The 60,948-nt window shown below is 33.5% G+C and overlaps 1 protein-coding gene across 1 annotated transcript; it reads left to right on the top strand.

The window, feature by feature from the left end:
* The first annotated feature begins 1,065 nt into the window (after positions 1-1,065).
* Positions 1,066-37,217, top strand: LOC136029204 (homeobox protein prospero-like). The gene is made up of 5 exons (XM_065707354.1): positions 1,066-1,767; positions 22,970-24,947; positions 26,371-26,531; positions 33,741-33,885; positions 36,368-37,217. The coding sequence occupies exons 2-5, from the start codon at positions 23,412-23,414 to the stop codon at positions 36,545-36,547; spliced, it is 2,022 nt and encodes a 673-aa protein (XP_065563426.1). The 5' UTR covers positions 1,066-1,767; positions 22,970-23,411; the 3' UTR covers positions 36,548-37,217.
* The last annotated feature ends 23,731 nt before the right edge of the window (positions 37,218-60,948 follow it).

Below are 60,948 nucleotides of genomic sequence, written 5' to 3'. Positions count from 1 at the left end.
AAAAAATATCTTATTTTTGACCCTACTTAAACTTAACTCCCTTTGCCAATAACTTTAACGAATAAATTAATTTCCAAGATCTAGAAGAAACATGCGATATAAGAAAAACGAAGGTGCGTAATTTACCGACAAATAATTTTGGTTTGGATATTCTACATAAGTTATCAATCTTTTTTGCTAGCGGGCTGATTCCTTGGGAAGAAACAGAGAATTTAAGAATATATAAATCTCTATAAGAACTTACATCTCTTTATCCCCAATTTCAAATCACACTCAAATTTTCCAAAAACATTCCAAGTCTCCAAGATACTCAAACTGAATTTTCATTACCTGATTACAAAATACGCAACATTTTATTTTTTACACTCTCTGGAAGCGTAAATACTTTTACCACTTCCCCCAACTCTTAAGTAATTCTATACTTTCACTCTCTACTCTCTAAGTCTAAACCTATTACTCTATCTTCATATCCCTTACCAATTTCGTAAATCTAATACTTTGATATTATTTACGTCATGCCAATTATGACTGAATTCCTCATAGCTTGCAACAATCCCTACAATTCTAATTTCTCTTCTATACCATATTTTCTATGGACTTAAAGGTTTTGTAACCTTATATATTTTTTTTCAGTTTATTATGCTCATTTTTTAATAGAGATCATTTTTATATTAGTTCTTGAGCCTTCAAACAATTTGACTTTATCCCTTTCAGAAAAACAGCTGGGGTACCAAATTCAAACTTAACTCATTCTTTAAAAAAAATCTTATAATTTTTCCCATTAAGTATGCCTCCGTCAACACTTTTTCTAATTCGTCTAAACTTATAATATTTAAAAAAAATCTCAGTCCTCAAAAATTTAATACTGATGTTTTCACTCTCAAATAAAATAAACCACAACCTTTGTTTACACGAACTTTGTTTACATTTTCAATGCCATCAATAAACTTTAGCTTATCTAAAAGGTTTTATAGCTTTCATTAGAAATTTTACAATTATACGAGGATCCTATTTTATACAATTGAAGTTTAGTGGGACGCAATAACAAGGTGAAAAGTTTACAATAAATTTAAATTTTAAAGTAAAAATAACGCTCTTCAGTAGTATCTTATATCACAGTGCAAAAAAGCATGACTTATTTAATCACTTTTCTTGGGATGACTGCATGCAGCAATATAACGAACAGCAACAGAAACGAGCAGAAATTGTGGCAAGTGACAAAAGCCTTGGTGAAGAATTGAAAATAAACTTTTTATCTTCAGTAAAAAAGTTACCTAAGCCTAAATGGCTTTTGGTGGAAATTGGCTTCGCCGATAGTGGATATGTCTCTTCGCCATAAGTAAGCAGGCTAACTTTCATGCACTGAAGACAAAAAATAAGTGAGCATTTGCAGATCTAGAATCTTCAGAGACGATGCGGTGTAATCGGTGCAGGGGCAAATGTAGGGTGCAAAATTAACCATATTTCAAGTTCAACTAAAGCTGCTAAAGATAAAGCTCAGGTAGAATCGAAGTTCAAGTGCTGTAAGCAAATCAAAATGTAGACGCATTCTCCCCCAAGAAAGCCGCTGGCACCATTTTGTAAACCTTTTACCACTCATTTTGGTGATGTCTGGGCTTACATTGATGTTTACAAACATCTAATGTTTGTATGCGTGTTCTGGCAAGCGTGTAGCCAAATCTTCTAGAGCTAAGAAATTTACAGAAATATGTACGAGAGGATCTACTTTAAACACTTCGAAAATATGTATGTAAAAGGATTTCCAAGGTTCGTAGAAATACGTTCTACTATATTACAATTGTCCGAGTTCTATTTTCTGGTATTGCAAACTTAGTTTTTCTGATTCCCATTCCCAAGGGACAAAGCATCATAAATTCTATAATCCCGTGTCCTACTTAGGGTTCGAGAATCCAATATACATTGCAAGGTAAAATTGACTCACACTGCGTCAAAATTAGTGTTTACCGTTGCAATACTTATATTCAAAAGTTTACAACCCTTTCTATATAAACCCTATATGCCCCAAGAGCATAATTTACAACCCTTGCCCTGAAGGTTGTGGGGGGGGATGCCATGCTCAAATACATAATTTCCGGACCTCTCAACTACAGTGAACAAAATCGTTATCTCAAAAATTTTGATTGGTTGTGTTTGGGGAAATGGTGGGCGTGGGAGGGGGATTTGTTTCCCTCCAATCACTTTTGACTATTAAAAAGGGACCTAGCCTTTTCAATTTCAAATCGAATGAGCCCTTTTTGAAGCTTCTGCGACAACTCATTCGATATAATGTGCCCTGGTAAAAAAAAGAATAAATATATAAAATAAAATAAATAACACATTGTGCCCTTGTCACTCTTTACTTAGGTAGCACTATTGCCTTGCCCATGAAAACAAATTTTTATACATTTAAAATTTGCATTATTTACTGGCTCTTTCTCTAGGGCCTATTGGGGCCCTGCCCTTTCCCAAGTCATATTTAAGGGATCTTTTGACTATTTTGAATCAAATGACTGTGTCAAATGTTTGATTGGATGTTATAGGTTCTCCAGGTAGCAAATTTGGACAAGGAGGGGGGCTGGTTGCCCTTCAATCACTGTTGATTCTTAAAAACGAATGTCAAACACCCTATTTCCGAACGAAAGAGCTCTCTAAGAAATTTTCTATGGCCGCCCCTTCCATATCAAGTGGTCCTGTGAAAAAAACGTGACAGAAACAATATCTTGAAGGGTTATGACTCTTTTATTGCAGGTATCGCTAGAGTGGTGTCTCTGATTACTAATCCAGGTGTATGAACTAACAGGAGACTCTGATAGGTTTATTTGAGTACCAAAACGGAACGTGGTCATTGAAACGGGCAGATGGTCAGTACAATTAACAGACCCTCTTATTTGAAATGATTAATTTGACCTCTTTTAACCTGTACTATCTGTAAAAGGGAAATACAAAGACAGATAACATCGAGTTCAAACACATTCCGACAGGAAACCTGTAAATTTTCCCGGTTTTACTAAGAAATTTCCTTATGTTCCTACCAGTGTGCTTAATCAAACACAGTTCGTTGTAACGAACTGCAAGTAAGGAGCAATATGCCTCAATAGTAATCGAAACTCTATGGAAAAGAGTCTTAACAACAATGGATACATAAAAAAATCTTATTTAGCTTATTCAGAGTATATTCAGAGTATAATCTTATTCAAATGCTTATTCAGAGTATATAAAATTCACCAAGTTTAATGTTAACCATCAAAAGTTATGAGCCTGAGGAAATTTGCCCAATTTTCAAAAAAGGGGAAAACAACCCCAAAGCACTAAGTGACCTTAATAAAAACCACATCATCAGGTTCAGTTATCAGATAATCCTACTGTAGAGCTTTCAAGCTCCTAAATACAAAAATGAGAAATTTTGTATTTTTTGCCAGAAGCAAGATCACGGATGCGTGTTTATTTTTTTTTCCAGGGGTAATTGTATTGAACCAGTGATTTTAGAACATTGGGAAAGGGCTCATTCTATCGGAAATTGTAAGTTCTAGTGGTCTTTTTAAGTGACAGAATACATTGAAGGGTAGCTAGTCCCCTCCTACACCCCTTTTCTCTCAAAGTCTTTCGATCAAAATTTTGAGATAGCCATTTTTCAGCATAGTTGGAAGATCTGATAACTTTCTCTTGGAGGATAACTTGACCCCCCAAAGTCTCCGAAGGAGGTGCAGAAAGCTATAATCTGTGCCTATTGTATACATATAGTATTGGCTATTGGGATGTATAGAGATACTAGCTGTTGGGGTGGCGCTTCGCGCCGCCCCAAGCCCCCCCCCCGCGCGTAAGTCGTTACGCGCCATATTAGTTACGCGCCATTGTAGTTGTGTCCCTGTATCCCACCTGTGATCCCATATATATATATATATATATATATATATATATATATATATATATATATATGTATATATATACAAAGCCCTTGAGCTTTGTTGATGGTGTTTAGTTTTTTACCTTTTTTTTAGTTTTTTTTTAGTTTTTAGCTTTTTTAGTTTTTTGGTATTTTCTTTTTTATTTTTTTTGTAGTTTTTACCTTTTTTAGTTTTTCTTCTTCTTTTGTATTAATGCTAAAGCCAAGGTTCGAACCTGGAACCTCTCGGACCTAGAACCTGGAACATAACGCATTACCAACTCAGCTACTTCGACTTGAATACATTTACCTTTTTTATTTTTTTTTTTTATTTTTTATTTTTTTTTTAGTTTTCTTTTTCTCCTTTATTTTTCGGTTTTTTTCCTTTTTTCAGTTTTTTTATTTTTTTTTATTTTTTTTATTAGTTTTTAGTTTCTTTTTCTTTTTAGTTTTTTTTGTAGTTTTTGCCTTTTTTAGTTTTTTTCTTTTTTAGTTTTTTACCTTTTTTTAGTTTTTTTTTAGTTTTTAGCTTTTTTAGTTTTTTAGTATTTTCAAGGTTCGAACCTGGAACCTCTCGGACCTAGAACCTGGAATATAACGCTTTACCAACTCAGCTACTTCGGCTTGAATACATTTACCTTTTTTAGTTTTTTTTTTATTTTTTTATTTTTTTTTAGTTTTCTTTTTCTCCTTTATTTTTCAGTTTTTTTCATTTTTTCAGTTTTTTTTATTAGTTTTTAGTTTTTTTTTCATTTTGGTTTTTTTTGTAGTTTTTACCTTTTTTTAGTTTTTTTCTTTTTTAGTTTTTAGTTTTTTACCTTTTTTTTAGTTTTTTTTTTGTTTTTAGCTTTTTTAGTTTTTTCTAGTATTTTCAAGGTTCGAACCTGGAACCTCTCGGACCTAGAACATGGAACATAACGCTTTACCAACTCAGCTACTTCGGCTTGAATACATTTACTTTTTTTAGTTTTTTTATTTTTATTTTTTTTAGTTTTATTTTTCTCCTTTATTTTTCAGTTTTTCCTTTTTTTTAGTTTTTTTTTTCTTTTTCAGTTTGGGGGGGGGGTAAGTGGGAGGAACTTTCCATTGAAAAATTTTTGTAGGAGAAAGGAGCTTACCATGGAGGGGGAGTTGGATTCTCGGCATTATTTAAAAAAGATCAAGTATTAAATTTAAAAACAATATTTTACAACTGAAAGTAAGAGACAACATTAAAACTTAAACGATCAGAAATGTTTACGTATATGAGGGGGTTGCCCCCTTCTCAATACCTCGCTCTTTATGCTTTTTTATAGAACTTTTTTTAAAGAAATTTTTTTATAGAACTTTAAAAAAGAAGCTTATTATTCCAATTAAACAGCCCTTGTGTTTCAGGAGTCATTCTTAAATACTTAAAAAAAAGTCGTAAAGTAGTGTAAAGTCGTAAAGTAGTGTAAAGTGCGAGGTATTGAGAAGGGGGCAACCCTCTCATATACTTCATAATTTCTGATCGTTTTAACTTGTAATGTTGCTCCTTACTTTTAGTTGAAAAAACCTTATTTTTCTTTTTAATTTAATTTACACCAAAAAGATCAAGAATCAACTAATCTAAGTCGTTTTTCTTGAGTATGCTTTTCTCTTTCTTTTGCATTTTAAGGATTGAAAAGTAACCATGTAAACCAATATCTCTGTTCTGATACTACCTTCTGAGTCAGTTTTTCCAACTACTAGGAATTGGCTTAACATTTTAGAGTGAATTTTCTAGTTTGGTGCATGGTGATAGAAAGAAATAAATTATACTGCTGAAAAAAAAGAAAAATAAAACAGATGACAGGATTATAAATAAATAAAAAATTATAACTTGAACCATTTTTCATAATTTAATATTTGCACTTGTTTAACGGATTCAACATGTTGTTGACACTGAAGAAAGTTCTTTATTTTTATATCTAGCTTTATTTAAGCGTAATAATAAAATAATCAGGTTTTTCCAACTTCTCTTCTTTTCAAACCTTTTAGTACTTATGGGCTTCTTCAAGGATTTTTTTTTATAAATAAACCTCTTTACAAAGAGTAAAAAAAATAAAGAAAAAAAAAGAAAATGTAGTTTTTATACCCGCAATTCAAAAGTAAAAATAAAAAACGCTGGATAAAAATAGCCTGTGTCAAAACTCTCCATAATTTTTAAAATCACCACATAAAAGAAGAAGTATTCAAAATAACTACTGCATAGCGTGGGTACAAAAATAAACGTTATGTTTGTGGAGGTATAAACATCAAGAGTCAATCCTAGCTTTAAAATTAGTTTCAGCAGAACATTGTATTTAATAGTTCAGGGACATGGTAACAACTGAGCCCATTCTGAGTACCCACAATCGACAATCTGTCAAGCAAAAACAAAACAAAAAAACGTAAAAAAGAAATTCAAAATTCAATCCTAGGAATCCGCTGAGCAAACATAAAAACGGAAAAGAAAAAAGAGACATCGAACGTTTCCGGGCTCCACCCTCTTAAAAAAAAAATCCAGATCTGGGACAAATATGTTTTAGCTATATGTATCTATATATATATATATATATATATATATATATATATATATATATATATATATATATATATATATATATATATATATATATATACTAGCTGTTGGGGTGGCGCGAAGCCCCCCCAAGCCCCCCCGCGCGCGTAAGTCGTTACGCGCCATAATAGTTACGCGCCATTGTAGTTGTGTCCCTATGTCCCACCTGTGAATATAGATAGATATATATATATATATATATATATATATATATATATATATATATATATATATATATATATATATATATATATATATATATATATATATATATATATATATATATATATATATATATATATATGGTTTTAACTACGTAAAACTTGCGAATATACAACATTCTTTGCTGTCCCATTGTCTTTGCATATAAATAGATTGTCAGGTTTACCGACTCTTGAACATGCAACATATAATGGTCCATGGGAAAACAATCCGTATTCAGATCTATACCTCATGATTCTAATGATTGCCCTTGAGCTTTGTTGATGGTGATTGCTAATCGACCATTCCCTGAGTCGCCATCGTCATTTATATATCCCCCTGTGCACCCCGGCGTCCCCTTTGTAGTTATGTCCCTGTGTCCCGGTCGTCATTTATATTCCCTGTGTCCCGGTCGTCATTTGTGTCCCGGTGTTCCAGTCTGTGATTTCTCTTTGAGTGTCCCGGGCGTCATTTATATTCCTTGTGTCCCGGTGTCTCGGTCGTCATTTATATCCCCCTGTGCCCCCCAGCGTCCCCATTGTAGTTGTGTCCCTGTGTCCCGGTCGTCATTTGTATCCCGGTGTCCCGGTCTGTATATACATTCGTTTTTTAGTTTTGTTTTTCTCCTTTATTTTTTTCCTTTTTTCTTTTTTTCTTTTTTAGTTTATTTAGATTTTTAGATTTTTTAGTTTTTTTTATTAGTTTTTTAGTTTTTTTTGTAGTTTTTACCATTTTTTTAGTTTTTTTAGTTTTTTTTTTTACTTATGTCCTGGTCGTCATTTATACTCCCTGTGTCCCGGTCGTCATTTGTGTCTCGGTGCTTTGTTGATTGCTAATTTATATTATATTTATATTTATATTTTTTATATTTATTAATATTTTTTTAGTTTTCTTTTTCTCTTATTTTTCAGTTTTTTCCTTTTTTTTAGTTTTTTCTTTTTTAGTTTTTAGTTTTTTTTTTGTTTTTTACCTTTTTTTAGTTTTTTTTTTTTAGTTTTTTAGCTTTTTTAGTTTTTTTATTAGTTTTTAGTTTTTTTTTTAGTTTTTGCCTTTTTTTAGTTTTTTCAGTTTTTTTTAGTTTTTAGTTTTTTACCTTTTTTTATTTTTTTTTAGTTTTTTAGCTTTTTTAGTTTTTTTTCTTTTTAGTTTTTTTTTGTAGTTTTTACCTTTTTTAGTTTTTTTTTCTTCTTTTGTATTAGTGTGAAATAATTCAGAATTATTTCTGAATTATTGAAATAATTCAGTGTGAATATATATATTGTGTATATATATATATATATATATATATATATATATATATATATATATATATATATATATATATATATATATATATATATCTATATATATATATTTAACTACGTAAAACTTGCGAATATACAACATTCTTTGCTGTCCTATTGTCTGTCCATATAAATAGATTGTCAGGTTTACCAACTCTTGAACATTTTTAGTTTACCTTTTTTAGTTTTTTTCTTCTTTTGTATTAGTGTGAAATAATTCAGACGTCATATGCGGACAAACATGACGTCACCTGATTCACAGATCCACAGATCCACACACAGACAACTTATTTTTATATATATAGATATATATATATATATATATACTAGCTGTTGGGGTGGCGCTTCGCGCCACCCCAACACCTAGTTGGTGGGGGCGCTTCGCGCCCCCCCCCCCAAGCCCCCCCGCGCGCGTAAGTCGTTACGCGCCATATTAGTTACGCGCCATTGTAGTTGTGTCCCTATGTCCCACCTGTGAATATAGATATATATATATATATATATATATATATATATATATATATATATATATATATATATATATATATATATATATATATATATATATATATATATATATATGTTTTAATCACGTAAAACTTGCGAATATACAACATTCTTTGCTGTCCCGTTGTCTGTGCATATAAATAGATTGTCAGGTTTACCGACTCTTGAACATGCAACATATAATGGTCCATGGGAAAACAATCCGTATTCAGATCTATACCTCATGATTCTAATGATTGCCCTTGAGCTTTGTTGATGGTGATTGCTAATCGACCACTCCGAGTCGCCATCGTCATTTATATATCCCCCTGTGCACCCCGGCGTCCCCTTTGTAGTTATGTCCCTGTGTCCCGGTCGTCATTTATATTCCCTGTGTCCCGGTCGTCATTTGTGTCCCGGTGTTCCAGTCTGTGATTTCTCTTTGAGTGTCCCGGGCGTCATTTATATTCCTTGTGTCCCGGTGTCCCGGTCGTCATTTATATCCCCCTGTGCCCCCCGGCGTCCCCATTGTAGTTGTGTCCCTGTGTCCCGGTCGTCATTTATATTCCCTGTGTCCCGGTCGTCATTTGTATCCCGGTGTCCCGGTCTGTATATACATTCGTTTTTTAGTTTTGTTTTTCTCCTTTATTTTTTTCCTTTTTTCTTTTTTTTCTTTTTTAGTTTATTTAGATTTTTAGATTTTTTAGTTTTTTTATTAGTTTTTAGTTTTTTTGTAGTTTTTACCATTTTTTTAGTTTTTTTAGTTTTTTTTTTTTACTTATGTCCTGGTCTTCATTTATACTCCCTGTGTCCCAGTCGTCATTTGTGTCTCGGTGCTTTGTTGATTGCTAATTTATATTATATTTATATTTATATTTTTTATATTTATTAATATTTTTTTAGTTTTCTTTTTCTCTTATTTTTCAGTTTTTTCCTTTTTTTTAGTTTTTTCTTTTTTAGTTTTTAGTTTTTTTTGTTTTTTACCTTTTTTAGTTTTTTTAGTTTTTTTAGTTTTTTAGCTTTTTTAGTTTTTTATTAGTTTTAGTTTTTTTTTAGTTTTTGCCTTTTTTTAGTTTTTTCAGTTTTTTTTAGTTTTTAGTTTTTTACCTTTTTTTAGTTTTTTTTAGTTTTTTAGCTTTTTTAGTTTTTTTCTTTTTAGTTTTTTTTGTAGTTTTTACCTTTTTTAGTTTTTTTTCTTCTTTTGTATTAGTGTGAAATAATTCAGACGTCATATGCGGACAAACACGACGTCACTCGACAGACAGACAGACAGACATAACCCACAAACAACTTATTTTTATATATATTTATTCATATTTTTTTAGTTTCTTTTTCTCTTTTATTTTTCAGTTTTTTCCTTTTTTTTTTAGTTTTTTTCTTTTTTAGTTTTTAGTTTTTTTTAGTTTTTTACCTTTTTTTAGTTTTTTTTAGTTTTTTTAGTTTTTTAGCTTTTTTAGTTTTTTTTATTAGTTTTTATTTTTTTGTAGTTTTTGCCTTTTTTTATTTTTTTCAGTTTTTTTTTAGTTATTAGATTTTTACCTTTTTTTAGTTTTTTTTAGTTTTTTAGCTTTTTTAGTTTTTTTTTCTTTTTAGTTTTTTTTGTAGTTTTTACCTTTTTTAGTTTTTTTTCTTCTTTTGTATTAGTGTGAAATAATTCAGACGTCATATGCGGACAAACATGACGTCACCTGATCCACACACAGATCCACACACAGACAACTTATTTTTATATATATAGATAGATTATTCATATTTTTTTAGTTTTCTTTTTCTCTTTTATTTTTCAGTTTTTTCCTTTTTTTGGTTTTTTTCTTTTTTAGCTTTTAGTTTTTTTTAGTTTTTTACCTTTTTTTAGTTTTTTTTAGTTTTTTTAGTTTTTTAGCTTTTTTAGTTTTTTTATTAGTTTTTATTTTTTTTTGTAGTTTTTGCCTTTTTTTATTTTTTTCAGTTTTTTTTTAGTTATTAGATTTTTACCTTTTTTTAGTTTTTTTTAGTTTTTTAGCTTTTTTAGTTTTTTTTTCTTTTTAGTTTTTTTTGTAGTTTTTACCTTTTTTAGTTTTTTTCTTCTTTTGTATTAGTGTGAAATAATTCAGACGTCATATGCGAACAAACATGACGTCACCTGATCCATCCACAGATCCACACACAGACAACTTATTTTTATATATATAGATATATATATATATATATATATATTATATATATATATATATATATATATATATATATATATATATATATATATATATATATATATATATATATATATATATATATATATATATTTAACTACGTAAAACTTGCGAATATACAACATTCTTTGCTGTCCTATTGTCTGTCCATATAAATAGATTGTCAGGTTTACCAACTCTTGAACATGCAACATAATAATTGTCCATTTGAAAACAATCCGTATTCATATCTATACCGCATTTTTCTAACGATTGCCCTTGAGCTTTGTTGATGGTGATTGCTCATCGAATATTCCCTGTGTCCCCGTCGTCATTTATATATCCCCCTGTGCCCCCGGCGTCCCCGTTGTAGTTGTATCCCTGTTTCCAGGTCGTCATTTATATTCCCTGTGTCCCGGTCGTCATTTGTGTCCCGGTATCCCAGTCTGTAATTTCTCTTTGAGTGTCCCGTTCGTCATTTATATAGATATGCAAGCTGTTAGGGTGGCGCTTCGCGCCACCCCAACAGCTAGTTGGTGGGGGCACCTTGCGCCCCCCCCAAGCCCCCCCCGCGCGCGTAAGTCGTTACGCGCCATAGTAGTTACGCGCCATTGTAATTGTGTCCCTATGTCCCACCTGTGAATATAGATATATATATATATATATATATATATATATATATATATATATATATATATATATATATATTGTGTCGCTGTCGTCATTTATATATCCCCCTGTGCCCCCGGCGTCCCCTTTGTAGTTGTGTCCCTGTGTCCCGGTCGTCATTTATATTCCCTGTGTCCCGGTCGTCATTTGTGTCCCAGTGTCCCAGTCTGTGATTTCTCTTTGAGTGTCCCGGGCGTCATTTATATTCCTTGTGTCCCGGTGTCCCGGTCGTCATTTATATCCCCCTGTGCCCCCCGGCGTCCCCGTTGTAGTTGTGTCCCAGTGTCCCGGTCGTCATTTATATTCCCTGTGTCTCGGTCGTCATTTGTATCCCGGTGTTCCGGTCTGTATATACATTCGTTTTTTTAGTTTTTCTCCTTTATTTTTTCATTTTTTTCCTTTTTTATTTTTTTTCTTTTTTAGTTTTTTTTATTTTTTAGCTTTTTTAGTTTTTTTATTAGTTTTTACCCTTATTTTAGTTTTTTTAGTTTTTTTTACTTATGTCCTGGTCGTCATTTATACTCCCTGTGTCCCGGTCGTCATTTGTGTCCCGGTGCTTTGTTGATGGTGATTGCTAATCGAACATTCCTTTTGTCCCGGTCGCTTTCTCTTTGAGTGTCGTCATTTATATTCCCTATGTGCCGGTGTCCCGGTCGTCATTTGTGTCCCGATGTCCCAGTCTGTAATTTCGTCAGTTGAAAACATGACGTCAGTCGACACAGAAACATGACGTCACCTGACAGACAGACACACAGACAGACAACTTATTTATATATATATATAGATAGATACAGTTTCATTTCAGTTTTTTTTCTTTTTTAGTTTTTTCTTTTCTTAGTTTTTTCTTTTTTAGTTTTTCTTTTTTAAATTTCTTCTAATTTTTTACCTTTTTATTTTTTTATTTTTTTTTTACATTTTTCTTTTTAAGTTTTTTCTTTTTTTAATTTTTTATTTTTTTTTATTTTTAGTTTTTTTTAGTTTTTTACCATTTTTCTTTTTTCAGTTTTCTTTTTCTTCTCTGTTTTTCAGACGTCATATGCAAACCCTCAATAAAAAAATACATACAACTTATTTTTATATATAGATAAGATATAATCAGGCGTAACAGACATAGTGTAACAGACATAAAAGACAGACAACTTATTTTTATGTATATAAATTTTTATATATAGATACAGTTTCTTCTTTAGTTTTGTTTCTTTTTTAGTTTTTTCTTTTTTTTAGTTTCTTCTTTTTATTGATTTGTTTTCTTCAATTTGTCAATGTTCATTCTAACATTGACGCTTGGAAAAATCTTTACGTGCCAAGCATGCTAAAGCTCCCACAATTTATATTAAACCTCAAAATTTGGGGTATCTGTTTTAAGGTTTTCGGATTACTTTAATCTATTGTCAAAATATATTGAAATATTTGTGCAATTCCCAGTTTTTTTTTTTTGTTTTTTGTTTTTTTTTAGTTTTTTAGCTTTTTTTAGTTTTTTTTTAGTTTTTTATCTTTTTTATTTTTGTACGTTTTTTCTTTTTAGGTTTTTTCTTTTTTTAATCTTTTTAATTTTTATTTTTTTTTAGTTTTTTCTTTTTAGTTTTTTTTTTTTTAGTTTTTTACCATTTTTCTTTTTCCGAATTACTTTAATCAATTGTCAAAATATTTTGAAATATTTATGCAATTTCCAGTTTTTACATTCTAGTTTGTTTTCTTTTATATATGTAGAAGATATAATCTGGCGTAACGGACAGACAACTTATTTTTATATATATAGATATATATATATATAGAAACGAAAATGACTCAAATATAACTCCTTAATCACTGCTTCAGTTACACAATTCTTTATACATGAAATATGAATTAAAAAACAAGTATTTTCACCTGAAAGAAAGGAGCCGCATTGAAACTTAAAGCAAACAGAAATTATTGCGTATATGAAGGGGTTACCCCTCCTCAATGTCTCGCTCTTTACGCTGAGGTTTTTTAGTAGTTTTAAAAAAGCTTCTTATTGTTCTAATTAAACGACCTTTGTGTTTCAGGAGTCGTTCTTAAAGAATTGGGACAAACATCAAACATTGGCGTAAAGAGCAAGGTATTCTGGAGGAGGCAACCCCCCTAATTTATGCAATAATTTCTGTTCGTTTTAAATTTTAATGTTGCTCCTTACTTTCAGCTGAAAAAACTTGTTTTTGTTAATTCAATTTCTCACCGTTTTTTAAATGATGCTAGGAAACCTGGCTCCACCTCCACGGGAAAATCTCCCTCCCCCAGAAAGATCCTTAGATATATTGATTCCGGCGAAAATTTACCCATACAATTACTCTTAATGTCTCCACGCGTAAAATTGAGTCGGCAAAGAGAAAGTAAGACAAATGAAAAGAATTTCATATAAGAATTCGAGCAAATTCCTCCAGTGTGTGATTTTTCCTGAAAAGTTTACCCAAAAAAAACTTACCCCGTGGAAAATTCTTCTCGTAGAACATTTGCTTCAGAAAATTTACCCTCCCCCCCAAAAAAAATGTACGTATACTTCCCAATAATTGATACAATACGTAAACAATGGGCAAACTTTTCAACTTAAAGACCTTTTCCCAGGGGCTGTGGGGGACATAATATCTCCAATGCATAGCTGTTAGCTCTTTCAATTATGGCGAACAAAAGGGTTATCTCAAAATTTCGATCAGACGATTCTGGGGGACAAAGGGAGTAGGAGGGGGCCTAGTTTCTCTACAATCTTTTTGGTCACTTAAAAAGAGCACTGGAACTTTTAATTTCAGTTCGAAAGAGCTCTTTCCCAATATTCTGGGACTATTGGGTCGATTGGATCACCCTTGGAGAAAAAAAAACAAATAAACACGGCGTCATCTTACTTCTGGCAAAAAATACAAAAATCCGTATTTTTGTAGATAGGAACTTGATGCCTCTACAGTAGGGTTTTTTGCTACACTGAATCTGACGGTGTGATTTTCCTTAAGATTCCTTTACTTCTAAGGGCTGTTCCTCTCCCCCTTTTTCAAAAATCAGGCAATTTTTTGCGAAGCTCGTAGCCTTTGAAGGGTAGCACTAGACTGAACCGATTTGATATATGTGGAATCACCACAATAAGCCGATTGTCACTCCTTATTTACAGTTCGTTACCACAAACTGTTTGATAAATGAAGCTAAACTATTTGCCCAGACTATGTATCGTTTCTTGAGTATTTAAAGTAGCCAAGAGTAAGTCGATCCAACCGCAAATTTGAGTATTTGTTCTTAACATGTTCAAAATACCGATTTTCCTAGAACAATAAATTCAATCATTCTTCTACCAAACAATTCGTCTGACCATAGATGTCACTAGGGAATGATTTCCGATGTCACCTTCTTTGAACTTGATTCAATACAGACGCGTGGCTTTGAAACTAAAAATAGCCGCCTGATTTACTATCTTTGCCAGCTGCTAAGTTGGCTATTCATCTTGGATTACAATGTTGAACCTATTTAAACTGACGGTAGAGAGCCCTGAATAACACTTCAGATGTTTGTAAATGACTTGGGTAGGGGTAATCGAGGACAATTGAGACATGTGAGAATAACAGGAAGTAAAATCTAAGGACAATTCGTATAAGTTTTGGACTCTTTCTAGATTTTTTTTTCTTTTCCACTTCTCCTTTCTAAAGCTACCGGGAAGCAGCCGTTAGGAAACTGAGCAATGAGAGGGAGGAGCACAATTGGTATAGAAAGGTGGAAATCAAAGAAACAAAGGAATCAATTCTGAAAGTTTAAGCCTACGCCGACTAAATATCTTTATGACTTAACAGAAATAGTTGATTTAGAAAAGGCCTCTAATACGAACGGTTAGCTGATTCCCCACTTTATCAAAAATGTGAGGCCTTGGGAAAAAAACAAACAAACAAAAAACACATCTGATAGTAAAATGTCTTGCTGGGACTACATATCGGCTGGACATTTTCCATAAACTGGATGTTATACTGGAGGAAATAGTTAGAATAACAATACTTGACAGACCGAAAGATGTGATAGAGAAGGGGAATTTCTTAAGTCCAATCATTTCTTTCTAGATTTCTTTGGGAGGGGAGAAGATGGACTTTTGCGGTTTTAGCCTGAGATCACTTTAGTGAGCCCACCCGCAATTTTATCAACATAATCCTTTTCAATTCCAGACATTTTATGAGATAGATCTTTTTTGTTTCTAAAAAAAAAAAAAAAAAAAAAAAAAAAAAAAAAAAAAAAAAAAAAAAAAAAAAAAAAAACCTTGACTAATATTAAGGCGCAGTTTTCTACATGAGTTTTAGAGTGAGTTTTCTACATATTTGCTCAGGCAGGTTGTTGCTTGATTGGTTGCTGTGACAAAAGAAAAAAGAACTAAAAGATATTAAAATAGTTACTTGAAGGACAAATAGCCTTCGCTAATTTCTCCATAGTGGGTTTTTAATTATGACACTCTAAATGGCATACTTTGATATTCATCTTGCAGCATTTAATGGAATATCCCCCTTTTGCTTTTGCTTAAGTTGAATTTTTCCACATAAATAAATTGTGGAAATAGTAGCAATAGAAAGTTGTCGGCTCTTTTCAGCTACTACTTACTGAAGACTGCATCTCTAGCTTTTGATGTTACAGTCTTGGGGAACACCCCACAATACCTACCGATTTACTACTATCCATAATTTCATGTCATTTTCATATAGCTTGCCATTTTGCAGTTTGATGAGTTTTACCACCCTCCCTCACCAAAATCGGTTATTATTCCTGCCAATTTATACGACACATTTTTAAAGGAAAGTATAAACCTTTAAAAAAAAAGAAGAGAAAAACAACTCAAATAGCGAATTTATGCACGGTCATAGAGTAGTGCCCAACTTTTGCTTTGCTCTGATATCTTGGAAACATACATTCGGCCCTCGTCTTACCATGACTTGTTCTTCCTTTTTTCTCTTTTTATTATATATGTATATATATCTATACTTTTTTTTTACAAGAAATTGATCCTTCATTTTTTGCTTTTTCATCAGACAAGACATGCAATGGAAACCTGTTTTTAATTTTTTTTTTTTGCAAATAAAATATTTAACAAACAGATAAATACTTAATGATCCAAGGAACTCTAATTTACTATCCATAATAAACCCATATGGGTATCATAAGCCCCATCAAGCTTCTGGGATAACGTTACTTGTTTATTTTACATCACATTAAATCTTGACTTCCCTAAGAGGATGTAGTAAAAACTTCAAGAAAGAAACTACCTAGTTGATTAGGTTGTAACCTATTAACCAGATGTCATTCCCACTACAGGCAGCCTACCCTGGTCCCTCCGTATACAGGTGAATTATGGGCCCTGGATTACAGCTGGTCATTAAAAGGAAATGCATATCACACTGTCGCGTGCGGGTTCTCTGATGAGGGTTCATTATTTGAAGACTAAGTGCTTTTTAAATTTGCATCTGACAGTGATGTCTTTCATATGCCTTTTAATACTTAAATGAATATGCCGTTATTTTATTTAAGCAATAACTATAAAAATATAAAATTTACATTTCATTTACAGAGGAAAAATTTTGGCATTTGTTAATTAAACGGAACACACCCAAGGAGTAAAGCTAGGTTAATCCTAATAAAATGTACCCAACATGATGATAATACAATACTCCAGAAACTAAATTATGGAAGCTGCGAAACATAGTTATTGAAAGCAGGCCGCGCAGAACGCATTATGGTGTTTGTATGAAATAGACCCTACCCAATATTCTTCTAATATGTTCCTTTGACGCTCGATCCTAATGAAATATACATATGATAAAATATAATACTTGAGAAACAAATTTGAGCTATATATTTGCATATTAGGCGGGGGGGAGTAAAATATACTGGTTCTGTATGCCTAATGTGTTAGGTGCAATTATTTTGCATATTATGAAATAAGAATTGTCTTCTAACTTCAAACTGTCCAAATACTTTGCCCTATCCCTAATGTGCAAAAATATATAGCCCAAATTATGTATATTTCATCAATTTTTTCACTTCTCCTTGTCTTGTCTCATGCTAGGCTTAAAGAAACTAACGAAAAAAACTGGTTCTATAATGCATCAATGAATGAACAACTTGAGCGGTAAGGGGCTACAAGTATCCACATTATATTCAATACCTAACCTAACCCAACCTAACACAACCTCCTAACCAACTCTATGCATTAAATATTTAATTAAAATAAAGCTACATCGTAGTTTTTCTCACTCAAAATAAGCAAATCATAATCGATTCCAAGGGGGCAAACTGATTATTGCCACATCTTATACAGTGTAACTCTTGACTGTGTTCCATTTAATTAACAAGTACTGAATTTTTTTCTACATCGAGTAGTGGCATAAGTGCTACCCAAAAATTTACCGAGAGGGGCGGGGGTAGGAAAAGTATAATCGGGAGTGTTGTATTTACCAAGATTCAAATATAAATGCATTTGGATGCAGTTTTCAATGTGTCCAACTGCCCTCCATATATTTTGAAATGTTGCCTTGTATATGAAGGAGGTCATCATTCCATTCGCCCCTCCCTCGCATCATCCTTGTCTAGAAAAGATAAGTTATAAAATTACAATAAACGCAGAGATTGCGGTAACAAATTCACTGGATGTTATCTACCTGTATTTCGTATCTTAGCTTACATCATTTTCCATTTTTGGCTCACTCTTGACCTTCGAACTAAGAAAAACTCACATTTTTGTGTGCTGTTTCTGTAATTTTGAGAACTTGTCATTCAATTCTTTCAGAGAAACCAATCTATTACAAATGCGGGTTTATTTAGTTTTCATAACCCGTCATTTGGATAGCTTTGTAAATACCAGAATATTCTTTGAAGCACGTGGCATATTTTCTAGTTGTAAGACCCATCGGAAGGATGACAAAAAGGGACATAATGCCACGATAGAAATATCTTTGATAAGAGACTAAGGGACGAACCCCGACACGCGTCTATTCTAATGAATTTTCCGCAGTCATGGGAACACTAGTCTCGCTGGACCCCTTCGCTGTTCAGTAAAACCGGAATCACTCTGGGAAAAATGAGAAAAATAAATTATCCTCGTGGATATGTTTCTTGTAAGTTTTTCTTATAATTAATCCTTTTATCTTAGTAAAATACTAAATTAAAGTGAAATGCGCTTACACTTAGAGAAAGAGGGCTTGTATTCTGGGGACAGGGCAAATTTGCAAAAACAGCTCAAAAGAAAGTTCATAAACTATTGTTGAAATTATTGACTTTCAGAGGGATGGTTTTTGACTATGGTCCCTCTAAGTATGTAGCAGTAAATAAGACAGCAAGAAGCCAGTAAACCTTTATAGCCTCCAACAAAACGGCTAAATATGCTTCTAGATAAAATAGGTGCCTGCCTATAGGTGTCTCTTTGAATGGAGTCCGAGAAACAAGTCGTAAAACTAATCACTTTCTCTAGCAGAAATACCAATGAGAGAAACAGGAGTATCGTTTGGGGGAGGGGGCGAATGGGGGTGGGCAGTTGCTCTCCCACAATAATGCGGAGAAAAAAATTATATATCCCATGCCCATTGACTATTCGGATATGGACCCCTCTACCCCCCTCCCAATAAAACGCTGAATATTTGCTCCTGGAGATAAAGCAACAGTAAATACTTAGGTCTCATACTGTACACTGGTGAATTCAGGGGGGCGAAAGGACCCCCTCACCAAGATTTTTTCCAGTGCCTTCATTTCTTTTTTTCTCTTTTTCACTTAAAAAAAAAATACAATTTTCAATTTAGTCAATTACTGGCACTCTTGTCACATTGCCCCCCCTAGATGTTGCTCTAGATCCATCCCTGATGCTATAAGACACTTTGTTTTACAATGTATCATAAATATGTCGGTGATGCTATGATCTTTACGTTTATGGTTTTCTTACCTTTGAAGTACAGTATGCGTATTCACAGGGGGAGTTGACACCCTAATGAAGCCCCGACGTTCGTGTTAATCGCTTTCTTCCATAGTTTCATAGTTGCGAATAAGTTTCCAATCCCGAAATGAAAACCAGTAAATATGCCTGACGACTTCATTTGGTTCAAAATGCAGTCTTAAGGACTAATTAGAATACATCGTTAGGTAAACACTTAACCCTTTGAGAAAGCTAAAGCCAAAATATTTTTGTAGGAAACTTAAAAGTAAAAAAAATCGAAACATGTTAAAAAAAAATTAAGTTTCTTGCAATTACAGAGATGAGGGGGGGGGGATAAGATTTGCGAGACACTCAATTAAATTGAACTACTCAGGATTTCGGTAACTATAAATAAAACAGTGATATTCTTCAAAAATGAATGGAACATTCACCGATTTGTTTCTATAAGATCTTACGGTCACAATTCTGTAGTAAAAATAAAATGATGCGTTAATATGGACATACTATGGTTATATGTTTAGTAACGTATTATGGACTAATGTTACGTAAATGCTTAATTTTTTCTCTGAAAGAAGAAATACTAGGCTTAAATACAGCTATATCATTCAATTATGTCAGTGGGTCCCGGGCCTGGATTTAGGCTTGAAAATATATGAGTTCTGTGTCAAAGCAGATTCGCGTACTTGCCGGTTATTCGAAATATATTCAAGAATTACGTAGTGTAATATCCGACAATAACTGATATGCCTGTCTGGGATCGGTTAGATATTACTAAATGCTAAATATTTCATATATAGAGGTGGCTAGGGCTTAGGTTAGGTTGCGTTAGATTTCCATAATTTTTTTTCTAAAGTTATTATTTTATCATCAAGTTTTGTTAAATTTCATTAGGATTAACCTAACTTCACTTCTTGGATGTGTTTTGAATAATCGACAAGTACCCAGGTTTATATACAGTTTTAACCCACCCCCTTTATCCAGTGGATATTTCTTAGTCCTCCCCCCCCCAAAAAAAAAGGCAGAATTGTCCAAGAATGGCAATGGTCATCTATATACACAAAATCAAGCGTTTGTCTGTCTGTGTGTCCTGTATGTATTACTTCAGTGTTCATCCGATCGCCAAGCAGCTTTAAGAGGTAGTTGAGTACCCCCCAAGGCTCAATATCAGTCGCTTTGATAATTCCTACTCAAAAGAATAACACCGATGGAAAGAATTCGGATCTCCCCATATAACCCCTCAACATTTTGTAAGGTTAGAGCAGAATCTTTCTTAAAAACTAAAAGTACGATGAGATAAGCTTGGAATCTGCCTGATAATGATTATTTTGCTTGTAATCTTTGACACAAAACAAATTAGGATAAAAATTGTCGATTTTACCATAGTTTTTCGAGTTAAGATACTCAGATCTACAGTATATCGTTTTAACTTGATATTAGAATAATCAGCTATACATAAAGGCAGTTTATAAGCATTGGTACTCATTAATCAAACAAAACACACTCAACAATTACGCTCAGGGTAGGTGTCAGAACATTGGTTTCACTGCCATAAAGACAAACGACGGATGATAGAATGCAATGGATCTGTATAATTTGGGCTATAAATTTGTACATTAGGGGTGGGGGGGTGAGGGTTAGGTTATATTTTGTTATGTTAGAGGGGCACTGTCAAAATACTTTACCCCTGTCTCCTAATGCGCAAATATATTGCCCCGAATTATATTATTATATACACTAAAAGTTATCTGAAAGTTATATTTCATTAGAATTAATATAAATTCACTTCTTTGGTGTGTTTCTTTTAATTAACAGGTACCAAAGATTTTTATAAATCAGGAACACTATTTGGAAGAAAGGTATAGAAGGCTACGTCAAATAGCATAGCCCGTACTTACTCTTTGGAAAATAGAAAGCCTTTGGAACATATTCCTTCTTCTAACAGAAGAAGAAAAATCAGAGTCCTTGGATAGGTCTTAGCCAACCAACAATGAAAAATGTTATATATATATATATATATATATATATATATATATATATATATATATATATATATATATATATATATATATATATATATATATATATATATATATATATATATATATATATATATATATATATATATATATATATATATATATATATATATATATATATATATATATATATATACATATATATATATGTACATATATATATATATATATATATATATATATATATATATATATATATATATATATATATATATATATATATATATATATATATACATATATATATATATATATATATATATATATATATATATATATATATATATATATATATATATATATATATATATATATATATATATATATATATATATATATATATATATATATATATATATATATATATATATATATATATATATATATATACATAAACATATAAAGGTATACTGAAAATTCTAGAAAACACTTTGTATTTATCATATTTTTCTTACTATTTACTATCGTTATCTTATTCATTTTGTTTTATTCATTCCATTTTATTTATTCACTTTATATTTTATTTATTCTTACTATTTACTGTAACATATCTTACTGAGTTGTCACTATTATAATCAAGCTATCATAATCTCATAACGATGGATATTCCCTGTAACAGAAAAAAAGAAGAAAAAAATCTTGTCAGATAAAGAAAAGTACACAACAAGAAAATGATATAAAAAAACGCTTTCTATTTATCATATTTTTCTTGCTATTTACTATAACCATTTTATTAATTCATGTATTCATTCCATTTTATTTATTCATTTTATATTTTATATATTCTTGCTATTTACTGTAACATATCTTACTGAGTTATCACTATTAAAATCAAGCTATCATAATCTCATAAAGATGGATATATATATATATATATATATATATATATATATATATATATATATACATATATATATATATATATATATATATATATATATATATATTATACATCCAGAACCGGAATTTATCAAACAAAGTTTTTAGAAAAATACTTTTAGAAGACAAAAATAGCCCAGATTTATTCATAGTTAAGAATTCCATGAAACTGAATGGTTGCTATTAAGCAACTGATTGTAAATTTACGAGAATTGTCTAGGATGCTAAATGCAAAGACAAAGTGAGGAGATCTTTTAAGAAAGTCGGAAAAAAAAGAATATTTCTGTAAAGACCTTCACTCTGCTGTTTTTGGCATAAGAAAAATCCTAAATAACCAAAAACAATCGAAAGAGTAACTCTGAATAAAGCCAAATCTGACAGATCTGGACTAGAAAACTAGCCCAATATACATTAACTAGACTGGAAAAAACATTTTTTTTTGGTTTTCATAATTACAGTTTGTACGCCTATTTGTTTACTCAGTAATTCTTCTTCTTTTGATATTTGGTTCAAATAACAGCTTTATTTTCCTTTTTCATTCCTTCAAGATCTTTTCCGTCTACTGAAGACAACTGCGTGGAGAGTCTCTACGAAATAATCACTTTTTACTGAAAAATTTTATTTTTAAGGCCAAAAATATTTTTTTTTTATTTTCACTTTATTGTGGTTTTTCAGAATATAATATAGCTAATGTAGTCACAGTGTATATCTACACCTATGTGTAATCGTATAATATAAACCATTTCAAACATTTTTCACTGTTACATTTTCTTATATTTTATTTGTTTTTTTGTCCTCACATTAGTTTGAATGTTAGAATTAAGTTTCGACACTGTTTAACGGCTTATTGTATCGCTAACAAATAACAGGTAATGAAGAATAATTCCAATTTTTGGTTCTCTTTAAGGCCTAAGATGAGTCGAGACATCTTCCTAGAACTTCTTCCCCAGTGTATACAATATTCTTAAAGAGTTGCTATTTCTAGTTCCCATATCTTGTTTACTGCCTAGCTGTTGCTAACATCTGCCTTAACACCGTTATTTCTATAACTCCTTTCTATGATTCTTGTCTCCGGCTTAATCATTTAAGCCAACAACAACTCCCTTTACCTCCCTGAAGCGGTCTCAAGGTACGCCCGCCTCTTAGATCTCTGGACCAACGGAGAATGTGTTTCTCCAGTCGACTTAGCACCAATCCGGTAGCAGCTTTTCGGGCACCTCGAGATTATACTGAAGGTATTCACCTTCATAGCATCATATTGTCGTAAGACTTTGCCTTAGAAGGAACACTTAGTGTATTTGTGATTCAAACTGGCCCTTCTCGAGCATCCGTCTCAGGCTGGGTATCCTATGGGATACCTTGCTCAGCAGAGAAGAATGGTAACCGAAATGTATTTACATAGAGAACAAAGTGAAGTGGGACAAAGTGTTATAAGACGAAGTGCAGATTCTCCTAACGAAAGTGGACACTATTTAAGAGACATACTGTCGACAAAAAAAGAAAGTGAGGATTCAGCCTCCAGTAGTGACGAAGAACAGCAACAACTTGTCGGGCTAGAGCTAACTATGAGGCCTGCCGAAACTACGGAAGAAGCGTCAAGTCTAGTAAAAAGCGAAAGTGCAGAAGATTCAGCCATCGAGCCTGAAAATCTCGAAATAAAGCGTCCGACTTCAAATACTTTGCACTCCTTACTAGGTTGTAAAAAAAGAAAACTTTACCAGCCTCAGCAGCACGAGAGCTCACGCATAAGAGAGGAAGAAGAACCAGAAGCAAAATACCAAAGACAAGAGACCATTGAGGCTTTACAACAAGAGTATGCTCGGATTTATAGTCAAGCTCTTGTTGGGGCTTCAGAAAAAGAGGGTGAGTCTCAATTAGATCTTTCACTAAAAGATAAACTTGAAAAACGTCCTGAAAAAGATCGTAATACCCCAAATATTCCCTTTAGCTCAGGCATACCCCAGTTCAGCAATACGATAAGTTTTGACGCTACAAGGCGACTCTTGCTTGAAAATGACTCAAATAAGAAGGAGTCAAGAGAGTTACTTTCAGATTTTGAAAGTTTTGCTGATTTACTGAAAAATGAACTTCAAACTTCACTTACCACTGTTATTGATCAATTTGTTCAAAGGTATGTCCAACAAAAAAAAATGGCACAACAAAAGCTAAGGGAAGAAATAGAGGCGAAATCTCGAGGAAGAGTTGTTGATAGAGGAGCTCGACAAGATGGAAATATTAGTTATCTGAGAGCTCCGTTAAATTTGCCATTCTTTCCTCAGCATAAATTGCCATTATATCCAAGTTTAAATCCTCTCAGCTCTTTATCATCTTTGAGCGCAATGAGCACTTTAGCTGGGCTTTCAACACAGCACGAGCAAAGAGAACAGGAACAGAATGAGGCTTTAAGCCTCGTCGTAAACTCCAAAAAACGCCGAAACAAAGTTACAGATGCTCGCATACTAAATGGTCGAGGTTGCGAAACTCCCAATTTGCTACAGAACCAAAATCCAAGCCCTTACCCACAAAGTTTACCAACATCCCGGTTTTCTCCAACAAACTCACCCAAGTCAGACAGTCCACTTTCCCCTCCACGATATAACAGCAATCATATTTCTTCAAGTATGGCTGGAGTAAATGGCATTCCCCAGCCCAACTCTGCCCTAGATAGTTTTTCTCCCTATGTTGCTTACTATCGAAGAGGTTTTTCACCAGAAAGAAACGATGTTCGCACTCCACCAACGTCAATGATGCATCCAGCCTTTTTTGCGGGACATCATGGCATTCCCGACATTGCAGCTCTTCGTCACGGGGATATGGACCGGAATTCGGAGTCATCCGGCGAGACTTATGACAGTCTACACCCGTCGCTGTCTTTACTAGCCAATGTAAGTAGCTGATTATTTACTTTATGCTTCACTTTTTTTTCGCTTGTAAACCAGCAAAACCATTAGTTTGTGTCTTTTTTCACAATTTATTATATTTTAATCTTTGTTTATAGACTGTACAAAATGTGTTTTAATACGGTCTTGAACTTTTCAGTTTTTAAGCACTATTTGGGACAAAATTCAAATTATAATTTAGACAAGATCATTTTGCTTTTCTTTTTTTAATTAAAAACGTAAAATGAATTCTTAAATGTATGTATATGAATTAAAGGATCCATAAACGCGATCCGTAACACTGCAGATGAGTTAAAATTTTGTTAGTAGTCGAAAGATCTTTTTTAAACCTCCATATCTTATTTTTTTTTATCTATTTTGCCGATTGTCTTCTTAAAGAGGGATTCAATGAGCGTGTAATTTCTGATATATAGTAAACTCTTCAATTATATAAGTGGCATCATTTGTTTAGATTGCTTTTTCAATTCCAGCCAACATTTGTAACGTTTTTAATATCGTAACATAATCTTCCAACATCATTTCCTTGAACCTTAGTATAATTGAAATTAATTTTACTTTGTTCGACTATGCTGAAGAGGGATCCGAAGTCTATTATCGATTAGTCCTGTTATCTGCACCAACATTTGACGGTTTGTATGTAACTCAGGGCTCTTTTTGTATGCGCCCCACCCAAGATATGCAAAACGTCCTCTGATGTTGACAGTTCAGAACTACCCGTAGTGGCGTCGTGAACATAAGTTGTACTTAGAATATACTACTTGATTTGCGTCCATTCTCTCTCTCTCTCACTGAAACCCGTTTAGTGATATAATTTATAAGACTTACTCTATAGAAAATGGTCTTTCTTAGAAAGCATTTGCTGTTCTGTATGAGTTTCACCATTGCCCTAATGAATCCCCTTTACCTCTCCCTCTAGTGCTTTACTAAGTTCCCACAACCGTAAATGGCCTCTATTTACTTACATTAAGCATTAAACTAAAATATACCGAAAAATATTTTGTTGCAACAAAAAAATTTTCACTAAGGAGACGTGAACTTTGGTGGTTTTATATTTTATTTGTGGTGCACGCACCACCTTTGTCCCTGGTTGACGTGAACGCAAATTCAAAAATTGCTTTAACTCGTTTTCAAAGAATTCGTTTTTGAACGTTTTCTCTTTCTGCCCTGATAAATCGAAAAGGTTATTGTGAATCTGGTTATTTGCTTTTTAAGGAGTCAAATTTTATATTTGCGCACATAAAAGTTTAAAAATGTGCAAAATTGTTAATACACATGGTAACAAGAATTAAAATAAGATTTTCGGACAAAGGCAACGGCTTTTACCCATTTTACTGCTTTTTGCTTCCCTAAAATTGTGAGTAAGCAAAATATTCACAAATTCTATCTTAACTTCCTTTTTTTGACTCAGACCCATGCTGCAACCCTCACGCCGATGCACCTGCGTAAAGCAAAATTAATGTTCTTCTGGGTACGCTACCCAAGCTCTTCCGTTTTGAAGATGTACTTCCCTGACATTCGATTCAACAAGAATAACACAGCTCAGCTCGTCAAGTGGTTTTCAAATTTCCGGTAAGACATTCTTTACTTTGGTCACAAGTCTTTGTTTCCTTTGACTTTGTAACTGATATCTGTGTGGAAAGATTTACACTTTAGCTTCGATTTAATTTTTCTGCTCATATTGATTAATTAGTTAGTAAAATATTGAATTTTCTTCCGAAACCAAGCTAATGGCCAACTCAATATTGTTCCATTTTAGTTTTCAGGGAGTCGAAAAACAGGAGGCTAGAACTACCATACAAAATCGAAATAATATACTTAGATACGGACATTTAAAATTTCAACTTTGCTCACAACCAACGCCGTACCCCAGCAGGGAAGGGGAGGGGTACAGGCTTGAGCCACACCCTGAAATTTCTTCCAACTAGTAAAAAAGTAAAAAAATACGTATAATTTTTTTTTATGTATTTTGTATAGTTTTTTGTAGAACACCCATGTCAAAAAAACACCCTCCCTGAACAAACATCCTGGATATAACCTTGTTCGTAACTGCCGAAATCCTCATGGGCACAACACAACTGTATTCCCTTCACCTCCATCCTACTTATTCATTTCTTTCTTCCCTTATCCGGTCAAATTCTCACTACCCTCAGATATTTTTTATGCATCCTCCCATTCCGTTCGAGGGTTTACTGCTTTTACTGCAACCCCAGCTGAACTAAAAAAAACTATTTCTGGTAGCCTATAATCGTTCATCCTTTAAATGTGAATTAGCCGTTTTAGCCTTTATTTAATCATAGACCATAACAGCGATGTCACCCCAAATTTTTCGTTCTTTTTCTTTGTTTGGTATTATATAAGAATACAGTTTTCACAATAAGAAGAAATATTAAAATTTAAAACAGAAATTATTACGTATATGAGGGAGGCTTCCCTTTCCTCAACACCTCGCTCTTCCGCTAAAGTTCTTCAATTCTTTTAAAAAAGTTACTTATGGTTCTAATTAAACGACCCTTGTCTTTCAGGAGTTGTTTTTAAAGGATTGGGACACAATTCAAACTTTAGCGTAAAGAGCAAGGCTTTGAGGAGGGGACACCCCCTCATATACACAATAATCGTTTTAAGCTTTAATGTTGCTGCTTGCATTGAGCTGAAAAAACTTGTTTTTTATTTAATTTCTGATCTTTTTCAAATAACGCCATGAAATGTGGCGGGAAAGTCCCCCTCCCCATGGAAATATCCTCTGGACAATTCAATCCTTGTGAAAATTTACCCCGGACAATTACCCTTGAGATATCCACATGTAAAAAATAGAGTCTGTAAAGAGAAAGCTAGACATAAAAAGAAATTCCGTAAAATTACGTAAATTTTTTATTACGTATATGAGGGGGTTTCCCCTTCTCGACACCTTGCTCTTCGCGCTAAAGTTTTTCGGTACTTTTAAAAAATTTGCTTTTTAATCTAATTAAACGACCCTCCTCTTTCAGGAGTTGATTTTAAAGAAATGGAGCAACATTTAAACTTTGTTTTAATAATTTTTGTTTGTTTTTAATAATTTCTCTTTGTTTTAAGTTTAACGTTGCTCCCTTATTTTTTTATTTAATTTCTGATTGTTTTTTAAGTCACGCCAGGAAATCTGGCGGAGAAATCCCACATAAAAAGGAATTTCGTAAAAATGAATTCTAGTTAATTCCCCCAGTATAAAATTTCACCTGAAAAGTTTACCCCCAGGAAACTTCCATCTCTTTGGTATATTCACCCTGCGCAAAATCCCCCCAGCAGAAAACTCGTCCTCTCCTTTCCACCTGAAAAATGAATGCATACTTCCCAATACTATACGTAAACAATAGGCAAATTTTATAGCTTAAAAACATTTCCCCGGGAGCTGTGGAGATCATGTTGTTTCCAAAGACATAGTTACTGGGCCTTTCACCTATGCTGGACACAATAGCTATTTTAAAATTTTGATCAGATGATTTTGGAAAAAATGGCGTGGGAGGGGGCCTAGTTGCCTTCAAATTTTTCGGTCACTTAAAAAGGGCACTCAAACTTTTAATTTCCGTTAGAAAGGGCCCTTTTTCGATGTTCTTGGCCCACTGGGTCGATATCATCACGCCTGGGGAAAACGAACAAACATACAAACAAACAAACAAAACAGCGAATAAACACGCATCCGGAATCTTTCTTCTGGCAAAAAAAAAATGCAAATTCTACATTTTTGCAGATAGGAGCTTGAAACGTATATTAGGTTCTATAGTAGGGTTTTCACTAAATACACTGAATCTGATGGTGTGATTTTTATTCAGATTACGTGATTTTTAGGGGGGTATTCATTCCTTTTTCAAAAACCAGGCAAATTTTCTCAGGCTCATAATCTTTGATGGATAAGACAAAACTTAATGAAAATTACATATTTGAAATCAGCGTAAGAATCCTATTCTTTTGATAATTTTATTGGTATAAAATTCTGTTTTTCTATAGTTTCGGCTACTATTGAGCCGGGTTGCTCCTTACTTACAGTTCGTTACCACGAGCTGTTTAATATAGTCGCTCTCACGTACAACCCAACAATTTGTTAGATTCACTACCTTTTCTATTCATAAAACTTTCGACGAGTGTCAATTATTTGTGGGTATACTCCTCCGCAAACGCTTCGCAAGTTAGATATGAATGTGGTGAAGCCAAAGAAAAGAACCGTTTCTTTTTACTCAGCAGAATATTTACAAGAAAATCGGTTTTATTTGCAGCAGAAAAATGCACGCAAGCCTTAGCAATGATTAAATAACATCAAGTTTGTGAAGAATCCGATACCAATTAGTTCTAGAAACCAAGTATAGATTTCTAAACAAAATCTCGCTACAACTATAAGTTTGCTATGCTCAAACGAGCATTTAAAACTATCCAAAAACAACTATTTCCCTGGGAAATGCTCTATAAAAATAGTAAAAGAAACAAAGCGACAATTCAGTATATTGAAAGTGAAACATGATAAGGGAAGAAAAAAACACTTTTTATTACCATAAAGTAAGGCAAATAAAATCAAGATAGCAATTAAATTAAGAAATTTTAAATCTAAACGAATCTCACATAATGTGAATTTTACCACAGTTTTATTTATTTTTTTATTTTAGAGGTCACGAGCTACCCATAGGTTGTAGCAATGAATAGTAATGTTTATTTTACTAAATATACATATCTAAGTTTTACTTAAGAACTGGAAATATAATAAAATTTGATTTAAACCCCCTCCCCCAATGTGTGGTTTTCTTGGAACCCAAAGACGGTATTAATTAACCTGCTCAATCTTGTTGTCTCATGCCAATACTGTCCCAAAGTCACATGTACATGTTTATCTTTAAAGGAAATATTCTTTTCGTACCCGTGTTGCTTTTTTGGGTCTATTTTTCTTTTTTTTATTGTTTTTTTCTTGGTTTTATGTATGTTGTTACTTGCTACGAAATGAAACATCTGAGCTTAATTTGTTATAAATATATTTTCTATCTGTGCCATAAGGTTTATTTCGCCATAGCTAAAGACTTTTGAAAATAGCCGGCTATGAGCAAAATTAAATAAAAAAGCAATTTTTTCAACTGAAAGTAAGGAGCAAAATTAAAACTTAAAATGAATAGAAATTGTATCGTATATGAGGGGTTCGCCCCACGTCAATGCCTCGCTCTTTGCGCTAAAGTTCAAACTTTGTTTAAATTCTTTAACAATGACCACTGAATCATAAAGGCCGTTTGATTAGAATAAACAGTTCTTTGGAAAGTACTAAAAAAAAACTTCAGCGTAAAGAGCAAGGTATTGACAAGGGGAAAGATCCCCTCATTTATGTAATAATTTATGTTCGTCTTAAGTTTTAATGCTTCTCCTTACTTTCAGTTGAAAAAACTTCTTTTATTTATTTAATTTCTTATGATTTTTAAATAATGCTGGGAAATCCGGCACCCCATTCATGAAAACATCTTATCCCCCATTAAAGATTCCTCCATAGAAAGATAGTCCCACGTAACCCTCTCGCTTGACCCTCCCCCCCAAAAAAAATCCTCCTGAAAACGTCTGTATACTTCCCAACATCCAATACTATATGTAAACAATGGGCAAAGTTCATAACTTGCAGTCCTTCCCCCGTGGATTTTGGGGGATTAAGTCGTCGTCAAAGATATAGCTATTAGATTTTTCGACTATGCTGAACAAAACAGCTTTCTCAAAATTTTGATCAGGCGACTTTGGAAAAAATGAGTGTTGGAGGGGACATAGTTGTCCTCCAATTTTTCGGTCACTTAAAAAGGGCACTAGAATTTTTAGTTTTAGTTCGAATGAGCCTTCTCGCAATATTCTAGGACCACTGGGTTGATACACCCCTGGGAAAGCCAATAAATAATAATAAACACATATCCGTGATCTTTTTTCTGGCAAAAAATACATAATTCCCAATTTTTGCAGATAGAAGCGTATCAGGATTTTCTGATACGCTAAATGTGATGGTGTGATTTTCATTAAGAATTTTCTATGAATTTTAGAGGGTGCTTCCCCCTTTTTTCGAAAGGAAGGCAAATTTTCACAGGCTCTTAACTCTTGATGGGTAAATCTGAACTTGATGAAACTTATATATTTAAAATCATGATAAAAATCCAGTTCTATTGATGTATCTATTGGTATCAAAATTTCGTTTTTTAAGAGTTTTGGTTGCTATTGAGCCGGGACGTCCTTACTTTCAGTTCGTTACCACGAACTGTTTGATTGACTGCAAATAGGGTTCCAGAGGAATTTTCTTTGTCACTAGCTTATAAGCAAATTCTAAAACAAAAAAACAAAAATGGTTATTGAACAACGTCTTATGGCATAAAATGGTTGTTTTAAACTCTAAGAAGTTGCCTTCATTTACACCTTAATAATATGGTGTTTTGCTTGATAATAATTTGATACATTCAAAATATTTGTCAGTTTTTCTTAGTTAGGAAAGACAACTTAAATATCTTGCACATTCCCCCCTCCCTCTTGTTTTTCTTCCAACGCTAGCATTTTAGTTTTCTTGGTTTAAATCATCAACATTGTCCTTATCAATAATTCTCAGGATCTGTTGTTTAACCTTTGATTTTAGTATTTTTTGCGGTTCCATTTGAATTTTACTACATATTTTTGTTTGACACTAAAAACATTAGATCGGATTAAAGTAAAAATATCCATATTTGTTCGCTTTGGGAAACATTAACCCATTTTTAAGTCACCGAACGCAAAATGCTCATCTACAATAAATAATCTAGATGCTTGTTTTTCATTTTAATAAGGAAATTGGTTGAATTCACAAATCGTTTGATGGTGAGGTTGTAAATACCTCATTTTCCCGCCCACTTCCCACAAAAAGAAGGAATTACAAAAGAACTATAACTTATTTCTTTTTTTTCTTTTAGTACGGGTCCATTTTCGTGTTCAGCTGAAAAAAAAAGTTTTTCCTTTTAAATTAATTATATCAGACGGCAAGGTGCTGTAAATCTAGAAAAAGACAGATGTTTCTAAAGCCAATTGATAAATTAGATAACGCATGTTGAAGAAAATTGGAACGTAAAGCCATATGCTAATAAATTGTTTTTCTAACAATGATAATTAAAACACGACCGTTTTCTGTTTTTTTGGAGCATTGCTGTAATACAGGTTGGTCTTAAAACAAGACTGTTTTCTGGTTTTTTTCCTGAGTATTGCTGTTAATACAGCTTGTATTACAGCAATATGTATATGTATATATATATATCTAAAAAAATCCATAATGTGAGAATAAATACTCATTCTACTCAAAATGCCCAGTGAAACTTTATTCACACGCCAGAAAACAGGATAGACATAGTTTTAGCAAACGCAGCCATCATTTAAGAGATTGCAAATGGACGGTTTTTGCTATTGAATTATTAAGTAGACTCCAAACACTTTTCCATAGCTCCAACTCAATGGCTTACCATCTTAACATTCAGATCAAAGTCTTAATATACAATCTCTCCCTCTATATCAAAGTCTTAGGTACGACTCCCCTAGAGTACCCTCTCAGCCTTCCTGTCGAAAAGAGGCACCGTATTTTGGAAATAAATTCCAATAAAAGATTAGGCCAGTAAAAAATAAGATAATTATGTCCAGTAATTCCAGGCACATACGCAGAAAGGTTAGGGTTTTGCATCCCCGAATTCATATATCTTTCCAAATTTCAGGGCACTTCTTATTCAAATTAGCAAATAATTTTGTTTATTACTTGCTTCTCCTCCAAAAAAATTCTAGTGAACTTGCCTGACTACTTAGCCTGCTTGAGCTACCAAATTAATTTAGTTACCTTGCAAATTTATAAAAGATTCTACCAGTAACCACAGAATCACACTGGAATCTAAACCAGTCGAGTTGAAAATGAAATACATTTTTAAGAGCTGAAGTTAAGAAAATACTTAATAAGAATCTCTTTAGTTCATGGTGACATCTCCAAACTTGCAGTAATGACAAAATAATTCTAGAAGTCAATTGCGATAATCGTGGAACTTGGAAAGAATCTTCGTGACACCCTTCTATTACCAAGTCGATCTCAAGGTTTTAAAGTGTCGACTTTTTCTAGAGCAACTTTGCAAAAAAGGAAACTTTTACCCTCCCTAGAGATATCGCTTCACTGCCTTAAGAGATAATTATCACCCCCTTTCTTCCTAATTAGACTTAAGACTAATGAGGTAAATGCAAAATGCTGACGAAGCTGTTCTAAGCAAGTCCCAAGATATAGCTATTATCAAATTAAAACAAGAAGTTGCTTTAATCAAATATTTCTCTCCGAACGGTTCTTGAACTTTCTACCCGTATTTTCTAATAGTATTCCCGTTTCTAACGGAGTTGTGTCTTTGACCTCCAGAGACTAGTTTCATAATTTACGGTACATAAGAAAAGAATATATCATTTGATGAGTTCCTTCTCCCAACTTCAGAATAAAATTAATTTATTGGCTGCAGAAGCTTGAAGCTGACGCAGTCATTTCAACAGAAAAATAAAAATGGTAAGTTAGTATATCTTCATGGTTTACAGTACTTAGTAAAAGGACTGGTCCCAATGCTTGGTAGGTGATTTGCATGTCCTCTATTTTTCATGGCAGTGGAAGATCGTTTCTCATATAACTCAGTCATTTGAACTCTTTTGCAAGTTCTATTCCATCTCTCTCTTTCTTTTCCCTTTCCCTCTATTATCCTTTTACATTTCGCTTTTCAACCTATAACTGGATTGCTTTAATAGTGCGGTATTTTCCATTCCTTTTTTTTCTAGAGAGTTTTATTACATTCAAATGGAGAAGTTTGCACGTCAATTACTTAGTGACGGTGTTCAATCAGTTGATGACGTGCGAATCACTATCGATTCTGAACTATTCCGTATTCTGAACTTGCATTACAACAGGAATAACCATATCGAGGTGAGTTATCTACTTGTTAGCACTCTCTGTTCTCATTTTAAGAATTCTGTCGAGGAGTGGCACTTTTGGCTTTATGTTGTTGTTTTTTTTTTTTTTGCACTTTTACTACACAATTGAGCTGCAGTAAGAGATCAACATTCAAACTCTTTTCCAGTATGGGAATTTTCCCGGGGCTGATTCAAATTCTCGGGGGAAGGAGGAAAGGAAACCCCAATTTCTTTCTTTCAAACATATTTCGAGGTTGTAGAATTTCAACCAAACTTAATTTTGAGTAAGAGCTAATTTTCAAAAAGTATCTTCTGTAAGTGTAAGATAATTGTGATTAATTTTTTGGGGGGAGGGGCCCTAAATTTTTACTGTCAGCACACTCACCAATAAGGGACAACAATCTCAGTAAATCTCCGGGAAGTAAGAGTTTGTACTCTAGTTGTGTTTTTTATGTAGGGACACAATCCAAACTCTGCCGAGGGGAGGGTATCACTAAATCCTTGTTCCCAGTGTATCTAGCCGAAGAGATAACTGCATCTCAACCGAACTTGGTGCAAAACAGGGGTGTTCTAATTATTATAGTTTTTCCTCTCGGTGTCCGTACCTAGTCTTAGCTTTACAAAGGAGATGGGCCCTATCCCTATCATTCTAACCTCTACCAGTATAGAATCTTAGATATAATTCAAACTGAGCGGGAAGCTAGAGCTTGTCTTACCTGTGCCTTTTCCAGGATTGAAAGCCAATATTAGCTCTGTGAATAATGGGGGAAAGGAGGCAAGAGTCCTGCAATAAGAACATCTGCTGGAAAATCAATCTGATTTTTACAAGATTTACTGGAGAGTTACACCTGATAAGCCTTTTCAGGGTTCAAATACAACCCTATCTCTATAGGGGGTCTCTAAAATTCTTGTCAACAGAAGATTCACCTGAAGACGGTGTTCAATATCGACCAAACTTGACGGGGGGTAACAGCTAGTGTCCTAGTTTTCTTTTAAAGGCCCATGACTAATAAAGACTCTCTGAGGTATGGGGAGGAGGCCTAAGCGTAATTCTATTCTTGTCATAAGGACATGTACCTAAATAATCAGTCAGGTTTCATTTAAACTTAGCTAAGATTTACTAGTACTATTCTCAGTTGTCTTTTTACAGTCTAGGGTTGATCTGATCTATCTGTTCGGTCTATCAGTATAGTAAAAGGGATTGAATACTTATTATGAACTTATGTCAGTTACTAGAATTCACAACACGTCAAAAATCAATAAAATTGGTTCAAGATCCAAATACATTGAAGCGGTGAAAATGTCTTTTTGTATTTAAATCACAGCGAAGAGGAAAGCTTTCTTGAAAATGAATAAAAACTTCTTACAAATATATATATATATATATATATATATATATATATATATATATATATATATATATATATATATATATATATTTTTTGTTTTTACTGACTTAATATTTCTCGCAAATGAACGAATCAGGTTTGAAACGAATTATTTATTTGTCTCTTCAGAAACCAGAAATAAAGAATAACCGTACTGGCTAATGAAAACACGTCACAAAATAAACCAATCTAAATAAAGTACACTTTTTAAAATGTAACATATAAAAGTAATATCTTTCTTTTCTTTGTTTAAAATAATTCAGCCTATGAAATTACATAATTTAATACTGAAAGACCCCAGTAAACCATCAAAAATGAAAACAAAAACTGCTTGAAGGAGAAGGCTCCTGAGCTCTTATCCAAATCTCTCTTTCTCTGTGGACCCCCCTTTTCTCCCTCCCTCAATTTCCCATCTTACTACTCCCTGCTTTTTTTCTTTATCTTTAACTCAATAGCAATCAAACAGTTCGTGGTAACGAACTGTAAATAAGGAACGACCCGGCTCAATAGTAACCGAAACTTTAAAAAGTGGAATTTCGACACCATTAAAGGAGTAACATTAAAACTTGAAGTGAACAGAAATTATTACATATATGAGGGGCTCACCCCCTCTTCATTTTTCACCCTTTGCGCTAAAGTTTTTTTAAAGATCTATAGTACTTTCATAAGAGCTATTTATTCCAATTAAACCCTCTGTGATTCAGGGATCATTCTTAAAGAATTGGAAAAAAAAAATTGAACTTTGGCTTAAACAGCGAGGTATTGAAGATGGGGCGAACCCCCTCATTTACGCAATAAAAATATTCGAATATGGAAGTTCGTTATGTAAGTTAATTCGTAAGTTATGTATATTTATTACTAATAAAAACGTTCATAAATAGAATTAAAGTTCTAGTTCCCTTTTTAAGTGACCGAAAACTCTACTTTTTAAAACAATAAAAAACTTTAGCGTAAAGAGCAAGGTGCTGTGGCGGGGACAGCCCCTTTCTTATACGGAATAATTTCTGTTCTTTTTAAGTTTTAATGTCGCTCCTTACTTTCAGTTAAAAAAAACTATTCTTTTATTTAATAAACTTCTAATTTTGATGATGATCCTTTATATTTCAGGTGCCTCCGCATTTTCTTTATGTAGTGGAGCAGACTTTAAAAGAATTTTTCCGGGCAATTCAAGCTTCTAAGGACCTCGAGCCTTCTTGGAAGAAAACGATCTATAAGATAATAGCTCGCTTAGATGACAATGTTCCTGAGTATTTTAAATCACCAAACTTCTTGGAACATCTTGAATAATTTAGAAAATTATTAGCCAAACTGTTGAAACTCAAAAATGGTCTAACAGAGCACTGAAGAAATATAATAAGTTTTAGCTAATAATTCATCTCCATGACAAACTAGAAACGCAAGAGATGTTGTTTCTTAGAATACTTGTAGATCCTTTCGTGCCTTTATTCTGTAGATATCACTTTCTTTTGTGCGTCAAATGACACACCGAGTCGGCTAGTCACCAAAGCACTTTGCGACATATCCAGAAGTTACTGTTCTTTGTGTTTAAAATTCTAACTTCAAGTTAGAATTTTGATCTTTAAACAAATTAGTGGATAGTTGTAGTTTGTAGTTGAACACATAATTGTAGACTTTCTCGTATGATCTCACAGATCTTATAATGAGTCATTAAGTCCATTTTGATGACCTAATTACATGTGAACCATCTCTCTATGTGGACATCTAGTCTATTCGGAGTAATTTTGCTTTTTTTTACTTATTTGTTTCACTTTATAATCCAGAATTGTGCCTTGTTCAAACCTTGTTATATTGTTTTGTATATATCTAATTTGCTTTTAGCCTAGTTACCTTCAAATTTTCCAGTGCACGCTATTAAGCTTTATATGAAACGATACATTCCCTATTATGTAATTGTAGAAAAGAAGCACGCGAGTGAATAATAAAATATATTGCTAAATGTTTGTTTGATTTATATTTAACCTAAATAGAAAAAGAAGCTATAGGAAGAAAATCAGCTCTAGCTCCAATGATTGATATATCTCCAAGCAGAAAATGGAAATGAGCTATATATAATTAATGATATAATTAATATATCAATTATCTAGTTATAAACTATAAAATAAGATCCTTCTATATATATCAAGTTTCATTAAGATCCGATCACCTATTCGTAAGATAAAAATACCCCAATTTTCACGCTTTCCAAGAACTCCGGTTTCCCCCTCCAACTCTCCCCAATGTCACAGGATCTGGTCGGAATTTAAAATAAGAGCTTTAAAGCACAAGATCCTTCTAAATATCAAATTTCATTAAGATGAAATTTTGTTCATCCAGTTTCATTCTGATCTCTCCGCTTTAAGTATTTTCTAATATTTCTGCCCCCCCCCCCCCAAACTGCCCCCCCCCCAATGACGCTGGATCCGGCTGATATTTAAAATAAGAGATCTGAGTTACGAGGTCGTTCTAAATATGAAGTTTCATAAAGATCCGATCACTCCTTCGTAAGTTAAAAATACGTCATTTTTCTAATTTTTCAGAATTAAACCCCCCTCCCCCAATAGAGCAGATCCGTTACAATTATTTCAAGTACGTATCTAAGACTTCTGCTTATTTTCCCTACCAAGTTTCATCCCGATCCCTCCAATCTAAATGTTTTCCATGATTTTAGGCTCCCCCCAAAACTCCCCCCAGTGTCACCAGATCCGGTCAGGATTTAAAATAAGAGCTTTGAGACACGATATCCTTCTAAATATCAAATTTCATTGAGATCCGACCACCCGTTCGTAAGTTAAAAATACTTCATTTTTCTAATTTTTCAGAATTACCCCCCCCCCCCAACTATCCCAAAGAGATTGAGTCCGTTCCAGTTATGTCAATCATGTATCTAGGACTAGTGCTTATTTTTCCACCAAGTTTCATCCCGATCCCTCCACTCTAAGTGTTTTCCAAGATTCTAGGTTTCCCCCTCCCAACGCCCCCCCCCCCAATGTCACCAGATCTGGTCGGGATTTAGAATAACAGCTCTGAGACACGATATCCTTCCAAATATCAAATTTAATTAAGATCTGATCAACTGTTCGTAAGTTAAAAATACTTCATTTTTTGTATTTTTCCGAATTAACCGGCTCCCCACTGTCCCCAAGATAGTCAAATCGGGAAAATGACTATTTCTAATTTAATCCGGTCCGTTCCCTTTACGCCTGCCGTCCTAATTTCATCGTCCTAGCTTACCTGGAAGTGCCTAAAGTAGCAAAACCGGGACCAACAGACAGACAGACCGACAGAATTTGCGATTGCTATATGTCACTTGGTTAATACCAAGTGCCATACAAATATGACCATTTTGAAATTTACCACTTTTCCCACGAAGCATGGTCGCAGATATGTTTTTTTTCCAGAGGCGGTCATACCGAACAAGTGTCCCTTTAGTATGGACAGAGTCAAACAAAATGAAATCGAAAGCTCTAGGCTCCTTTTTCAGCGATAAAAAGACGATGTCACAGCAAAGTGTCAATTTCTGCCGTTCTATGCCACGGAACAACAATTTTGGCCCGAATAGAACAAATGTTGTCAAAAAAAAATCAAAAAGTGGCAATTCAGCTTCAAAATATCGAAAAAGGCTATTGCAATTACAGCTTCCAAAAACGTACCGGTGGTGTACTTGTCGCCAACAACGGTCCAAAAACGGTGCGCGGTGGTGAACTTGTCTCTAAACTTACAAACAAAACTAGTCGTCATGATAGACTGGTTATTCAGTAAACTAAGAGTTGTACACTTTTGTATAGTTACAAATCATGAGCTACCCAGGCTACCCAGTTCCAATCACCTGGGCTACCCAGAGACAGGGTGAATCTTGGGCGGGTAATGTGACAGGGGTGCCGATGAGCAAAATCTTAGAAGGGGGACTAATGTAACAAAGGTGCCAATAATTGACCAAATTGACAAATTCATTCTAAAAAAGAGTTAAAAAAGCAAAAAAAAAACAGGGAAATAGGGTGCCAGAATTTTTTTGTGTAGGGTGGCCTCCCACTCGGCCCCTCTAGATTTAACCAGTGCCAAGAGCTTCAAAAAGTGTATTTTATACCCACATTTCAACTTTTGATGAGAGCTGCTTCTGGAAAATACGTTAGAAATTACCCTAGTCTACCCTTATTTACCCTTATTTGGTGGGCTAAATTTAGACTAAACGAACCTTAAGAGTGGTAACAGGGCTATGTTTTTTTGTGATTGCTGGAACGATTCTTTTTAACTACGTCTGTTTTAAGTATTGAAGTAATGTACTAAAAGAATTAACTAAAATACAAATAGGGGTAACGATCTCCCTCATTTTTATGGCAACTGTATTTGATTTTGAAAAACGAATGCACCAAAATGGGGCCCTTTTCTTGAAAATTTTTATACAAAATTTAGGAGGGGTTGAGGATTCAAGAGCCCATACCATGTTCAGGATCTCTTTGAATATTCTATGAAAACTAATAAACTGTCACCACCTCAACTCTTCGATCTCAACATTAAAATTTGTTTTGTTTTTTCCTTGATGATTTAAACGCACTGAAACAAAAAGTTAAATTTTATTATAGGTCCAGAGGAATTATCCGTTTGCGTTTGATTTAAATAATAAAGTTTAAACTCTTTGAAAGCAATCAGTTTATTTCTGACTTGCATTTATTAAGTGGCCCTAGGCTATTTGTTACATTCTGCGATGATTTATAGTAATACTGTAGACTTTTCTTAAAGGAAAAGGGGTTGCCCCTGTTACTGGGGGGGGGGGGTCAAGATTGGGTAGGCGGTAGGCCATTTCATTTACAGCATAATTTTGATTCGTTTCAACATTTAATTTCACTCGCTACTGTATTTGAAAAAAAAGGTTTTCTTATTAAGAGGAATTAGGTTTTCTGTTAGTGGCAGACTTTTATCCTCTTCTCCCTACTCCGAATATGTAAAAAAAAATCTGTTTGGGCTTTGACAAAGAGCCCAAGACCTGTACAGATCATTTGATCCTGACAAGCAGAAGCGTCAAGAGCCAAAATATTTAAAGGGGTGGGAGAAACATATTCATATGATAGCTAGTTTTGTTCTGTTATGATGTTTAGCGACCATTATAGAAATTCGATGAAGTTGCGGAAAACCTTATAAGATTGCTGCAGAATCATTGAATTTAGGGCACCTCACGCAGTAAATCTTTGGATTAACTTAATTTACAAGCCTGTTTGAAAGTATGGACAGATTGCCTCTCTTCCCCCGCCCTCTCACGCGTGAGACTTCTGCCAAAATGATCCTGATTAATAAGTGTGTAATATGTGTCCAACCGTATACTCAATGTATGTTTAAAATGTTACTTTACAAGCGTGACGTTGGAAATTTTTTTTCAAAAAGACACCAACAATGTAGAACATCTCATGTCGTCGCCAGCGGTATGTATCTAAGAAACTTTGATCATTTTAATTGCTGTATTTTTTTAAAATCTTGTTCTGGTGTCATATTTAGCTTCTATGCCACCGTAAATATGAAGTGGGGTCCAAAATGCTGCCAGCAAAGTATCATCCGTACTATGACTTACAATGTAATATATCTTATTATTATGATTTTTTTTTTTTATGACTCGTCAGGTAAATCGTTATGCTTCGGCATTTCAAACAGGATTAGTCTGTTACAATTTTTTTCATAATGTGTTCTTTTTTTTCTGCTATTTTTTTCTAGTTATGTGTTTTCAAAAAAATATTTCGTGACTATATTTTAAAACATTAGATATGACGAATACAAAGAAACTTTTGTTAAATCAGTTTTAGCTCCAATCTCCATGAGGAAACCAATTTTCTAATTTCCTTATTGCTCATTTTCTCATCTTAGACAAGAAACCCCTAGAGTTGTTGGGAAACTAAAAATATTTCTTGAAAAGATCTTTGTTGTTCCTTCTTCACTTACTTTACTAATTATGATTATATCAGATGACAGTCAAATGGAACTAATTTGCTTTCAAGAGTTAAAACCTTTTGAGGAGAACTCTGAACTCAGAACAGGTTATTAACTACGACGAACTAATGTAATGGTTACCCGACGATGAATGGAATCTATATTTAGTAAATTTAAATACATTTTGATCAAGAAACAAGAACATTTATCAAAAATAAAACAAAATTAGTTTAAGAGGCTGGATTTTCTTTCACTAGGTGTTTTATAATTAGCAATCAAACAGGTCGTTGGTAAGGAACTCTAAGAAAGGAGCGACCCGGCTAAATAGTAACCGAAACTCTAGAAAAAGGAATTTTGATACTAATAGATGTATCAAGAGAAATTGGATTTTATACTGATTTCAAAACAATAAGCTTCATTAAGTTTAGCCTTACCCATCAAATGTTACGAGCCTTGGAAAAATTTTCTGATTTTCGAAAAAAGAGAAAAACATCCCCTAAAGGTCAAGTGATCTCTGTGAAAATCACGCCATCAGATTCATAGAACCCTACTGTATAGGTTTCAAGCTCCTATCATCAAAAATGTGGAATTTTGTTGTTTTTTTTGCCGGAAGAAAGATCACGGATGGCAAAAAAAGTGTTATTTGTTTTTGTTTTTTCCCCAGGGGTAATCGTACCGAAACAAAGGTCCTAGAATATCGGGATAGGGCTCATTTGAACGGGAAATAAAATTTCTAGTTCATTTTAAGAGATCAAAAAAATCGAAGGACAACTAGGCCCCCTCCCCCGCCTCTTTTTCCAAAAATTGTCCGATCAAAGTTTTGAAATAAACATTTTGTTCATTATAGCTGAAAGGCCCAATAGCTATGCTTTGGGTATGACATGAACCCCCCTCCCCACGGCACCAAGGGAAAGGTCTTTAAGTTATAAAATTTGTCCATTGTTTACGCATAGTATTTATTATTGGGATGCATGTATACATTCTTGGGTGGGGTGGGGACATATTTTCTGCTGGGGGGTTTTCCATGGGGAGGGAAGTTTCCAGGGAGTGAACTTGTCAGGAAGAATTAGACACTGCGGGAATTTGCCAGAATTCTTATACAAAATTCTTTTTATATGTTTTGCTTTTTATAAGTTTTTTCAACCGAAAGTAAGGAGCAACATTAAAACTTAAGACAAACAGAAATTATTACGCATATGAAGGGGGCTACCCCCTCCTCAAAACCTCCCTATTTACGCTAAAATTTGAATTTTGTCCAAATTGTTTAAGAATGACTTCTGAAACAAAAGGACCGTTTAATTAGAACAAAAAGACACTATTTTAGAAATATCAAAAAACTTTAGCGTAAAGAATGAGGTGCTGAGGATAGGGCGACCCCCTTCAAATGCGTAATAATTTCTATTCGTTTTGTTTTAATGTTTCTCCTTACTTTCAGTTGAAATAGTTTGTTTGTTTTTTTAATTGAATTCTAGATAAAGCCTTACATATTCTCTTTTGGCAGATGATTGTATAAGAAATAAAAAAAAATAATATAAAAGCCTACCCTAAAGCGTGGCATGAGGAGCCGTCAGTATCAAAGTGAAAAGGCATTTGCTATAAAATGTAGCTCATTAAAAGAAGTATTATGCTCTTTAATTATGAATTTACATCATCGTTGATGACACCAAAATCATCAATTCTAAATGAGACTTTGGGTAATTTAAGCTTTTGTCTTAAGTAAAGAAACTAAAGCATAAAATTATAACAATAAAGTTGTTATAATTGAGACGTTTAATACAATTTTTCAATCCAAGTTCCGTTCAGAGCAGCACCTTTGAACATAAAGCATCAATCTTTATTTAAACACTAATTCTTAAGTTTTGCTTACCTTCCCCTGTCTCTCTCCTTTTCCATCTTAAAGTTCTCTCTCCCTCCTTTGCTCCCTCTCAGAATTTCAATAAACCACCGTGAAGTATACTTTAAAATGACTTTATTCTGATGCTACAAAAGACGGTAAGCAACACATTGGTACTGCTACTTATATACCAAAAATCTGAACCTAACACGCTCAAGTTCAAAATGTTCATTATTATTCCTTTAGATTCAAAATTATTTACAGCTTTTTACTATTTTTAAAAATTTTCTTTTTCTTTTCATTTTTGCAAAAATTGTTGAATAAATATTGAAGCTTTACATGTCAAAGGCATCGTTATTGTATCAAAAAGACAAAAATAAAACCTTCGTTGTGTAAATGAAGGGTTACTAATAACAGCAGAATTAATCAACTGTTAATAGTTCATATTCAACTCTTTTTTAGTCCATATTCTTATAAAATTTACCTGGTGTAATATAACGCCTTTAGAATTGCTGCAGCTTAAATTGAGCCCAAAATTTAATAAGCTTCTAGTATGTTACTGTAAAGCAGCATGGGTGTCAACCAAAACACCGAAACAACTAACCAGTTTTGCTTAGTCTCGTCCACTATTAGCAGCAATAAAGAAAAGTGAAGGCAAAGTAACGGTAGATTGAGTATGAATATGTAAAATCGCTTTTTCCATTATGAAAATTACTGTTAAATTGAATTTGGATAAAAATTACCGTCCTCAGAAGCAACTTCAGCATTTCTGACCGTTTCTGAATGGCCAACCGCTAGAAAACCGTTTCTGAATCGGATTCTGTTTCCATATCTAAATCATACTTGTTTTATTATTTAGTACTAAACGTTTTAAAATTTAGTTTACTATCGACTAAAGTTACTTTTTAGTATCACAGCAGTAAGAGCTGAAAGCTAAAAAATGTTGCTCCTGCAACATTTATATCGGGAAAGCCGACGAACGGCTGTTGCACTACTTCACTTTGCCCAGAAAACATAAATTCTACTTACATTCGTTTTAAGTTTTAACATTGCTCTTTGTATTCTCCATATGACTTCAGGTAAAATCATTAAAAGGTATCAGGTACCCTTCAAACTTTCTTTTAAACATCGAAAATAAAAAGGAACTACGAATCATTAAAGGAATTAAAAAGTAATATTATCCTTATCAATTCTAGTTGCATTTCTCTTGTGTTCGGTTGCCCTGGACACTTTCAATTGCAACCGTGATGAAGCGACATTAAGATACTTTGTGGACGTAATGAGAGGCTTTACTAGCTTCAAAGGTCTTCTAAGCCAAAAAGCCTGTCACCTAGTGAACCTTTCAAAACAAAAGTCTGTTCTTATCCGAAAATTAAAACATATTATTGTCCACGCTTTTCTTGAAATCCTTTTTTATTATGCTTTTAGTTTGGGAAATCACATTCTAGAATATCTTCATTCCAAACTTTGCCTTCGTATTGCAGAGACCAGCAGAGACTTTGACATGTTCAATTTTTCTTTCTAGTCTTTTTGAAATCAGATAAGTGACTCACTCAAGTAGGAGAAAAATATTTTTTTATTTTTATTTTTGTTTAAAATAAATTTATAATTTTTGTTAATAAGAAAACAACACAGCGTTAGTTAATTAGACTACTTTTATGATTCCTCAAAGGACAGGATCCTTTGGGCTAATTCCCCTAAATCTTATGAGAGTTACAACAATTATGAAATTTCTTCTGTTCTTTCACGCAGTTTATTCATTCAAGTTTGTGTTTTTTAACACCTCCCATCCTCCAGAAAACATTCCTGAATATTTGGCATCCAACTCTGCGGTTAAATAAGAAAGTGGAAACGTTACCATTTATGTAACCCATGCAAATATTAAAACAGTACCTAGGAAACAATTTTGACTACTGAACGTTAAAAACGTTGGTGTTAAGTTACGAAACTTAAAAATATTAGGCTAAAACATACGCTAAAATCGGTTTGACAACAATTAGAAATACTGAAAATTTCATAGATTCAAAGGGTATTATTTGTGCGCTCAGAAAGTTGTTCTTGCGTTCCTTTTCTTTGAAACTACCCCTCCTCCCTTCTTAAAAGATTAATTTGAAAAATCGACAAAGATTGTTAGCAAAAATATCTTTATCTAGGTAGAAGAAAGAGGGGTTTTGTAACAAGGAGTTCCTTTGTGATGTATCCTTAGGGAATAAGGGTTAACTCTTTAATATGCTGAAGGCTGCAAACCTAGGCTGCGAAACTTGCAGGTATCACTACAATCATGGTTGCTGAGAATTTGAAAGATTTAGTCAGACAGCGTAGTAAGAAATAGTAAAATGCAAGGCATGCTAGGAAATTGAGGGAAAGTAGTAAGTTTGGATTGAAAAACTTCAAACAAAACATTTATGATAAAGGTGAAAAAACAGGAAAATAGTAGCTATGACGTAGTTTGTAGTAAGTAAAAAGCGACCTCGGCTATTATCAGTCAAAACTAAAGAATCAGATTCTCAAGAGAATCAGAGAATCAGATATAAAGCTTCAAAAATCCAACTTAAGCGTAAAGAGCGAGGCAATGAGGAGAGGGCGATCCCCCTTGTATACGTAGTAATTTCTGTCCGATTTAAGTTTTCATGTTGCTCCTTACTTTCAGTTGAAAAATCTTTTTTTTATTTGATTTCTCGTCGTTTTTTAAATAATGCTGGGAAATCCGACTTCCCCTCCATGGAAAACTCCCTTCCCCCATGAAAAGTACCTCCATGGAAAATTCTACCATGTAGCCCCCCCTCCGCCAGAGAAATCTCCCCAGAAAAACATCTGTATATTTGTCAATCAATGCTACATGCAAACAATAGGCAAAGTTCATAGTTTGCAGCCCTTCCTCTGAGGACTTTGGGGGGTTGAAGTCATCCTCAAAGACATAATTATTAGGTTTTTCGAATATGCTGAAACAAATGGCTATCTAAAAATTTGGATCGGGTGACTTTGGGGGAAGCAATGAGTGTGCGAGGGGGCTAGTTGCCCTCCAATATTTTTGGTCTCTCAAAAAGGACATTTGAACTTTTGATTCCCAATCAAATTAGACCTATCCCGATTCTTTACGATAACTTGTTCGATACGATCCCCCCCGTGTTAAGCAAAAAAAAAAGAACACTAATAAACACGCAACAGTGATCTTTCTTTCGGCAAAACAAATGCAAAATTCCGCATTTTTGTACATACAAGCTGCTACGATCAGCTGTCTGGAAAGATAGCTGATCGTTGGCAGGTTAGTATCTAGGATTTCTTTTTTGGAGGGGGAGGGGAGGGGGATTATAACAGGATTTTTTCGTGGGGGGGGGGGGTTGCAAAAAACTTAAAATACATAAAATAAATTTTCATGTTTATTTGGTACGTTCTTACGATTCGGAAAAAAATTTCAGCGGGGAAGGGGGGGGGGGGAGCAAACCCTCTAGTCCTCCCCTGTATACAGCCTTAATCGTTGGTAATGCTGATGGGGCCGAACAAAAAGCAGAAGTTCTCTAATGAACCAAGGTCAAAAGAAAATATGCAAAGCGAGCGCAAACCCATGGGATAGAATAAAAATAAAGCTCAGGCCAGGTCGGGTGGGAAAACGAGAAAGCACAAATCTAAGGCCTTGGGTGACATGGAGATACGATGAACGGTTCTTAGCAGTAGCAGTAAGGCGGTACTTAAACTGAGGTAACCAGTATATCTAGTATATATTTTCTGTAAGGAATGTTTATTTAGCGAGGTCCTAATTTTTCAGGTCTTGATGTCCTAAACATTAGATAATCTCTTGCTTTGGTTGAAAAAAGAAGGAAAAAAAAAAACAAACAAAAACAAAAACTAGTAAAACCAAATAGGTAAGAACTCCCAGGATGTCTTTTTCTTACTCAGTTTAAGAGAGGCATACTGAAATAGAAACTAGAAAGTTCAACAAAATGTAAAGATGATACGAGTTTTCTGTCTATCAAGCACACGAGCTTAATAGTTATTAAATAATAAAAAAACAAGTTTTTTTTAATTGAGCGACATTAAAACTTAAAACGCACAGAAATTACTCCGTATATGAAAGGGGCTTTTCCTCCTCAACGCCCCGCTCTTTACGCTAAAGTTTAACTCTTTCTATTTACTTTACTTTTTAAAAAAGTAAAAAACTTTAGCGTAAAGAGTGGGGCGTTGAGGAGGGAACAGTCCCTTTCATATACGGAGTAATTTCTGTTCGTTTTAAGTTTAATGTCGATCCTTACTTTCAGTTAAAAAAAAACTTGTTTTTTTATTTAATTTCTGAACATTTTGAATTAATGCATGTTTTGATTTTGGCTCTCTATTTAATAATTAAAACCAAAATTTGCATATTAATTTTTTTTTGATAAATGGTTTTCTCATAGTTTTAATTCGAAGATTTTGAGGCCTATTTGCCCTTCAATTTTTTGATTACTTAAAAAGGCAACTAGAACTTTTAATTTCTTACGGATGTTTTCATTAGTAAAAAATTTACGTAGCTTACGAATTAACTTACGTAACGACCCTTTATATTCGTATGTTTTCATTACGTATATGAGGGGGTTCAACCCCTCGTCAATACCTCGCTCTTTACACTAAAGCTTAAATTTTCTCCCAATTCCTTCCCTGAATCACAAAGGCCGTAGAATAGATAGTTGAAATTACTAAAAATACTTTAGCGTAAAGAGCGAGGTATTACGAGGAGATGAACCCCTCATATACTTAATAATTTCTGTTCGTTTTAAGTTTTAATGCTACTTCTTACTTTCTGCTGAAAAAAACTTTTCATATTTATTTTTTTATTGCTTTTTTAAATAATGCTAGAAAATCATGCGCCCCTTTCATTGAAATTATCTTCCCCCATGATAAATTCCTCCATGGAAAGATCGTCCCATGTAAACCCCCCACAACTTCTTCCCCCAAACCAAAAATATCCCCCTGAAAACGTCTGTACACTTCCCAATAACCCTTACTATATGTAAACACTGGTCAAAGTTTGCAACTTGTAGCCCCTTCCATGGGATTGTGACATAAAGACATAAAGCGTCCCCAAAGACATAGTTATTAGGTTTTTCAGCTATTGTGAATAAAATGGCTATCTCAAAATTTTGATCCTGTGACTTTGTGGAAAATGTGAGCGTGGGAGGGGGCTTCGTTCCCCTCCAGTTTTTTGGTCACTTAAAAAGGGCACTAGAACTTTTAATTTCCGTTAGAATGAGCCCTCTTGCGACATTCTACGACCACTGAGTTGATACGATCACCTCTGGGGAAAAAAAGAACAAAAAACAAAAAAAGAAATAAACACGGATCCGTGATCTGTCTTCTGGCAGAAAATGCGAAATTCCACATTTTTGTGGATAGGAGCTTGAAACTTCTACATTCGGGTTCACTATACGCGGAATCTGATGGTGTGATTTTCTTTAAGATTGTAGGACATTTAGGGGGTGTTTCCCCCTATTTCCTGAAATAAGACAAATTTTCTCAGGCTCGTAACTTTTGATTGGTAAGACTAAACTCGATGAAACTTATATATTTAAAATCAGCATTAAAATGCAATTCTTTTGAAGTAACTATTGGTATCAAAGTTTCATTTTTAGAGTTTCGGTTACTATTGATCCGGGTCGCTCCTTACTGTTCGTTACCACGTACTGTTTGATTTATATAAATTTTATGTGAAAAAAAAATACTGTTTTCCTTTTTACATTACGTGAAAGAGACCATTTTAAGCGAATATTTTTGCCTTTTCCTTCTTTTAATTTTATTTAGGAACCATTAAACCGCTATATCACGTCTAAGAAGAATCATGTGCCCAACAATAAAAGATTCCGGCTACAATTCCAAAGTGTCCTCTACTCGCTTGCCGCGTGTTTACTCATCACCGGGGGCTCAACCCCCGTCCTTTGTTATCGCGATTGCAATCGATTTAGAGTCCTTTGAAAAGGAAAGGATACATTAACATACAACTCACCCTAGCTTGGCATCCCCCGACTTAGATTATATTTTTCGGTCATCTAATGTCTAATTCTATGACTAAGAGTTGGCAGATGCAAATGTTAGCCCAATAAATTTTTTGTTCGTGTTGATAAATGAAGGAGAAAGAGCTCAATTAAAAATCGAAATAGTCAATCATAATCATTAGGGATTTTTGTCTAAATACACGAATACAGAATAAACTCATCACTTGCAGCGGCATCAATGAGAGGGGGGTATTTAACCTCCCTCCCCATAGATTTGTATCTACTTTCATAGATTAAAGTGTTATCTATTCTTCGCTTTGTCGCTTCAAAAAAAATATTTATATTCTACCTTTTAGGCATGGTCTGTCCTGTTTTAGGAAAGGCCCTCACCTATTGATATAATAATAATGACTTGAACCAAGCTTTCCAGATATTCCCTTCGGTCGGTAAAATTGACTGGAGATGGAAACCAATTTGCGCATTTTATCCTCATTACTGTTGTCTGCAAACTACTCATAGACACAAAATAAAGAAACCCCATAAAATTAAAAAAAATTAGACTGAATTTAGTCTCGACGGTGTGTCGAATATCGGTATAGTATTTTGACGTTCATTAAAATAGATTTCTGAGCATTTCAATTATAATTCAGAAAAACTTATAAAATGCTATCAGTTCCAAACATTGGTCCGTGAAATTTAACCGCAAATTTATATTTCCCATCTTTAAACTAAAGACAGTCATTTTCTAGCAAGGTAACAATGATACGGCTTATTTTTTCGTTTTATTCTCTTAGGGATAGCAGCCAACTGTACGATTGTAAGAAATTGTTTAGAGATGCATCTGAAAAAAGTTCTACCTTTTCAGTTTCTATACTTCTTATATTCTCAGACTCAAAATACCCGGACAAAGTACCATACGGCATAGAAATGGCAATTTAATAATCCGTCCCACACGATACTTTTTGAAAAATCTTCGCACATCAGTAATGATTTGGGGATAAAACAGGTGGTTCGAGAATCAATCGAAATTAATCTCAAAATAAATAATCATATTTCTTTGAACAGGGACTTAGGGGAATACTCACTAAATTTTTTATACTCAAATTTAATTAAAAATGACCTTAAAAATATTTTACTAAACCGATTTATAGTAGTATTGAACCAGCTACGAAAAGGCCTTTGAGACAGGCTGCTAAGAATGCAAGGTTGGCTCTGAGAAATTGCATTTAATCACTCTGTTCTCTTTATTTTGAATGAATTTATATTCTTACTTCATTCTTTTTGTCAGTCCTTGTTGAACTTCGTTGAAGTAAGGATGCTAGGGCTGTTTTTAAAAAAGTTTAAAAAAAAATATTATTAGTTTTAATTCTCACAATTTAATGTAAGTTTTTATATATATATTTATATATATATATATATATATATATATATATATATATATATATATATATATATATATATATGTATATATATATATATATATATATATATATATATATATATATATATATATATATATATATATATATATATATATATATATATCTCTCTCGTTCTTGTATTGTGCTGAAGACGGCCCTTGGACATAGGGCCGAAACATTCACAGAACTGATTTCCACTTTTTGAAAAGAATTTTCCTATTGTTTCTACTTTGTATTTGTTTGTTATGGAAAGGCAGTGTGGTCTTCGTCGCTATTTTCTTTACCCTAAAGTTCGAATTTTGTTAAATAATGGCCGATATAAGGAATAATTTATTTGTGTTATTTTCCAGCCAATCTTAGCATTTAATTTTACCATAAGCAGCTTCATAACTGTGATTTTATGTGATAACAAACCAAAGATGTTGTATGTCTTCGGCTTGTGATTGTTATTAAATAAAAATAAAAAAATAAAATTTCCAACGTAAGTAAGGAATAGCACTAAAACTTAAAAGAAACATAAATTATTACCTATATCTTTTAAAGATATTTTCTGTCATGCATTTCAGTCATTTTAGAATTGCTCAACTTGTGACCTTTATTTTCATAAAAATATTTTCTATCTCTTTGGGCTTTTTGTTACTATACCTTACAAAAATATTTCCTCAAATATCGCTAATTTAAGTTACGCGGCAGAATCTTTCCGTGGAGATGTTTCTCGTGGGGGAAGGGAATTTTTCATGGAGGAAGAGCCGGATTTCCCTACATGATTTAAAAAGCGATCTTTTTTAACGAGCATTTAGATAAAAAACAAGTTTTTTCAACTGAAAGTAAAAAGAAACAATGAAACTTAAAACGAACAGAAAATATTACTTAGGCTATATGATATGGGTTGACTCTCCTCAATAGCTCGCTCTTACGCTAAAGTTTCTTTTTTAACTTTTAAAAGAGGTTGTTATTCAAATTAAACAGCCTTTATGATTCAGGAGTCATTCTTAAACAACTGGAACAAAAATCAAACTTAGGTTTTTATTATTTTACTATTAGTTTAAAAAGTAAAATTAATGTTCAAATTTCCTTTTAATTATTCTTGTTCGGTGGGCCAAATTCAAAACCTGCATTAACTCAAAAACATTCAGAAATTAAACGGAAAAAACAAGCTTTTTTTAACTGAAAGTAAGGAGCGAGATTAAAATTTAAAACAAACAGAAATTATTCCGTATATGAAAGGGGCTGTTCCATTCTCAACGCCCCGCTCTTTACGCTAAAGTTTTTATTGTTTTGTAAAGTGAAGTTGTGAGAAAGAGTCAAACTTTAGCGTAAACAACGGGGCGTTGAGGAGGGATCAGCCCTCTTCATATACGGAATAATCTCTGTTCGTTTTAAGTTTTAATGTCGCTCCTTTATTTCAGTTAAAAAAATTTTTTTTTTTATATCTAATTCTTAGTAAAGACTAGCCAACCATGCAGTTTTTACTTAATTCAACTGGTATCATAATAATCTGACGAAAAAATAAGATTTGACGGGGATTTGATTCTGTCAAGAAAAACTACCGCACAAGATATGAAAAAAACAAAAACAATTGTGACTATGCTTGCCATAAAGAAGAGAATGCAGAAACTCCCCTCCTTGTATCGATCTGATAGACGCAGGCACACAATCATTAATTTATTCTGAGGGATGAGAGGGACTGACTTCTTGAGGGGGGCTGACATTTTAGGGGGTCAAAAGTTCATAACAACGGATAAAATTTTTTAAAATGATCAAACAGTTTGAGGTAACGAACTGTAAGTAAGGTGCGACCTGGCTCAATAGTGATCGAAACTCTAAGAAACAGAATTTTGCTGCCAATAGATACATCAAAAGAATCGGACTTTTATGCTGATTTGAAATATTCATCAAGCTTATTTTCGAAAAAAGGGTTAACACCCCTTAAAAGTATTAAAATCTTAATGAAAATCACACCTTCAGATTATGCATATTAGAGAACCATAAGAGGTTTTAAGCTCCTTTTATTTTTATTTAAGAATTAACGACGCTTCTTGACTACTAAGGTCCCTGCTTCGGCCCTGCAGTGCATACCTGCAGCGTGGTTCGATCTCTGGGTCCCGTATTACCAAGCTAAGGTCAAATCCACTGCGCCATGGTTTTAAGCCCCTATCTACGAAAATGTGGAGTTTTGAATTTTTTGCCAGAAGAAAGATCACGGATGCGTGCTTTTTTTCAGGGATGATCGTATCGACCCAGTAGTGCTAGAAATTTGCGAGAGGGCTCATTAGAATGGGAATTAAAAGTTCTAGTGTCTTTTTTAAGTGACCAAAAAATGGGAGGGCAACTAGACCCCCCCAACGCTCATTTTTCCCAAAGTCACCGGATCAAAATTTTGAGATTGCCATTTTGTTCAGCATAGTCTAAAAATCTAGTAACTTTGCCTTTGTGGACGACTTAATCCCCATTAATACTATTACGTAATAGTATCGGTTATTGGGAAGCATACAAACTCCTACAGGGGGATTTTTCTTGGAGGGGAGAGGGTTATGTGGGAGGATCTTTCCATGAAGGAATTTTTCATGGGGGAAGAGAATCTTCCATGATGGAGGTGCCGGAGTTTCCATCATTATTTAAAAAACTATGAGAAATTAAATAAAAAACAAGTTTTTTAACTGAAAGTAAGGAGCAACATTAAAGCTTAAAATAAGCATAGATTAATACTTATATGATGGGGTAAACCCCCTCGTCAATACCCCGCTCTTTACGTTAATATTTTGTTAGTACTTTCAAAAGAGCTATTTATTCTAATTAAACGACCATGGGGATTCAGGGGTCATTCTTAAGGAATTGGAGCAAAATTAGAATTTTAGCGTAAAGATCGAGGGATTAACGGGGGGAAGAACCCCCTCTTATACGTAAAAACTTATGTTTGTTTTAAGTTTTAATTTTGGCCCTTACTTTAAGTTGGAAAAAACTTGTTTTATTTATTTAATAGCTATAAGAAACCATAGACATAATTCCAAAACTTCAGAGAGAATATGTCTCCAAAAGCCATTTTTGCGTGTTAGCCTGGAGAAACCTCACTGCGGAAAAACTTTAACAATTTTTCCAAAAAATTGGACTTTTCGACATTTGATATCCTTTGCCATTAAATAACTGCTATAACCTGACAGCTTTGACGGTGTCCATTGATCAAGATAGAATATGCCGGTTGATGGAATATATTTTTGGAAATTAAGGTAGAAAAAAATTATTATTATTATTTCTTCTAATTCATCAATAGGAAGTTGACTTTTTATAGCATTTGGATTCATATTTTAAGATCAAAACCATGTAGGTGCGTTAGTTCTGCCAGATATGTTCATTTTGTTATTTGACAAATTTATCTGTCCCCCTTTAGCTATTATTAAATTTAAAATTTGCTGAATAAGGATAATTTAAAGATTAAATTTGCACATTATTTTGCAGAATCTTATGAGGGTTAAATGTCAGATGATGGTATCAGAAAGCATAATTAGTTTTCACTTTTGATATATTAGAGTACATGAACTAGAATAGAGACGAATTGAAGAATTTTTACCATATAAAACGTTTTGCAAATAATGGATTTATGCCTTCGAAGAGGGTTGAAATTTCAGAAGAAGTGACTTAATTTTTTGAAGATATCTAATGAAAGCAAAACCTTTTATCACTTTTTTTTCTTATTTGATTGAACGTAAGATCAAGGCTATGGCAATTGCAAGGCATTTATTCTAATATAATGATATACAAAAAAATGCTATGTCATGTCAAACCTTTCATTTCGTTCTTTAGGTTTTCAAAAAAAGAGTAGTTTACCAACAAGATAAATGTACTGAGGTGACTAAATATAAAAATCTGGAGGGACATGGTCCTCCGCCGTCAAATCATTTTACTGAGCCTTATTAGTCAGTCTTCATTGGCTTAGGAAAACGATTCTTTTGGGTGTTCACCTTCGTTAATTTGGAAACGCTAATTTTGGTTTTGATTTCCACGAAATTAAAAAGAAGTTTTTCATGGAAAGCAAAGAATATGACTTTCGTGACTGAATAGATGTAAATAATGAATGAAGATATTAAGTCTAAACGAAATAGAAATTACAACGAACAAGAAAACAAGAACAAAAAAGGTCCTTGTTAATAGAAATAACAGCAATAAGGGTAATTTCTTCATCCCTCTAGTCTCCCAAAAGGCTAGGATGTCCTTTACACTCTACTGAAAACTAAACACATTACTTAATTTGAAGATTTTGTTCATGCAATAGATGCTCAACATACAATTCAATGAATTTGGAAGGAAGAAAACAGTGACAGTAATAAGGGCTTTTTTAAAACAGTAAACCTTTATTATCGCTTAATAATTTTCACTAATGCTCATATCGAATAATTCTTACTAAAATTAACTGTTGTGTTGCCACCCTCCAAATTCCTCAAAAGGCAGTAGTATATTTTCCTCTTTTTTGCATCCAAATAAATGCTTTAAACTAAAAATTTATTTTCCGATTGATTTGCACTAAGTTAAAAGGAATAAATCTAAAAGGAAGAAACCATTGACGAAAATTTATTTCGTGATCCTATCTAGTTTCTAGTTTTTGGTCTAGTTTTGGTCCTAGAAACTAAATTGATTGTTGTGAATATGCTGCTGTCGGAACCAATGCTTCCTGAAGGTTTGAGCAGTGATTAGTTATTAATATTTTCATAAAAATTGAAAACTGTATACAAAATATATTTTGTTTTCATTTTAATGTGAATGACACACTAAAATTGACGGGAGGGGGCGATAGGTGTTGCTGTTAAATTTACTCTTCTCTTTGGTGGGTAGATGGGCGGAAAACTCACTGCTGTTTGTGGTAATTTTTATTCATTTAGTTTTTGGTTTCTTGTCCATAGCAATTTCTGTTTACTTTAGGTTTTATTTTTTCATTCATAACAACTTTTGTTACTAATAGTTGCCAAATTTTGTTTTTACTGTATCAATTTTCCATTGGAATTAGTTTTTTTTTTTCTGTATCAATTTTCTATTGGAATAGTTTTGTATAGGTTAAGTGTAGGATTGTTAGCTAATCAGTTTTATTGATAATTATTTTATATTGGTTAATAATAAAATAGTGATAGGATTTGTCACAATGGGAGTGGCTGCATTATGATTTTTAAATTTTATGTCCAAATTAATAATCAAAGATCACGGAATCATTGAATACCAGCTTTGGAAAATGTCAGACAGTGGAAATAGTGTGTTTCTTGTCACCTAACATATGTGAAGTGTGTATTCCATTTAATACACTTTGACTCCAAATTTCTATTCTGAAACCCGGTGGAAATCAAAAACCACCACAAAAACAATTTACTTAATAATCATTGATTTTGGAATTTTACACTTTGGTTTTAACCATCTTTCATAATTGAGTTTATTAGCACAGTTACCTAGTTTATTCCTGAATAGTTGAGATTCAAAAGAGGTACACCACGCTTGTGTAAATTTACAAATTGGGGGATAGGAAGATTTGGAGGGGACACAGGTGTCAATTTGGGCCATTTAATCATCCACATTGAATGACAACAAAACAAGTTTTTCAAAGAAGCTTAGTTTTAGGCTGTTTACATGACTTGAGTGTCCCAGATAAAAGTGTTATCAAAACGAATGAAAGTTAGGAGATTTTTAGAATTCCATGGTGGGTAAATAAGTTTGAAAACCAACATTAAGAAGACTAAGCCACTTAGACTATGAATAAATGAGGCTGAAGAGGTGGTGTGAGGTAAAACGAAGACTGATTAATTAGATAGCTTTATTTACCTGGGAGCATTCTAGTACCGATAGTGGATGCAGGAATAAGTCAAAAGTAGAAAAGCTAACCAAACTAACATTAGAATATTGGAAGTCAAGGTAATGACAGCGGTCAAATATGGCCCTGAAATATAGGCACTTCAAAAAACAGGAAAACACGTGTTTTCGATAGCTGCAAACTGATTGATTATCTCTAAATTTTCAATTTGTGGTATTTTGGCAGTGTTAATGCTGGTTTAATGAGATTAAAGCTCAAAAAATTATAAATATTATAATTTATCACGATATAGAGGGTCGAATCTTCTCTCCCAGAATTTTTTGCCACATTTAATCTGATGGTGTAATTTATTAATATTATGCCACGTTTTGGAATATTTTACTCTTTATTCAAATTTACCCAATATTTCTTGTGCTAAAAACTTTCGATAAGTAATTTGTTGGAGCCAATTTTTCAAGTCAAGTAAAAATGACATTGAAAAATGAAAAATGAGCCGTATCAAACAGTTCGTGGTAACGAACTGTAGTGAGGAGCGACCCGGCTCAATAGTAAACGAAACTCTAAAAAACGGAATTTTGATGCTAAAAGATACATCAAAGGAATCGAATTTTCCTGCTGATTTTAAATATATAAGTTTCATCAAATTTAATCTTTGTCATCAAAAGTTACGAGCCTGAGAAAACCACACCATCGCATTCGGCGTATCAGAAAACCCAATAGCAAAAATTTCAAGCTTCTATCTACAAAAATGTGGAATTTCGTATTTTTTGCCAGAAGACAAATCACGGGTGCGTGTTTATTTTAGTTTTTTTTCTTTTCTCCAGGTGTCATCGTATACACCAAGTGGTCCTAGAATGTCGCAAGAGGGCTCATTCTAACAGAAATGAAAAGTTCTAGTGCCCTTTTTAAGTGACCGACAAAATTGGAGGGCACCTAGGCCCCCTCCCACGCTCATTTTTTCTCAAAGTCAACGGATCAAAATTTTGAGATAGCCATTTTGTTCCGCATAGTCGAAAACTATAATAACTATGTCTTTGGGAAGGACTTACTCCCCCACAATCCCTGAGGGAAGGGCTGCAAGTTACAAACTTTGACCAGTGTTTACGTACAGTAATGATTACTGTACAGACAGTAACCATAATGGTAGGCTACCTAATGGTAGTGTACAGACGTTTTTCAGGGGGGATGTTTTTGGTTTGGGGTGAGGTTGAGGGGAGGGGGCTATGTGGAAGGATCTTTCCTTGGAGGAATAAGTCATGGGGGACGAAAAATTCAATGAAAAGGGCGCAGGATTTTCTAGCATTACTACAGAAAAACGATGAAAAAATAAAGCTGAAAACGTTTTTTTCAATTGAAAGTAAGGGGTAGCATTGAAACTTAAAACGAACAGAGATTATTACGCATATGAGGGGTTCTAAAAATACTTTAGCATAAAGAGCGAGGTATTTAGGAGGAGGTAAATACCTCACTCTTTTATACTAAAGTATTTTTAGCAATTTCAACTATTTATTCCACGGCCTTTCTGATTCAGGGGTCATTCTTAAAGAATTAGGACAAAACTTATGATTTAGTGTAAAGAGCGAGGTATTAACGAGGGTACAAACCCTCTCGTATACATAATAAAAATATAAGGATATAAATGTTTGTTACGTAAGTTAATTCTTAAGTTATGTATATTTTTTACTAATAAAAACGTTCGTTAAAAATTAAAAGTTCTAGTTGCCTTTTTAAATAGCCGAAAAATTGGAGGGCAACTAGGCCTCCTTCTCCACCCCTTTTTTCTCAAAATTGTCTGATCAAAACTAGGAGAAAGCCATTTAGCCAAAAAAGAATTAATATATAAATTTCATTTTAATAATTTATGTGCGGAGAGCCAAAATCAAATATGTATTAATTCAAAAACGTTCAGAAATTAAATAAAAAAAACTAGTTTTTTTAACTGAAAGTAAGGAACGACATTAAAACTTAAAACGAACAGAAATTACTCCGTATATTAAATGGGTTGTCCCCTCCGCAATCCCTCGCTCTTTACGCTAAAGTTTGACTCTTTGCCACAATTCTACTTTTTAAAACAATTAAAAGTTTAGCGTAAAGAGCGAGGCGTTGAGGAGGGGACAAACCCATTTCATATACGGAGTAATTTCTGTTCGTTTTAAGTTTTAATGTCGCTCCTTACTTTCAGTTAAAAAAACTAGTTTTTTTTTTTATTTAATAGCACCAAGGCAAAAATATACTAAAGAAAATTAGCCTGTTTCTGTAGATGCTTGAATTATGCAGGATTATCTTAGTTTTGACAAGATTTTTGAAGAAACTAAATTTCAGCTGGGGGGTAAAGGGGGGTTTGGGGAGGCAGTTTCCCCTCCTTGCCGCATGGAAAATTACGTCCCTGTCTCTATGTATTATTTTCAATCTTCTAATTTGTCGGTTTTACTTACCGCTCTTTACCCCAAAGGGTTGACCTGTAGCATAGGTTTAAAAAAAAAGAAAAAAATTCTGCTATTTCGTTTCTTATGGTCATATTCATAGGACTACTCTATCGTTTTAATCGACAAGTCAAAAAAAGAAGACATTTCGTTTTGCTAATCAGACATCTTTTATAGAATATCAATAAAAAAAAAAAAATTCGGGTTGAATATAAGCGTTTAATCTTGAGTATTCTGAAACTGCATGAGACAAAGAAAGCGTCCGCTCTTTTCTAACTATGCAGTAGCACACTCCGAGGCTGCAAAGATAGTTATTAACACCATGGAGGCATTGCTGATTATAGGCTGTTGAGGATCATTTGACGCAATAAGTGACAGTGGGGTGTCACAAAGTTGCGGTTGATCTTGCTGTGTCAATAGATGTTTACTTCTCAAATTCAATCCTTTGCGCTGTAAATCCATGGGTATTATACTTCGTAGGCAGATGTCTTGCCCCACCCAGGTGTATCTTTTGCATCGGAAGTATAGCTATTTAAACTTGAATGACCTCGTAGTCTTGACTCAAGCAGAAGAAATTGCTGATTACATGGTTTCCCTTCGAAGCAGCCTTCAAGAGCATTAATGCTTGCAGTATCAAAAGAGGGTACGAGGAAATGCTTCTTGGCTGGGTCCAGAAAGGTGGATGATGGCATTGTAGTCAATTATACGGAAAAGCACCGCGCATATTTTAGGTTCCCAGAATGAAGAAAAATATTAAAAGAAACCAACAGTTTTAAATGCAGAAAATAACAAGAATGGCTGATATTTGTGAATACTATAGGTTCTAGATGTTATAATTACTCAGATTTTTAACTTTTCTTTGTTATAATTGAGCACAGAATATGATCTGCGGTTTCCCTTGATATTTTTTTGATGTTGTTTTCTTCATTCCTCTTGATATTTCTCAAATTTTCTCTTGAATTCCTTGAAAGTCTAAGCCCACTTACAAGGCCTATAAACCCAAGCTGCCAACTATATCAACTGATTTGCGTGCGGGGAGGCAGCAAAAGTCTATATAGCCTGATTCCTAGGAATTATTACCCCGGGCTTCTGACTCGAAAGAGGTGTGGAATGTCTGCATTGACAGACTTGGTTAGGGCGAAGCCGGGTCAAAAGCCTGAAAAAGCATAACTAAACTAATCTTAAACAACAATATTGACAACTTCTCAAAAGTCTTATCTTGCGTAACAATTCTTGACAATCTAACATTTCCTCAAATCTAGAATTCCAATAACAAATTTTGAAATTTCGAAGAATTTTAATCATGTTACTTATTAAATGTTTGCAATGGACTCTTCAGATCTTGTTTTCTTAGTTGATTAGTTTGAACTTGAATTAATGATCTTGACTGTGCTTTGGAATGGTGTTTAGCTTATGCAACTGTCTACTATGTTTCCTTGAAAATAAAAGGACAAAAAAGAAGGAGCGTCATAATCATGAAATTAGTATCAGTTGCTAAATCAGTTCATCAATCTCAATAAGTAACCAAAAACTGATTGAAGATCAATAAGCATCTAATTCTTGTGACCACACTTGAAAATTATCTTATAGTTTGTGCGGTTTAAAAGATTATCAAATATAGAGCATAGCGTCAAAACTTTCACCAGGATTGATGAAGTGGAACTCAATTGCTGAAATTTCCTATTAAGTTGTTGGTCTTCACTTCAAAGGCGATGAAGCTTAGAAAAGTTGATTATAGACGCGTGCCACCGTACGTTCGTTATCATTCAAGTGCAAATATAACTTCCAGACCTTTGCAAGGTTGTTTGTTAGTATGACCTTACGCAACAGACCATAGGTTACGCAGTAGGATTAACAGTTAGTTTATGACGGAAGTTAACTATTTTATTATTTTCAACTTTGCTTTGCTTCCACTGCCTATGATGTTTACTAAATATACGCAACATCGGTCAAGACTGACATTAAAAGTATTCTGTTAAAACAACCGAAGCTATTCCGTATAAAAGGGGGGGGCATCCTCAACCCCCAGTCTTTGCCTTAAAGATCGGCTACTTGTTCTTATTTTTAAAAACGGGGGCTCCAACATAAGAAACGTTGATTCCCAACAAAAAAGTAGTTCATTTAATAGACTTCATATAAAGGACCCTACTATAGCTGTATCTAAACTTACAGAAAAACACAACCAAAAGACTTCAACCCATAAAATATACCAAAAGACAAAAATCCTTTTGCACTAGCTACATCTCTACATTGTCATAGCTGTTCTTCTTCTCTTTTGTTACAAGTATCTATGTTCTTCTTTATTTTTCCATTTATTGAATTGTCTTTTGTCCAAGCAAGTACAGT

The sequence above is a fragment of the Artemia franciscana genome, chromosome 7 (genome assembly GCF_032884065.1).
Source record: "Artemia franciscana chromosome 7, ASM3288406v1, whole genome shotgun sequence".
Classification (NCBI taxonomy): Eukaryota; Metazoa; Arthropoda; class Branchiopoda; order Anostraca; family Artemiidae; genus Artemia; species Artemia franciscana.
Note: the sequence above shows the minus strand (reverse complement) of the source record. Positions and strands in the feature narration are given on the sequence as shown.

What these genes read in the sequence shown, in the direction of transcription:
- LOC136029204 (XM_065707354.1), top strand. Translation starts at nt 23,412, where the DNA reads ATGGGATACCTTGCTCAGCAGAGAAGAATGGTAACCGAAATGTATTTA. An exon ending in CGCTGTCTTTACTAGCCAAT is followed by an intron (nt 24,948 to 26,370) that starts GTAAGTAGCTGA and finishes TTTTTGACTCAG; the next exon opens with ACCCATGCTGCAACCCTCAC. An exon ending in AAGTGGTTTTCAAATTTCCG is followed by an intron (nt 26,532 to 33,740) that starts GTAAGACATTCT and finishes TTTTTTTTCTAG; the next exon opens with AGAGTTTTATTACATTCAAA.